Raw genomic sequence first — 69,419 nt, 5'->3', positions numbered from 1 at the left:
TCAGGTACTGATATACCAGTGAAAGGAAGATGCATTGTCAAAGTGACACACAAGGACAGAGAGCACACACTAGCATTAATCGTGGTGCCAAAGGATGTGCAAGCCATACTAGGTTTAATAGCCTGTGAGAGACTGAACCTGGTAAAGAGAGTCCTCGTTGTGGAAAGCGAAGGAGAGACAGTCTATGATGAACTCATGAAAGAGTACAACGACCTATTTCAGGGTCTAGGCTGCCTTCCAGGAGAACACACGATCAGAGTAGATAAAAGTATGCCAACGGTCATACATCCATGCAGAAAAGTTCCGTTTGCTCTTCAAAAGCAACTGAAGGCAGAGTTGGACAGGATGGAAAGCCTGAACGTGATTCAGAAGATAGATGAGCCAACTGAGTGGGTGAGTTCCCTCATCGTTGTGGACAAAAAGAATGGAAAGCTCAGAATTTGCCTGGATCCAAGAGATCTAAACAGAGCAATAAAGAGAGAGCACTTCAAGCTTCCTACACATGAGGAAATCATGTCACAGTTTGCAAATGCAAAGTATTTCAGCAAGTTAGATGCATCATCAGGATTTTGGCAGATGAAACTGGACGAAGCAAGTTCAAGACTGTGCACGTTCAACAGTCCATTTGGCAGATACAGATTCCTAAGGTTACCATTTGGCATTGCCTCAGCTCCTGAAGTGTATCACAAAACTATCCATATGATCTATGAGCACCTGGAGGGAGTTGATACATCAATGGATGACATCATAGTATGGGGAACCACGAGAACTGAGCATGACGAGAGACTGAAAAAAGTGCTGGAAGCAACAAGGAAAACAAACCTGAAGCTGAATAGAGAGAAATGCCAGCTCGGGGTGACAGAACTGACATTCGTGGGAGATATCCTTAGCAGTGAGGGCATCAGACCAGATCCCAGAAAGGTGTCCGCCATTGAGAATATGCCAAAGTCACAATGCAAAAAGGACATGCAGAGGTTTAATGGAATGATCAACTACATGGGTAAATTCATATCCAACCTCTCAGAAAAGATGGCGCCACTGAGACGACTAACTGAAAAGAACATAGAATGGGAATGGAATCATGAGCATGAGAAGTCATGGAGCGATCTAAAGAAACTGCTCACAGGTGAACCAGTTCTGAGGTTTTATGACCCAGCGAGACCCATCAAGATATCGTCAGATGCATCACAGAGTGGGCTCGGTGCTGTTCTTCTGCAAAAATATGACTACTGGCAACCTATTGCATATGCATCGCGCTTAATGACAGACGCGGAGACGCGATATGCTCAAATAGAAAAGGAGCTGCTCAGCATCACATACGCCTGTGAAAGATTTCACCAGTTTGTGGCAGGACAAGCAATCAGTGTAGAGACTGACCATAAGCCCTTGATTGCATTGTTCCAAAAGCCACTAAATAGCTGTCCGCTTAGAATACAAAGAATGATGATCAGGCTGCAACGCTATACACTGAATGTTGCGTACACACCGGGTAAGCTGATGTATACAGCAGACACGTTGTCCAGAGCTGTTGACCCAAGTGAGCCCGCAAACACCAAAATGGATGAAAAAGTGAACGCCTACGTGGACATGATCACAAGTGCACTGCCCATAGCAGATGCAAAAATGGAGCTCATAAAGACTGAGACAAACAAAGATGAAACAATGAGACGACTGAGGAAAAGCATCTTGGATGGATGGCCCAACATGAAGCAAGACTGCTCACCTGACATGGCAGAGTACTGGAACTGCAGGGCGGAACTATCAGTGGTCGAAGACATCATCTACAAAGGAAGTAAAATAGTTATCCCAAAGAGTCTGAGAAAAGAGATGCTAAAAAGGATCCATGGAGGACATCTGGGAATCAAAAAGTGTAAGAAAAGAGCACAAGAGGTGATGTACTGGCCACGAATCAACCAAGATGTGACAAATGAGGTGTCAAACTGCACAATATGCCTGAAATATCGAGCAAGCAATCCGGTAGAACCACTAAAGCCACACCCAGTGCCAGACAGACCTTACCAGAAGGTAGGCGCTGACCTATTCGTATGTCAAGGGAAGGACTATCTTGTAGTCACAGACTATTACTCCCTGTATCCAGAGGTTTGTAGACTGTGCACCACCACTGCAGATGCTGTGATAACATGTATGAAAGCCATATTCTCCAGACATGGCGTGGCAAGCGAGGTCTTCACAGACAACGGACCCCAGTTTTACAATGCAAGTTTCCGACACTTTGCCAAAGAGTGGGACTTTGTCCACACAACGTCAAGTCCTCACTATCCACAGTCCAATGGACTAGTGGAAAAATCGGTCTAGACAGTGAAAAGACTGATGTACAAGGCAAAAGACGGTGGAACTGACTACTACCAGAGCATGCTTGTATACCGCACAACGCCGCTCGAGTGTGGTAAGTCACCAGCCCAACTCCTTATGGGACGTCGGCTAAGGTCAAACTTACCCATCCCGGAGAACCTCCTGAAAACAAAAGAGGGGGAGAAAGTGAGGAAGTTCAAAGAACAACAGAAAGAAAAGCAAAAGTACTACTATGACAGAGGAACACAAAACCTACCTGAACTCCACACTGGTGACCAAGTAAGGTTCAAAGACAAAACAAACATATGGACTCAGAAGGGAACTGTCCTGAGGGAAGTTCAACCAAGATCATACACCATTCAGACAGATGAGGGTGCTGTTCTGAGAAGAAATTGTCGGGATCTTCTCATGGAACCAGCCACAACAAGTCAAAAGACTGATACTGTTGAACAACCTGATCACACAGCAGGTCAAAAGACTGATACTGTTGAACAACCTGATCACACAGCTGAGAAATCATCATCTGAGGCAACAACTCAGATTCAAGGACAATCAATCAGAAAATCCTCAAGACACGTGAAGCCTCCTGAGAGACTCATTGAGCAAATTTAAGGACTATTGTTATAGAAGGAAGTAATGTTATCTTATTCTTTCTTCAAGTTCTAGTGTATTTACATATTTCATGTGAATACACAAAGCAAGGTTAAAAAACCTTGATCATGATAATGATAATGTAAGTTCATTAAGTGTTACAGTTAAAATGCAGATTAATACAAAGAAAACATGTTGTTAGTTAAAAGTAAAATACTTTTGTTTTAAGAAAGGGAGATGTAATGATATCAGCAAATAGTGATGGTATTTGCCTGTTTGATTATGATGCCTTACCAGCATAGTTGCCTGATTGATTACTTATGCCTGACCAGCAGAGTGCATGTGACAGAGACAAGCAGTTTAGTTTTAGTTTCGCTTTAGATGGATTTCTAACATGATGTCTCCTGTAAATGCTGTTAACTGAGTTGAACATACTTTAGATAAAAAGTCATTCTTTTTCATAAATGTCTCGTCATTGAACCCACAAAGAAATCAATACAGTATTGACTTGGATAGAGAACTGGTTGGCGGACAGAAAGCAAAGAGTTGGAATAAACGGGTCGTTTTCCAAGTGGCAGGCAGTGACTAGTGGGGTACCGCAAGGATCGGTCCTAGGACCCCAGCTGTTCACAATATATATTAATGATCTGGACGAGGGAATTGGATGTAATATCTCCAAATTTGCAGATGACACAAAGCTGGGTGGGAGGGTAAGCTGTGAGGAGGATGTCGTGAAACTCCAGTACGATTTGGACAGGTTGGGTGATTGGGCAGAAACAAATGCACTATAATGTGGATAAATGTGAGGTTATCCACTTTGGTGGCAAAAACAGGAAGGCAGCTTATTATTTGAATGGCAATAGATTGCGAGAAGGGGAAGTGCAAAAGAGACCTGGGTGTTATTGTGCACCAGTCGCTGAAGGTAAGCATGCAGGTGCAGCAGGCGGTTAAGAAGGCAAATGGTATGTTGGCCTTCGCAGCAAGAGGGTTCGAGTACAAGAACAAGGATGGCTTGCTGCAGTTGTACAGGGCCTTGGTGAGACCGCACCTTGAGTATTGTGTGCAGTTTTGGTCACCTTACCTGCGGAAGGACGTTCTTGCCATGGAGGGAGTGCAGCGAAGATTCACCAGGCTGATACCTGGGATGGCAGGAATGACGTACGAGGAGACATTGTGTTGATTGGGCTTATACTCACTGGAGTTTAGAAGATTGAGAGGGGATCTCATCGAAACCTATAAAATTCTGTCAGGTCTGGACAGACTAGATGCAGAAAGGATGTTTCTGATGGCCGGGGAGTCCAGAACCAGGGGTCATAGTCTAAGGATAAGGGGTAAGCCATTTAGGTCTGAAATGAGGAGGAATTTCTTCACCCAGAGAGTGGTGAACCTGTGGAATTCTCTGCCACAGAGGGCGGTGGAGGCCAATTCATTAAATATATTCAAGAAAGAGTTGGATATATTTCTTGAGGCTAAAGGGATCAAGGGATATGGGGAGAAGGCAGGGACAGGGTACTGAATTTTGATGATCAGCCATGATCTCATTGAATGGCGGAGCAGGCTCGAAGGGCCGAATGGCCTACTCCTGCTCCTATCTTCTATGTTTCTATGTTTCTATGAAACTAAGGCTGCAGGCTTTCTGTGAAAAGAACTTTGTGTTTTGGGACCCAGACAGAACTGTGAATTATGTATTAGACCGAATTGGAGACAAATCTAAATTCAATGAGGCCCACGGTTAAAGCCATCAAACAGTCTGCATACATAATCAGAAACAGATTAAACACATCCATCGAGGCTGGACAGGCCCATCAAGGACTTTCAGGACAATACAAGTCGATTATCGGGCCGGTAAATGCAATTACTGGCCATCTAAAAACCATCAGTATAGATTGCTACCATTATTTTAACTAGCCCGCCAAAATTAAAACAAAGAACTAACTTGATTTGGCGGGCAGATAAGGGTTATCGACGAAGGTATAATTGAAGGCCCCCAGGTAGCAATCAGTGAACTCCTGCTCTGCTCTCCTGCTGCTCTGCTGCAGTTCTGGTGCTGCCGCTCCCCCGGCTCTTCGGCCCCTCGCCCTCGTGGCTACCGCTCCTCCCCCGTCCCGCGCTTACCCCGTGGCCTTTGCCCGTGCCCTCTCCCACTCTATCTGGACTTGCCCCGGCACCGGGTCGGGCGAACACGGGCAATTCAGGCCAGGCGGAGCGGGACGCGATGAGGGGAGGAGGGAAGACCACCGGAGGAAGACCAACTGAGGGTAGGCTTTGAATCATCGGGCCTTCAGCCTCAGCTGACCTGCGACTATCTTCATGCAAACTCAAGGTGTCGACGAAGGACCATCCCTGCAAGGTAAAGTACCCAAGCAGAGACTTTAACTTTGGGGTACTCGAACCTGGACAATGCCCTTGCAGCACCCGGAGCCCACGTGACGACGGCAGGCTCCAGAGAGCACCAAGAGTGAACCCTGAACCCAACCGCTGTTTTTGAGTCTAACAAACCCTTTTGATTGGTGAGCATGAAGTTCTGACCCCTCATAGCTTAACCTAGTTAGGTATAGGGCGCGGGATAAAGATAAGGGGATTGTTAAGATAATTGTTTTCCCTCGATGGGCCGTGTGTTCCCCATTTCCCTGTATAAGTATAAGTATCGTATTATTATGACTCTCTTGTAATTTTTGCCTGTAGAAGTGTACACTAGTAAGTTTCCCATAAGATTGTATCAAGTTTTCCTCTTCAATAAAATCTTGGTTTTGTTTGCATCCAACCACCTGTCTACTCGAGTCTTCTCTGTATCACTGCCTGTATCTAAGTCCGGTGTCCAGAACACAGGGGGCGAGCGATTCGAACTGCTCAAAGGAGGTAGTCAGAGGCAAAGCTGACGGACCCGAACACGCCTGCACAAAACCCCCCACAGAAATGGTGACCATGGCAGGACACCGGCAACAAGGTTGCGATACAGTAGAGAGTGGTTCGGATGAGCGAACCATGATGGAGGAAAGGGTTTCTGATTATGTGTTTAGCAAGGTGAATATCACTAAGAAGTGGATCACCACTCTGTTAAAGGCTGGGGGTCCGGTAGATGCAGCAGCCAAGTGGACAGAGGGAAAGGAACACAAGAAGTCCTTTGAGAAGGCAGTTTGGCGGATGTGCTTTAAAAAGCAGATCCAGCTTCTAGACGGGCTCGTTGCCGCACAGGCAATCGAGTTAAGGGAGTCGGCCCTGGAGATCCAGGATAAGGCTCTCGCAGGGGAAAAGTTGTTAGTAGCTTTGCAGGCTTTGAACCAAGAAAGAGTACATCTAGTGAGAGAACACAAGGCCCAGTTGGAATACCTATGGTGCCAGGTCACCGAGGCCAAGGGAAATGAGTCACGGTTGCGGGAGAAAAACGCCCGCATGGCAAGGCAGGTTAGGGAACAGGAAGAGAAAGTGCAGGAGGTAAAAGCCGCTTACAAGCTAGCGAATGAACAGGGGTTTGAGGAGGCAGACCACGGCCCCTGCAAAGAGAGGATAGAAAATCTGAGCCGGGCCCTCCGGAAGGCAAAAGGCATGGTATGCCTCATAAGCCCAAAGGCAGGTCAGGCAGATTTTATGGGGAACGAGGGGAGAACAGTTCCAATGTCACCGGTAACGCCTAGGGACGACCCGGTTGAGAGAGAGGAGACCTCATGACCACTACCCATAGCGCCAAGTTTCAGCGAGGTTTGGCAGCAAGGGGGGGTGGAACCCAGAGTGGAGCCAGAGGTGGAGACGGAGGTAGAGCAACCCCCACCCGAAAAGTCGGAACCGGAACCGATGTGCCCAGCACAGCATCGGAGGTTCGGCCCACCCGCCAATGGCGAAGATGAGGGACCCCTCCAAAACCAGTTCGTATTAGCCTTTAACACCCAACAGCTTAGGGTTATGGTCAAACATATCACGAAGCTTTCGGCCAAGGGAGACCCCTCGATCCACTTCAGGGAAATAGAGCAGACTGCCAGCATCAACGACTGCGGTGACACCGAGAAGGCCAAGATGCTGCTACTCTCCCTGGAGAGTAATCTCCTCCAATCCCTCTCTGAAGAGTGTAAGAGGGGACAGAGCGGGTACGAGGAGCTTAGAGACGCGGTTCTGGAGGCCATGGGGATGGATGAGGGAAGTTCTTTCTCCCACGTGGAGAAGACGGTGCAGCTCTCAGGGGAGACCCCGCAGGCTTTTGCGGACCGGTTGTGGCCGGTGTACCGGAAGGCTTGCCTGGGGATGCCCAGCCGGATGTTCCTGAACGGGGATTCCCTGACGCATTGGCTCCATTGTCTAGTGGCGAACAGCTTGCCGCAGATCTGGGCCAAGGCAGAAGCCTGGTTCGACCCCAAAGATCCGCAGACCACAGAGATCACGGTAATTAGGCAGCTCACTCTGGCCTATAAAAACAGTAGGGGAGCCGATGTACACCCATCCAAGGGTAAGCTGCATGAGGTAAAACCCGGACCGGGTAGGAAAGAGTAGCACGAGGAAGGGAGTAACCCCCCCAACACAAAGACCAATTGTTACGGGTGTGGGAAGGATGGTCACTGGCGGAAGGAGTGTAAGAACCCTTGGAAGGATAACAAGGGAAAGCATCCCACAGCCCCAGCCCAAAAGGCAGGGGTAGGGACCACTTCCGCAGAGGTTGAGTCGCTTTTGGACGCCATGAGGTCCTTACTGACTGGCCAGGGGAGAGTAGCAGCCGCCACCGGTGCTCTCACCCCGTCAGCCCCATCCAACCCACAACCGTGATTAGAGCCGGCGCAGCCAGTGTATCTGTGTTCGCTCCGATATGATGAGTGGAGGAGACCCATGATGGAGATGGAGGTGGAAAAGGTAGCGGGGACCTATCTGTTGGACAAAGGGGCATCGCACACCATGATCTACTCAGCTAACCCCACCACCTCAGCTCTCTCTAGCGGGGTCCCATACAGTCTATCGGGGTTCACAGGTAAGGAGCAGGCTGGTTCAGTTTCCATCCCGCTCGCCATTCGGATAGGACCGCCCCGCTCCAAGTGGGCGTGTGTCCTGATGAATTGGGAAGTGGAGGCTGGAAGAGGGGTCCTGGGGGCCAACTTTATCATAGGTCATGGGATCCTGGTGGATTTGAGGAATCACTGCCTCTGGGGGGCAGGAAAGGTAAAGAACAGGGAGATCGTAGTTATCCCGGGTAAGGAAGGGAAGGGGACCCTCTGCACCATGAAGCCCAAAGAGGATTATAACCTCAGGCTCATGGTCAGCAACACCCCACCAGAGTTCCAGGCATTTGTGCAGGCCCACCTGGCCGCATTTGCCACTCACAAGCACGACTGCGGGAGGGTCACAGGGTTTGAGGTCAGAATAGACGGGGACCCCATGGCTCGACCACAGAAACAGTATAACTTCCCCAGGGAAGCAGAGCCAGACATGGAAGCAGCCATGTCCTCGCTAGTACAGCAGGGAGTTCTGAGGCCGATAGCCACCCATGTGAACTCTCCGTTGTGGCCGGTTAGAAAACCGGACAATTCCTGGAGGGCCACGGTGGACTATCGGGTGCTCAATAGTAACATCCCAGCCTGTGCACCTACAGTGGCAGCAGTTGCCGACCTGATAGGGAGTATCCCAGCATCCGCGACCACTTTCCCGGTGCTGGATATTTCCAATGGGCTTTAGTCCATTCCTGTCAGGAGGGAGGATCAGTACAAGTTTGCCTTTACGCTTAAAGGGCAACAGTACACATGGAACTGCTTGCCTCAGGGCTTCCACAATAGCCCCAGCATCTTCCATCAGTGCATGGCAGACAGTTTGAAGGACTTTAGTCAGCCCAGACAGTTGGTCCAATATGTGGATGACCTGCTCCTGTTCACTGATTCGAAAGAGGAGCATGGCCCGCTATTGGCCGAACTGCTGGAGCTGTTAGGACAGAAGGGTTTCAAAGTGAATCCCAAGAAGGTGCAGATTGGCCAGCAGGAGGTGAAATTCCTCGGTCTGACCGTGCGCGCTGGAGAAAGGGCAATAGATAGGGCTGGGGAAGGAGAATCCCGGGACCCCTATCGGGCAGGTCCAGAAGCCGCAGCACTGAGTGTGAGTCAGCAGAGAGTGCTGTGAGTTTGGGTAAGTGTGAGAGTTCTTTAATTATTATTTCTCTTTAAATCATTCTTGATAAGATTACTTAAGCAGTTTAAGTAAAGGGGAAAAGTTAAATATTTGGGATTCTGTTGGTTTAAGAAGAGTAAAACAAGGTTACACTGCAGTAGGAGTAAATTGGCACAGCAGGCAGTAGAAACCAGTTTTCTAACCAATCAGCAGGGGTGACTCATTTGGCTGTAAACAAACAAACAGTATAGAAAGACCAGTGCTAGTGCGAGCAAGCACTGAGTGCGAGTCAGCAGAGAGTGCTGTGAGTTTGGGTAAGTGTGAGTTAGGGTAAGTGGGGTGTTAGGTGCTCTTTTCAAACTTTAACTCTGTGGGTTGTAGTTAATAAGGCCTTTCTGGTGCAGAGTGACTGTTGGTAAACCATTTAACTGGTGTAATTAGAGGGATGGATTTAATTTAAATCCAATTAATTAAAGGGGATACTAGCATCTAAAATCGGGTAGAGGGTGTCCATAACTAACAATAAAACATTTAATTAATTACATAGAATGGAGCAGGTGATGTGTCACTGTTGTGAGATGTGGGAGCCAGTGGACCCCATTGAGGCTCACGATGATTACGTCTGTGACAAGTCTCTGCTGCTACAGGAACTCCAGCTCCATGTTGATGAGCTGGAGTCTGAGCTTCAGACACTGTGACACATCAGGGAGGGGGAGAAGTACCTGGACTCTGTGTTTCAGGAGGGGGTCACACCTATGAAGTTAATTAATTCAGATGTAGCCCATGGTCAGGGACAGGACGGTGTGACTACGAGTGAGGCAGGTACGGGGATCCAGGAGGTAGTGTTGGAGGAGCCGCAGCCCTAGCTCTTGTCCAACAGGTTCGAGGTTCTTACTCCCTGTGGGGACAGGAGCAGGGACTGCAGGGAGGATGAGCAACCTGGCCACAGCACCATGGAATGGGGGGCCATTCAAGAGGGGGGAGTAAATAGAAATGTTGTAGTGGCAGGGGATAGTACTATTAGGGGGATAGATAGAGTTCTCTGCAGCCAAGAGGGAGAGTCCCGAAGGCTGTGTTGCCTACCCGGTGCCAGGGTTAAGGACACCTCCTCTGGGCTGGAAAGAAACTTGCAGTGGGAGGGGGTGGATCCAGATGTCGTGGTCCATGTTGGTACAAATGACGTAGATAGGACTAGGAAGCCGGTTCTGTTAAAGGAGTATGAGCAGCTAGGGGCCAAATTAAAAAACAGAACCTCAAGGGTAATAATCTCTGGATTATTACCTGAGCCACGAGTAAATTTAGCTAGGACAAATAAAATTAGAGAGTTAAATGCGTGGCTCAAAGATTGGTGTGGGAGAAATGGGTTTTGCTTCCTGGGACACTGGCACCAGTACTGGGGCAGGAGGGAGCTGTTCCATTGGGACGGGCTTCACTTGGCCAGTGCTGGGACTAGCGTCCTGGCGGATCATATAACTAGGGCTGTAGAGAGGGCTTTAAACTAACTAGTGGGGGGGGGGGTTCCTAGAGAGCAAGTAATAAAAATGACAACAGAGAAGGTCATAGACTTAGGTAGCAGTGGGGAAATTAAAAACCAGAGCGTGTCAGGAAGGGGCAGAAGGTATGGAGTAAAAGGTAAAGTAATAAAAAGGGCAAAAGCAGGAACTAAGTGTCACAAAACATATTTGAAAGTTCTCTATCTGAATGCACGTAGCATTCGTAACAAAATAGACGAGTTAATGGCACAATTAACTACATATGGGTATGATCTTGTGGCCATTACAGAAACATGGCTGCAGGGTGACAATGCCTGGGAATTAAACATACCAGGTTATTTAACGATCAGAAAGGACAGGCAGGAAGGAAGGGGAGGTGGGGTGGCTATGTTAATAAAGGAAGGAATCACGGTAATACAGAGAAATGATATTGGGTCAAAAGATCAGGATAATGAAACAGTTTGGGTGGAGATAAGGAATAATAAGGGGAAAAAAACACTAGTGGGCGTAGTCTATAGGCCTCCGAACAGTTGCAACTCTGTTGGACGGAGTATCAATCGGGAAATAGTTGAGGCTTGTAATAAGGGAACATCTATAATTATGGGGGATTTTAACTATCATATTAATTGGACAAATCAAATTGGGCAGGGCTGCTTTGAGGATGAGTTCATTGAGTGTATTAGGGATGGGTTTCTTGAGCAGTATGTAACTGAACCAACCAGGGGGCAAGCAACCTTAGATCTGGTCCTGTGTAATGAGACAGGATTAATTAAAAATGTCCTAGTAAAGGATCCCCTTGGAATGAGTGATCATAACATGGTTGAATTCCATATTCAATTAGAGGGTGAGAAGGTTGGATCTCAAACAAGCATGCTAAGCTTGAGTAAAGGAGACTATGAAGGTATGAGAGTGGAATTGAGTAGAGTGGATTGGGAAAATAGATTAAAGGGTAAGACGATACATGATCAGTGGTGTACATTTAAGGAGTTATTTTACAACTTCCAAAAAATATATATTCCACTGAGAAGAAAAGGGTGTAAAAGAAAAGACAGCCATCCATGGCTAAGTAAAGAAATTAAGGATAGTATTCGACTAAAAACAAGGGCATATAAGGTAGCCAAATCTAGTGGGAGGATAGAGGATTGGGGAAACTTTAAAAGACAGCAAAAAATAACAAAAAGATTGATTAAGAAAGGGAAGATAGATTATGAAAGTAAATTAGCAAAAAATATAAAAACAGATAGTAAGAGTTTTTATAGTTATATAAAAAGAAAAAGGGTGGTTAAAGTAAATGTTGGTCCCTTAGAGGATGAGACCGGGAAATTAATGGTGGGAAATATGGAGATGGCAAAAACACTGAATGAATATTTTGTATCAGTCTTTACAGTAGAGGACACTAAGAATATCCCAACACTGGACAAACAGGGGGCTATAGGGGGGAGGAGCTAAACACGATCAAAATCACTAAGGAAGTGGTACTCGGTAAAATAATGGGACTCAAGGCGGATAAATCACCTGGACCTGATGGCTTACATCCTAGGGTCTTGAGGGAAGTGGCGGTAGGGATTGTGGATGCATTAGTAATAATTTTCCAAAACTCCCTGGACTCAGCAAAGGTCCCGGCAGACTGGAAAACTGCTAATGTAACACCCTTATTTAAAAAGGGCAGTAGACAGAAGGCTGGAAACTATAGACCGGTTAGCCTAACATCTGTGGTAGGTAAAATTTTGGAGTCCATTATTAAGGAGACAGTAACAGGACATTTGGATAATCATAATTTAATACGACAAAGTCAGCATGGTTTTATGAAGGGGAAGTCATGTTTGACAAATTTGCTGGAGTTCTTTGAGGAAGTAACATAGGGTGGATAAAGGGGAACCAGTGGACGTAGTGTATTTAGACTTCCAAAAGGCATTTGACAAGGTGCCACACAAAAGATTATTGCTTAAGATAAAAAATCACGGGATTGGGGGTAATATTCTGGCATGGATAGAGGATTGGCTATCTAACAGAAGGCAGAGAGTTGGGATAAATGGTTCATTCTCAGACTGGCAATCAGTAACTAGTGGTGTTCCGCAGGGGTCAGTGCTGGGTCCCCAACTCTTTAAAATCTGTATTAATGATTTGGAGGAGGGGACCGAGTGTAACATATCAAAGTTTGCAGATGATACTAAGATGGGAGGGAAAGTAGTGAGTGAGGAGGACATAAAAAAACTGCAAGGGGACATAGACAGGCTAAGTAAGTGGGCAGAGATTTGGCAGATGGAATACAATACTGGAAAGTGTGAGGTTATGCACTTTGGCAGGAAAAATCGTAGAGCAAGTTATTATCTTAATGGCAAGAAACTGGAAAGTACTGAAGTACAAAGGGATCTGGGGGTCCTGGTGCACGAAACTCAAAAGGTTAGTATGCAGGTGCAGCAAGTGATTACAAAGGCCAATGGAATGTTGGCTTTCATTGCTAGGGGGATAGAATATAAAAATAGGGAGGTATTGCTTCAGTTGTACAAGGTATTGGTGAGACCGCACCTGGAATACTGCATACAGTTTTGGTGTCCATACTTAAGAAAAGACATACTTGCTCTCGAGTCAGTACAAAGAAGGTTCACTCGGTTAATCCCGGGGATGAGGGGATGGACATATGAGGAGAGGTTGAGTAGATTGGGACTCTACTCATTGGAGTTCAGAAGAATGAGAGGCAATCTTATTGAAACATATAAGATTGTGAAGGGGTTGGATCGGGTGGATGCGGGGAGGATGTTCCCGATGATGGGTGAAACTAGAACTAGGGGGCATAGTCTTAGAATAAGGGGCTGCTCTTTCAAAACTGAGATGAGGAGGAACTACTTCACTCAGAGGGTGGTAGGTCCATGGAATATGCTGCCCCAAAAAGCTGTAGAAGCTACATCATTACATAAATTTAAAACAGAAGTAGACAGTTTCCTAGAAGTAAAGGGAATTAAGGGTTACGGGGAGCGGGCAGGAATTTGGACATGAGTCTAGGTTCAGATCGGACATGGCCCTATGGGTAGCGGAGCGGGTCCAGGGGCCGTGTAGCCTGATCCTGCTCCTATTTCGTGTGTCTAATTCTGTTAGATTCAGGAGATGGTTCTGTGATAGTAGATTGGCGGTTAGGATCAGATCAGCCATGATCTTATTGAATGGCGGAGCAGGCTCGAGGGGCCGATTGGCCTACTCCTGCTCCTATTTCTTATGTTCTTATGTTCTTATGACAAGGGAGGCACACAGGGGGTAGTTTTGGCCCTGGACCTAAAGCAGGTCCGGACCCAAGATCCCGTCTGTAAGACCGTCCCGGTGAGAAAAGAGAAAAGACAGTCCCTAGAAGGTCCGCTCGGGGCAGCGGGCGAGCCTTCAGCACAGGTTTTAAAACAGGCCGCTGGTTACATCAACCAGTGCAAGCTGTTTCAGCCTGAAAGGGGAAAACAGCCAGTTGGAGTAAGGTCTGAGGATAAAAATCCTCAGCCTGCAGCAGGAGCGAGTTCACAGACTGCACAGGTGGGCGCTGTGGCTTGCTTGAAGGGAGGGGCCATCCAGCCCATCGATTGGGACACGCCCCCACTCTTCTGGGATCCAGGCGAGGGGGAGGGACCCGAGGGCGAAAACTCCGCCCCTAACCCAGGTGTAGAGAGGGAGGGACCTGAGGTCGAAAACCCCGCCCCGGACCCAGCCATGGGACCTGGGGGCGGAGACTCTCAGCTTGCAGCAGCAGGCTGCAAAAAGTTACCTGCCCCCAGCCCAGGTTCGGGAGGGGTCAAGCCTGGGGGAGCAGCGGTTCGAGTAAAAGGCCCAGCGGCCAAGAAAGCCCCACCCACCAAAGCCCCCAGAAGGTCCCCACGGATGCCCCAGCCGAGAAAGCCATGGTCACCAGCCCTCCAGTTACCAAAGGCCGCCCCTCGAGCCAGGGAAAGGTCCAAGGACAGAGGTCCTCAGCCAGCAGCCTCGGGCTGCGAGAGACCAACAGTGAAGGACGGTGCAGTCACGCCGGGGGTGGCGGTGAGCCGCAGTCCAACCAGGGATTAGCCTGGCCGCCCGGAGATGGGCGGCGGATGTATATAGTTGGTTTAAGTTTAAGTAAGGTGTAATTGTTTAGCTTAAGTTTGGGTGTTTGTAATTTAAGTTAAATAAGGTGATGGGTAGTTTTAAGTTAAGTAGTCTGTTAAGAGTGTATCTTTGGGTCGAGGTCGCGGGACCCGACCCTGCCTCACCAAGCCAGAGAATCTCTTCGGGACCTGTCTGCATGTTTTTTTTACATCTTTTTGCAGAAAGTTGTTCGGGATGGAATGGATCGTGGTCCTATTCGCCCTGATCGGGATGAGTAAGGAGAGGAGGGGCGACGTCCAAGACTCCCATATCTACGGGTGTTCGGGAGACAAGGCACCCCTGGCGATCGATGGGAGCGGTGAACGGGATGCAGAGGAGACCGCCGTCTACTTCCACGAGGGAAGGAGGCCAGGATGGTTGGGGTCCAATTCATCTCAGTACTCCAGCCAGAACGGATTCACGTAGAGGGAAGCCTCCCTCCTGTGCCCCCGGGTGCGAGTCATTTCCACGAGGGTCAGCATCACCGTTGGAAAGCAAATATGTTTAACATGCAAAGTGTTGTGTATGTACCTTTAAGAGAATAACTGGTCTCAGACTGCAGTACCGGCAGTGACCACCCCTGTATAAAATGCGCTAGTGAGCCTCTGTTGTTTTAGTTTCACTATTGACTTCCAGCAGTAAAGACTTGTTTTGTTCAGCTCCTGCTGTCCGTGTGTCAATCATTCACGGACGTAATACTGGCGACGAGCAGATACGAACCTACCTACAGTCTGCACCACCTCCTGGGATCCATTCCTACAGCGAAGTGAGCAGAGGTCGAGGCCAGAAAGAAAAAAAAAAGAGTAAGAAGCAGTAGAAATGGGCGTCGACCGTGGGCATCCGCCCCTGTGTTAGCGGAGTTGAAGATTGCTGGAGAAGCTGTCGGAAGCGGGGCCTGGTTCCTGTCGACGGTGCTTCAGCTAATCAGGCTGGTGGCAGGTAGTGCACTGATCCTTCCTGGGCTGCGGCGGTCGCGAACTTGAGCGGATGGTTTGCAACGGGGCCGAGCAGCGTTGTCGGGAAGAAGAGAGAGAGAGGGCGGAGCACGCAGGGCGCGGCCGGTGCTACGAAGCCGGGCTGCGTATAGACCCGCGAAGAGGGAGGCAAGAGTCCCACAGGGTTGTTCCACGACGGGAAAATAATAAAAAAAGAAATATTAAACGCGCAAGAAACCGCGAGGAGCTGCAGGTTGCAACGGGAACCGCGGAAAGCAGCGCTAGCAACAGCGGGGAAGAAGGCAAAGCGTGGGAGGCGCCATCTTAATCAGCGGGGAAGAAGGCAAAGCGCGGGAGGTGCCATTTTGTTAAATCGGGGAAGAAGGCAAAGTGCGGGAGGCGCCATTTTAGATTTGCAAGATGCCGAAGACTGGCTGTATCACTGCTTTTGATAATACAATAGAGGACTGGACCACATATGTGGAAAGAGTCGAGGTATATTTCGAGGCAAACGAAATAGCTGAGGAGAAAAAGGCATCGATATTGCTAAATTTAATGGGCGCTAGAACGTACGGCCTATTGCGGGACCTGATTACTCCAGCCAAACCGAAGGCGAAGAGTTTTAACGAAATTGTTGCTGTCCTACAGGAACACCTAAACCCTGCACCGCTGTTGATAGCAGAAAGATTTAAATTCCACAGGAGAACTCAGCATAAAGATGAGAGCAATGCTGAGTACCTTACGGAACTACGCAAGCTATCAAAGCACTGCCAGTTCGGAGAAGGACTGGCAGATACCCTACGGGACAAATTTGTCTGTGGACTCCTGAGTGAAGGAACACAGAAGAAGTTACTATCAGCGAAAGAGCTGACGCTAGATAAGGCTTTTAGCGTGGCAGTATCGTATGAAGCAGCAGCCAGGGGAGCTGCAGAAATTCAACAAAAGCCACAGGAATACGGCACCCACGAAATGACACGGGGATTTGCAAAATGTTATCACTGCAGCAGAACTAACTATGACCAGATGGACTGCTGGTCCAAAGACAAAATATGCAGGCAATGCGGGAAGATGGGACACATTGCACGAGTTTGCAGGTCTGGGAAGAAGACCAGCGACAACAAAAAGGCTACTAAGGAACCGTACAAGAAAGTACAAAAGATGACGGACAGTAGTTCCAAAGACCAGATGAGCGATAGTGAATCCGGGAACAGGAGACTAAGCTGTCTCAAACTTCACAATGTAATCGCAAAAGAGGATCACTGAACCATTTGGGTCACCCTCACAATAGCAGGGTCCCAAGTTAAAATGGAATTGGATACAGGATCAGCGCTAATCGTCATGAATCGACGAGACTACGAGCGGCTATTTTCACACATACCCTTGAGAGAGACATCCATCGTCTTGACAACGTATACGGGGCAAAAAGTATACCCCAGAGGAAAAATAAGGGTGCCTGTCGAATACAACGACAAGAAAATACGGAAATTGTATCTCTACATACTGCCAAATGGTGGACCACCGTTATTGGGACGGGAATGGATCAGGAAGATAAACTTAGATTGGCACTCCATTCATGCAATGACGGTGGACGGTAAAAAAGATGAAGACGTCACTCCTGGACGATTGTCAACAATCTTAGCTAACGCCAAAGAGGTACTTCAACAAGAACTGGGCACGCTTAAAGGCGTAACCGCCTCGATAAAAATAGAAGAGAATTCAGTTCCCAAGTTTTTCAAAGCGAGACCGGTACCATATGCAATTCACCCAGCCATCGAGGCAGAGCTGGAGAATCTGGAGAAGGCAGGCGTGTTGTCTAAGGTCGACTGGAGCGAGTGGGCGACACCCATCGTTCCTGTCATGAAGAAAACGTTAAGTAATAAGTCCGGGGAGCCAAGGAAGATTCGCATCTGTGGGGATTTCAAGGTGGCGGTGAACCCAGTCCTTCACACAGTACAATATCCTCTTCCAAGGATAGAAGACATCTTCGCCTCACTGTCTGGAGGGAAGCGTTTTACAAAAATTGACCTAGCACAAGCATATTTGCAGATGGAGGTTGAAGAGTCCTCTAGGAAGTATCTCACGATAAACACTCACAAAGGTCTTTACCAGTATCATCGATTGGTATTCGGAGTAGCATGGGAATGGAGCAATGATTGTAAGCGGGCTTTCCAGAAGAGTAAGGACTTAATCACTTCAAGGGAAGTATTGGCTCACTACAACCCAGCACTGCCGATCAGATTGGCGTGTGATGCGCCTCCCTACGGCATTGGGGCGGTACTGTCACATAAATTCCTTGATGGTTTAGAGAGGCCGATAGCTTTTGCGTCACGCTCGTTAACTTCTGCCGAGCGTAACTACGCTCAGATTGACAGAGAGGCCCTCAGCCTAGTGTGCGGGGTGAAGAAGTTCAATCACTACCTGCACGGTCAAAAATTTACTCTACTAACCGATCATCAACCTCTTGTCTCCATTTTCAACCCTCAGAAGGGCGTACCGATAATGACAGCACAACGGCTGCAGAGGTGGTCCCTTTTCCTAGGGGCACACCAATATGACATCGAGTACAAAGGAACTAAACAGCATGGAAATGCTGATGGATTGTCATGCCTACCGTTGCCGACGGTGGAAGAAGAAGACCTTGCAGTGGATCCAATGGAGTTATTCCACTCGACCATAGTCGAATGTCTCCCTGTGACGAATGCAAACATAGAAAAGGAAATACGGAATGACCCGACGCTATCACGGGTCTATGATTTAATGGTGAAGGGATGGCAAGCACATGGCGAACCACAGCTGCCAGCATTCTCGCCGAGAAGAGAACAGCTGTCAGTGTGCAGAGGAACCTTGATGTGTGGATCCAGAGTAGTAATTCCACCTAAGTTGATGGATAGAGTGCTCAATGAGCTTCATGAGGGTCATCTGGGTGGGGTAAAAATGAAGAACTTAGCCAGAGCGTTTGTGTGGTGGCCGGGAATCGATAGAGAAATCGAAGAGATGACCAAGAGCTGTGCAGGATGCCAGAAGGTCCAAAACGCCCCACCACAAGTGATATACCTATCAATTCATCCAATGAAAAGCGACGAGTTAAGAAAGTAACTATAGGTTTTTATTGGCTAAATAACAGAGCCCACCCTCGTGGGTGATCGGATCCAACAAGGAGGAATACCAGCCAGTCGACCACCTTTATACCTGGGCAGGTAGGTGGAGCCATGGGCGGAGTCAGCAGTGGTCAGCCCAGGTATAACAGCGTGACAAGAGGCGACCTCGTATAGTGATACAACAGTGTGAACAGTGATAACCATAGAGTAACGATATAACAGTGATAACTATAGTGTAACGATAGTGAACGACAAAAGTGGTTTACCACATTCACCCCTTGTTTAGATTTGAGTCCGGCGGGGTGATGTGTACTACCAGTTCTGGTATGTCAGTCTGTCCGGGGGCCTCGTAAGCCTTTCCGATCGTCGCAGCGGCGGTGTTGCATTCTCCGGTGGTGATGCTGGTGTCTGCGTGGTCGGCGAGGGCTCGTGGGGTTCCGGCATGCCGTCTACCTGAGCTGGAATCGGGGGGGGGGTGGGGGGGGTGAAGGTGGTGTCTCCGGAATGCCCGAGGGTGTGTCCTCCCACCCGTCTGGGTATGCCACATAGGCGTACTGAGGGTTGGCGTGCAGGAGGTTCACCCTCTCGACCAGGGGGTCCGTTTTATGGGCCCTCACGTGCTTTCGCAGCAGGACGGGCCCCGGAGAGGTCAGCCAGGTTGGTAGTGTGGTTCCCGTAGTCGACTTCCTGGGGGAAACAAACATTCGTTCATGGGGGGTGGCGTTAATGGCAGTGCAAAGTAGTGACCGGATGGAATGCAGCGCTGCCAGGAGGACTTCCTGCCAGCGGGAGGTTGGGAGGCCCTTAGACTTTAAGGCTAAGAGGACGGCTTTCCATACAGTCGCGTTCTCTCTTTCCACCTGGCCGTTCCCTCGAGGGTTGTAGCTGGTGGTCCTGCTTGCAGCAATACCTCTTGCTAGTAGGAACTGGCGGAGTTCCTCGCTCATGAAGGAGGAGCCCCGGTCACTATGTATATAGTTTGGGAACCCGAACAAGGCGAAGAGGTCGTTCAGGCATTTAATGACCGTGGTACTGGTCATGTCTGGGCAGGGGAAGGCGAAGGGGAAACGGGAGTACTCATGAACAATGTTGAGGAAGTACACATTACGGTCAGAGGACGGGAGGGGCCCCTTAAAATCGATGCTCAAGCGCTCGAAGGGGCGGGTGGCCTTGATCAGGCTTGCTCTGTCCGGCCTAAAGAAATGCGGTTTGCACTCGGCACAGGTCTGGCAGTTCCTGGTCATGGTCCTGACCTCCTCGATGGAGTAGGGCAGGTTGCGGGCCTTAATGAAGTGGTAAAGTCTGGTGACTCCGGGGTGGCAGAGGTCGTTGTGGAGGGTCTGAAGTCTATCAATTTGCGCGTTGGCGCATGTAATTCGTGATAGAGCATCAGGGGGTTCGTTCAGCTTACCTGGCCGGTACAAGATATCATAATCATAGGTGGAGAGTTCGATTCTCCACCTCAAGATCTTGTCGTTCTTGATTTTACCCCTCAGCTTGTTATTAAACATAAAGGCGACCGAACGCTGGTCGGTGAGGAGGGTAAATCGTTTGCCTGCCAGGTAGTGCCTCCAGCGTCGTACAGCCTCCACAATCGCCTGGGCCTCCTTCTCGACCGACGAGTGTCGGATCTCAGGGCCCTGTAGGGTCCTTGAGAAGAAGGCCACCGGTCTCCCCTCCTGGTTAAGGGTAGCGGCTAGGGCGAAGTCGGATGCATCGCTCTCCACTTGGAAGGGGATGGACTCATCCACCGCGTGCATTGTGGCCTTAGCAATGTCTCCCTTAATGAGGGAGAAGGCAGCGCACGCTTCCTCCGTAAGGGGGAAGGATGTGGACTTCATGAGGGGTCTGGCTTTGTCCGCATAATTGGGCACCCATTGGGCATAGTAGGCGAAGAGCCCCAGGGTTCTCTTCAGCGCCTTTGGGCAGTGGGGGAGGGGTAACTCCATGAGGGGGCGCATTCTTTCGGGGTCGGGGCCGATGAGTCCGTCCTCTACTACGCAGCCGAGGATGGCAAGGCGTGAGGTGTTAAACACACATTTCTCCTTATTGTAGGTGAGGTTCAGCCGTTGGGCCGTACGGAGGAATCTCTCCAGATTAACATCATGGTCCTGCCGGTCGCGGCCGCAGATGGTGACGTTATCTAGATAGGGGAACGTGGCGTGCAGCCCATTCTGGTCAACCATCCGGTCCATCTCCCTTTGGAAGACCGAAACCCCGTTGGTGACGCCGAAGGGAACCCTAAGGAAGTGGTAGAGGCGGCCATTCGCCTCGAAGGCGGTATACTGGCGGTCCTCAGGGCGGATAGGGAGTTGGTGGTAGGCCGACTTCAGGTCGATGGTAGAGAATACTCGGTATTGTGCAATCTGATTGACCATATCAGATATGCGGGGAAGTGGGTATGCGTCCAGCTGGGTGTACCGGTTTATGGTCTGGCTGTAGTCGATGACCAGGCGGTTTTTATTGCCGGTCTTAACGACCACGACCTGGACACGCCAGGGGCTGCTGCTCCCCTCGATGATGCCCTCCTTCAGGAGACGCTGCACCTCAGAGCTAATGAAGGCTCTGTCCCCAGCGCTGTACCGCCTGCTCTTGGTAGCGACGGGTTTGCAGTCGGGGGTGAGGTTAGCGAACAGGGAAGGTGGCGGGACCTTGAGGGTGGATAGGCCGCAGGTGTTACGCGGTGAGCGGTTTAAAGGCTGCTGGTTGTCGACTGTGAGTGGGGGGAGGGGTCCGCCGTATGCTAGAGTGACGCTTTGGAGGTGGGATTGGAAGTCCAGCCCGAGTAGGACGGCAGCGCAGAGCTGGGGGAGGACGAGGAGTTTAAAATTTTTATACTCCGTGCCCTTAACCGACAGGTTCACGACACAGTAGCCGCTGATGTCTGTGGCTTGGGACCTCGATGCCATCGAGATCCGGTTGCGCGTTGGCCGGACAGTGAGGGAGTAGTGGCTCACCGTGTCTGGGTGGATGAAACTCTCCGTGCTTCCACTGTCGAACAGGCAGGTCGTGGCGCGGCCGTTTACTTTGATGTCCATCATGGACTTGGACAGGTGGTGCGGGCGGGCTTGGTCCAGTGTGACGGAGGCTAGTGTGTGGCTCAGCGAGCTGCCGTAGTCTGCGGGTGAGGCAGTGGTCGAATCCGGAGGCGAGGTGGCGGTCGAGCGTGGAGGGTAAAATGGCGGCGCCCACGAGGTTGGACAAAATGGTGGAGAAGATGGCTGCCCCCACAACTCACATGAGGCACTGCTGGTGTCGGTTGCCTGGATCAAAGATGGCCACCCCCATGACTCACACGTGGGGATGCTGGCATCTGTGGCCTTGATGGAAGATGGCCGCCCCCACAACTCGCATGAAGCACTGCTGGCCTCTGTTGATCTCTGTTGGCCTCTGCAGGCCTTAGCAAAGTGGCCTTTCTTCAGGCAGCTTGAGCACGTCGCGTTTCTCGCTGGGCAGCGCGCCCTAGGATGTTTCGCCTGGCCGCAGAAGAAGCAGCCGGCGGCCCGATCGTGGGGGTCCGAAGTCGCAGCCGGTACCGGGGGTGGTGGTCCCGATCGGGTCCGGGACGCCGACGCAGAGGTAGGTCCCAGGGGCGGCGCTGCGAGGGGTATCGCAGTCGGGGTCGGTCCCGAGTCCCAGGGTCGCATCCATGGGAGTGGCCCTCATCTCCATGGCAAAGGGTGCACATTGATTTTGCTGGTCCCTTCATGGACTCGATGTTTTTAATTGCGGTGGATGCACATTCAAAGTGGCCAGAGGTAATAAAAATGTCCTCAACCACCACGGAAAAAACTATCACAGTTTTACGAACCATATTCGCCAGGAATGGGCTGCCTGAACAGATTTGCTCTGACAATGGACCACAGTTTGTGTCTGAAGAGTTCCGGAGGTTCTTAAAGAACAATGGTGTTAAGCATTACACATCTGCCCCATATCATCCAGCCACTAAAGGATTGGCCGAGAGGTTTGTCCAAACATTCAAGAAGGCTATCAACACAATGTGTAATGAAGATATACCCCTACAACACAAGGTGGACAATTTCTTGTTTGCCTACCGGAATGCGACACATGCGGTTACCAACCAAACTCCAGCCATGATGTTCTTCAATCGAAGACTACGATGCCGCTTGGATTTGGTTAAGCCAAACGTCTGATGAGATGTGGAGAACAGGCAGTTTCAGAATATGAATGAAAGGCCGACCAGGAGTTTTAAGATAGGTCAACCAGTTTTGGCCCGGGACTACCGCACTGAGAAATGGCAGCCAGGAATGATTTGTACACGGCAAGGACCTCTCATGTATACCGTGGATGTTGGAGAGAGCATTGTAAGACGCCATGCTGACCAGATTCTAGAGTCACTGGAAAACGTCAACTCCACACCACGATCTGATACACCTGGTAATGAAATCAACGTACCAATTGCAGCTACCGCAGAACCGGTAATATTGGAAGCAGATGAACCAAACAACGACATTGATCCCGACTCAACATTGCCAGAAGAACCTGATACCCCAAAGAGGCGTTATCCAGACAGAATCAGGAAGCCTCCTCAAAGACTGAACTTATAATTGCTTAAACTTAACCAATGTATCTAGCAACTGTAATTGTGATTGTAATTAGTTATCATTTAGTTGTTAAATGAATGTTATGTACTGTTTATCTAAAAGGGGAGGAATTGTTGTGTATGTACCTTTAAGAGAATAACTGGTCTCAGACTGCAGTACCGGCAGTGACCACCCCTGTATAAAAGGCGCTAGTGAGCCTCTGTTGTTTTAGTTTCACTATTGACTTCCAGCAGTAAAGACTTGTTTTGTTCAGCTCCTGCTGTCCGTGTCTCAATCATTCACGGACGTAATACAAAGGACACATTCCACTGGACAGATGGTGGTGGCTCAGAAAGTTGAGCAAGGACATGAGGAACCCCGAAGTCGAATGGGTGTGTTTGGGTAACAACACCCATCGGACAATTACCGGGACTCATGGAGCACTGAGTGTATGTTGGGACAAGTGGTGGGAACCGTGTTGTGTATGTACCTTTAAGGGAATAACTGGTCTTAGACTGCAGTACCGGCAGTGACCACCCCTGTATAAAAGGCCCTAGCAGGCTTCTGTAGTTTCAGTTTCAAGCTGCCTCTTGTTCAGTAAAGTACCTGTTAAACTGTTCTCCCGAAGTCCGTGTATTATTGAGGCGCGGACTTTACATTGGCGACGAGTAAGTTCGGGGATCTCGCCTGAAAGGAAGGTCCTGGAAGGTCGTAGTCTGAGCAATGGGCGTCGACCGAGGGCAACCGCCCAAAGAATCCATCGGTGTTTGGAGAATTGCGGGAGAGACTGTGGTTCCAGCGAATTGTGCTGGTAGCAGGTAGCGCGCTGACCCTTCCGGACTGCGGCGGGCTCAAGCTCGATCGAGCGGCTCTACAAATCGGGCCGCGCAGCGTCGCCGGGAAAAGAAAACAAGAGAGAGAGGGTGGAGCGCACAGGGCGCGGTCGGTGCTCGAGAACAGGACAGCGGAGAGAAACTAAACGGGGGGGAAGGAAAGCGAGACGCGCCGAAGCTGCGGGTCGCCGCCATTACCCCATAGAACGCTAGGAGCAGCGTGGCAGTAAGGGGAAGAAGCAAAAGTGCAGGAGGCGCCATTTTATCCCATTGGGGAAGAAGCAAAAGCGCGGGAGGCGCCATTTTATTCCATTGGGGAAGAAGCAAAAGCGCAGGAGGCGCCATTTTAAATCGCCCAAGATGCCGAAAAGTGGCAGTATCACTGCTTTCGACAACGAGGTCGAAGACTGGACCACGTATGTAGAAAGAATCGAAGTGTACTGCAAGGCAAATGAGGTGGCCGATGGAAAGAGGGCATCGGTATTATTAAATCTGATGGGTGCGAGTACGTACGGCCTATTGCGGAATTTAATTACCCCAGCTAAACCAATGGAGAAAAGTTTTGAGGAGATTGTTCATATCTTACAGGAACACCTAAGCCCTACACCACTGCTGATAGCAGAAAGATTCAAGTTCCATAAAAGAAACCAGCACAAAGATGAGAGCAATGCTGACTATCTTATGGAACTACGCAAGTTATCGAAGCACTGCCAGTTCGGAGCAGGACTGGCAGACACCTTACGGGATAAGTTTGTCTGCGGGCTCCAGAGTGAAGGAACCCAGAAACGACTACTATCAAAAAAGAACCTGACGCTAGAACAGGCTTTCAGCGTGGCATTATCCTACGAAGCAGCAGCACGGGGAGCTGCGGAAATACAACAGAAACCACAAGAATACAGCGCTAACAAAATGGCGTATGGAGCCGAAAAGTGCTATCGCTGCGGCAGAACAACCCATAAGCAGAAGGACTGCTGGTTTAAAGACAAAATATGCAGGCAATGCGGGAAGATGGGACATATAGCAAGAGTCTGCAGGTCGGGAAAGAAGACCAACATGACAAGAACTACTGAGGAACAGTACAGGAAAGTAAAGAAACTGACAGATAGTAGTTCAGAAGATCAGGAGAGTGATAAGGACTCCGGGAGCAGGCGACTAAGTTGTTTAAAGCTACACAACGTGACCACAAAAGAAGATCACCGAACCATTTGGGTCGCCCTCATGATAGCAGGGTCCCCAGTGAAGATGGAATTGGACACAGGATCAGCCCTAACTGTCATGAATCGACGAGACTATGAGCGGCTATTCTCACACATACCCTTAAAGGACACGTCCATTGTATTGAAGACATACACGGGGCAAAAGGTCTACCCCAGAGGAAAAATAAGGGTGCCAGTTGAATATAACGGAAAGGAAACACAGAAACTATACATGTATATACTACGAGATGGAGGACCACCATTATTGGGACGTGAATGGATCCAAAGACTACAATTGGATTGGCATTCCATTCTGGCACTAACTGTGACTGACAAAAAAGATGATGACGTCGCACCTGGACGTCTGTCACAAACTCTATCTGACGTGGAAGAGGTGTTCCAACAAGGACTTGGGACTCTAAAATGAGTAAAGGCAACCATAAAGATTGAGGATAACGCAACCCCAAAATTTTTCACGGCCAGACCGGTGCCATACGCGATACGCCCAGCTGTGGTAGCTGAACTGGAGAGTCTGGAGCATTCTGGGGTGCTGTCTAAGGTGGACTGGAGCGAGTGGGCCACACCCATCGTTCCTGTAATGAAGAAAGCATTGAGCAGCACGCCTGGGGAGCCAAGGAAGGTTCGCATCTGTGGGGACTTCAAGGTGACTGTGAACCCAGTCCTGCACACAGTACAGTATCCGCTTCCGCGGATAGAAGATATTTTCACCTCACTATCTGGAGGGAAACATTTTACAAAGATTGACCTGGCTCAAGCGTATCTACAAATGGAAGTTGAAGAAGCATCTAGGAAATACCTCACGATAAACACTCACAAAGGCCTTTACCAGTACAATCGACTGGTATTTGGGGTAGCATCGGCCCTGGCTATGTGGCAGAGGGCAATGGAACAAGTCCTGCAAGGGATCCCAAAGGACCCAGTGTTGTTTAGACGACATCCTGGTTACGGGCGAAAATGACAATGAACACCTTGCCAACCTGGAACAGGTGCTCACGAGATTGCAGGAATATGGGCTATGAGCCAACCGTCCCAAATGCGAGTTCTTCAGGAGACAAATCTCGTATTGTGGCCACATGATTGATGAGGAAGGGTTGCATAAGTCGCTGGACAAGATTGAGGCTGTAGTCAAGGCTCCAGCACCAGAAAATGTGTCGCAACTGAGGTCATTCCTCGGGTTGGTGAACTACTACCATGAGTTCTTGCCGAATTTATCTACAATTCTGCACCCACTGAACGCCCCCCTTCAAACTGGTGTAACATGGAAATGGAGTGATGAGTATAAGCGTGCCTTTCAGGAATGTAAATGCCAAATCACTTCGAAAGAAGTATTGGCCCACTACAACCCAACACTATCGATTCGGTTGGCATGTGATGCGTCACCTTACGGCATTGGAGCGGTGCTGTCACACAAATTCCGTGACGGTTCAGAGAGGCCAATTGCCTTTGCATCGCGCTCGCTAACCTCAGCCGAGCGTAACTACGCCCAGATTGACAGGGATGCTCTCAGCCTGGTGTGGGGGGTGAAGAAGTTCAATCACTATCTGCACGGGCAGAAATTCACTCTACTGACTGATCATCAACCCCTGGTCTCAATTTTTAACCCAAAGAAGGGCGTTCCGGTGATGACGGCGCAACGGCTGCAAAGATGGTCACTTTTTCTAGGGGCACATCAGTATGACATAGAGTACAAAGGTACGAAACAACATGGAAACGCTGATGGGCTGTCGCGCCTACCATTGCCTACGGCGGAAGAAGCACCTGCAGTGGACCCTGTGGAGGTATTCCATGCGACCACAGTCGAATGTTTGCCTGTTACAAACGCAAGTATTGAGAAGGAAACCCGAAATGACCCGACACTCTCTCGGGTCTATGATTTGACGGTGAAGGGATGGCCAGCATATGGCGACTCACTGTTGCCAGCATTCTCGCCAAGGAGGGAACAGCTGTCAGTGTGCCGGGGAACCTTGATGTGTGGATCCCGAGTGGTAATTCCACCCAAGTTGAGAGATAGAGTACTCAATGAGCTTCACGAGGGTCATCTGGGAGGGATGAAAATGAAGAGCCTAGCCAGGGCGTTTGTGTGGTGGCCGGGAATCGATAAAGAAATCGAGGATATGACCAAGAGATGCACAGGATGCCAGAAGGTCCAAAACGCTCCACCACAGGCCCCGCTACATCCATGGGAGTGGCCCTCATCTCCATGGCAACGGGTACACATTGATTTTGCTGGTCCATTTATGGACTCAATGTTTCTAATCGCTGTGGACGCCCATTCGAAATGGCCAGAGGTCATTAAAATGTCCTCCACCACCACGGAGAAAACTATTGCAGTCCTAAGGACCATCTTCGCCAGGAATGGGTTGCCAGAACAGATCTGTTCCGACAATGGCCCACAGTTTGTGTCTGAGGATTTCTGGAGGTTCCTGAAGAATAATGGGGTGAAACATTATACATCTGCCCCATATCATCCAGCCACAAATGGATTGGCTGAGAGGTTTGTTCAGACCTTTAAAAAGGCCATAAAGGCAATGTATAATGATGACATACCACTGCAACACAAGATGGATAACTTCCTGTTTGCTTACCGGAATGCGACACATGCAGTAACCAACCAAACTCCAGCCGTACTGTTTTTCAACCGAGACTAAGATGTCGCTTGGATTTGCTCAAACCAAACATAAGACGAGATGTGGAGGAGAAGCAGTTCCAGCACATAAATGAGAAGCCAACCAGGAGCTTCAGGATAGGGCAACCAGTCTTGGCCCGCGACTACCGAACAGAAAAATGGCAGCCAGGCACGATATGCACACAGCAGGGACCACTAATGTACACAGTGGACGTTGGAGAGAGCATCATGAGGCGCCATGCTGACCAGATTCTAAAGTCACAGGAACAAGCCAAACCTGTACCACAAGCATGTGCACCTGGTAATGAGCCCGAAGTACAGATTGCGTCTACCGCAGAAGCAGGGGTATGGGAAGCTGACGAACCAACCAATGACAATGAGCCAGAATTGACTCCACCGCCAGAACAGGATACTCGAGAAAGGCGCTATACAGTCCGGATCAGGAAGCCTCCTCAAAGACTGAATTTATAAATGATTATTTCAATTGATGTATATATTATTGAGAAAATTGTAATTGTAATTAGTTATTATTTAGTTGTTAAACGAATGTTATGTACTGTTTATCTAAAAGGGGTGGAATTGTTGTGTATGTACCTTTAAGGGACTAACTGGTCTTAGACTGCAGTACCGGCAGTGACCACCCCTGTATAAAAGGCCCTAGCAGGCTTCTGTAGTTTCAGTTTCAAGCTGCCTCTTGTTCAGTAAAGTACCTGTTAAACTGTTCTCCCAAAGTCCATGTATTATTGAGGCGCAGACTTTACAAACCGGACCAAGGGATTTACATCTGTATGTGGGGGTCAGAGAAGGTCTGCCCCGCAGGCATATCCATTATGTTCCACCGGCAGTGGCACGACACCGGGAAGGGGATAAGGTGGGATGCCAGCCGGAAGGTGTGTGCGGTCCCGTATTCCCAGATCCCAGTCAATGCCACTGAGCTGGTAACCCGCCCCCATAAGCCCCCGCCCACGGCGCAGGCGGCGAGGTTATCCAGGGAAGATTGCCCCACCACCACCAAGGGACCAAGGAATGGATTGGTACTAGACCCACCGATCAGATGCTGTACCAGGGGGTACACTACGCGGTAGCCTCCGTGATTTTAAATCTCACAGAGGTACATTTACCGGAGTGGTGCCCCAAAGAAACAGAGCAGTTATAGCAGGCCCTATTGAAGGACATGTTCAAGAAACTTTACGAGTTCGATTTTGCCCACGTGGGCAAGACCGAACTCTACACCACACGCCGAGAATTTTTGGGTAACCCAGGGAGACAAAGAAGGGGTGTATGGAATGATGTTTTTACTGCGTTTGACACTGGGTCCTCTGTCATCAACAGCTTGGATGACATAGAGCTGCAGACCCAGATAAACGGTTTAAAAACACAGTTAAAAAGGATATTACTGGATGAGAACAAGGTATTGGGCTCGGAGTTACATGAGGACCAGGCCATGACAGTCCATTTAAAAGAGATCATAGCTGAGTTGGAAAAGCACGCAAAGACGGTAAATGCTCTCATAAGGGAGGACAGAAATGCTTCTGACCAAGCTGCGCAGAATGAGGTGTGCGTGTTATACGGGGCGTGGTTACTGGGCGAGGGCCGCAGTAACCTGGAGGATTTAAAACAAGGTTTGGTCCCCTCCTGGATTAGCAACAAACACCTCGCAGCCCTCCACCCTTTTGAGAATGCATTGAGCCCGTGCCAACTCCAGCTAGCCTCCGAAGCCTATCCAGTCCCCATGGATTGCGGACGGTCCAACCACAAAATCATGGGAGTAGTAGTTAGGATGCCGGACATGGGTAGGACAGCCTGACCCGCACTGGTATACAGGGTTGAGAACATTGGAGTCATTCAAGGGGGTGCACACATTCGTTTCACAGCGGTCCCGCCTTACGTCATTAAGTGGGAGCACGCTATGACAGGTACTGACCTCTCAGGGTGCCGGAGCCGGGGAGCACACATAATCCTGTGTCCCCAGCACTTGAATGCCTTTTCAAAACCGCAGTGTAGGTTCAGAGCTGCTGACACGAAGCCTATAAATTGTACCATGGAGGCAATGGCACAAGGCCATGTTCCCCCGCAGGTAGCATATATAGGGGGTGGGACGTATTGTGTCACCACCGGCGCGTCCCACTACCAGCACGGACAGCATAGTTGGTGCCCGGTCAGCGACAGCAGTTTCTGTTTTAAACCTGAGGCAGAGGTTCAAGTGGCCCAAGAGCGAATTGTCCCCATCCCTGAACCCTCCACTGTTCACCTCACTGTGAAGGAGAATTTTACGAACTTGCAGAAGTACGTAGCGCACTTTGGCTATGAAATTCCCCCTCTCCCTGAACATTTGACCAAAATTCTAAAAGCCGTTATAGTTTCCCAGAAACATTTCTACAATCTCGAGCAGAAAACAGTAGAGATAGGTGATGTGCCTCAACAATTCCGAGACTCGATGTTAGCGAAACAAAACAAGGCTTTTATTAACTTAGAAAGTAACACGTAAGAGAGAGAGGTATCTTCCTTCTGGAGACTGAGGCCAGACTGAGCTAGCTTACAAAAGGGGCCAGGTATGGGCGGAGCCCTACACACAGCACATTCCAGCACATTCCAATAAACAATACAATGAGGACTGGGGGAAGGGAAATGACACTGAAACCGACCACAGTCACAGGCAGTGATGAATGGAATATTTCATCACATTCACCCCTTCTATAGATTTAGTCTGTTCGGGGGTTTGATAGTCCTCTGCGACCGACGTGGCTGTTGTGGTGCCGCGGGTGTCGGCTGGGTGTCCCCGGTCGCCTCCTGGGTCTCTGCCGGGGGTGCCGCCAGGGTTGTTGAAGGGGTAGTTGGTGGGGGTGCCGTTGGTCGATGTTCTTCCGGGGGTGATGAAAGAGTAGTGGGTGGGTAAGAGTTGCTGTGATCGTTGTTGCTGCTATTGCCGTGGTTGTTGTCGATGCCGGCTGGGGCGACGTCTTTTATGGACACGGTGTCCTCCCTTCCGTCGGCGTGCCGGACATATGCGTATTGGGGGTTGGCGTGGAGTAGGTGTACTGGCTCCACGAGAGGGTCCGTCTTGTGGCCCCTCACATGCCTTCGCACGAGTACCGGACCTGGGGTGGAGAGCCATGACGGCATGGATACGCCTGAGGTGGATTTCCGGGGAAAGACAAACATTCGTTCATGAGGCGTGGCATTAGTGGCCGTACACAATAGCGACCGTATCGAATGGAGCGCATCCGAGAGGACTTCCTGCCAGCGGGAGATAGGGAGGCCCTTGGTCCTTAGAGCTAGAGTGACTGCTTTCCATACTGTCCCGTTCTCTCGCTCCACTTGGCCGTTACCCCGGGGGTTGTAGCTGGTGGTACGGCTCGTGGCGATCCCCTTGGACAGCATGTACTGGCGTAGCTCTTCACTCATGAAGGACGCCCCCCTATCCGTATGGATGTAGCTCGGCATACCGAACAGGCAGAACAGGCTGTTGAGGCATTTAATGACCGTGGCGCTGGTCATGTCTGGGCAGGGGAAGGCGAATGGGAACCGGGAGTATTCGTCCACAATGTTCAGGAAGTAAACATTGCGGTCGACGGACGGGAGGGGGCCCTTGAAATCTAAGCTGAGCCGCCCAAAGGGCCGTGTAGCTTTGATTAAGTGGGCTCTATCTGGGCGGTAGAACCGAGGCTTGCACTCAGCGCAAGTGCGGCAGTTCCTGGTCAGAGACCGAACTTCCTCAATCGAGTAGGGTAAGTTACGGGACTTTATGAAGTGGAACAGCCGCGTGACCCCTGGGTGGCAGAGGTCGTTGTGGAGGGTCTGTAGCCGATCCCCGGTGGCGCTGGCACACATCCCTCGTGAGAGGGCGTCAGGGGATTCGTTAAGGGCCCCTGGCCGGTAAATGATGTCGTACTCGAAGGTGGAGAGCTCGATCCGCCACCTAAGAATCTTATCATTTTTAATCTTCCCCTTCTGTTTATTATTGAACATAAACGCTACCGACCGCTGGTCGGTAAGTAGGGTGAAGCGTTTGCCGGCTAGGTAGTGGCGCCAGTGGTGCACTGCCTCCACGATGGCTTGGGCCTCCTTTTCCACGGAGGAGTGTCTGATCTCGGGCCCTTGGAGGGCCCTCGAGAAGAAAGCTACGGGCCGCCCCGCCTGGTTGAGGGTGGCCGCCAAGGCGAAGTCAGACGCATCACTTTCCACTTGAAATGGAGTGTTCTCGTCCACTGCCTGTAGCGTGGCCCGCTCAATATCCTGCTTAATGCTTTTGAAGGCGGCGTGGGCCTCAGCAGAGAGCGGAAAAGAGGATGCTTTCAAGAGGGGGCGGGCTTTGTCGGAGTAGTTGGGGACCCATTGGGAATAATAAGAAAATAACCCCAGGCACCTTTTCAGGACTTTGGGAGTGTTGGGCAGGGGCAGCTCCCGTAGGGGGCGCAATCAGTCGGGGTCTGGTCCGATTTCCCCATTCTCCACCACGCTGCCGAGTATGCAGAGGCGCATGGTGTTGAAAACGCACTTGTCCTCGTTGTCGGTGAGGTTGAGATTTTGTGCGGTTTCCAGGAACCTCTCGAGGTTCGAGTCGTGATCCTGCTGATTGTGGCCGCAGATGGTGACGTTGTCGAGGTAGGGGAAGGTTGCCTGCAAGTGGTGGTCATCGACCATGCGGTCCATCTCCCTCTGAAAGACCGAGACCCCATTCGTCACCCCAAAGGGGACTCTGAGGAATTGGTAGAGGCGTCCGTTCGCCTCGAAGGCGGTGTACGGCGGTCCTCTGGTCTGATAGGGAGCTGGTGGTACGCTGACTTGAGGTCGATGGTGTAGAACACCCGGTATTGGGCGATTTGGTTCACCATTTCTGATATGCGGGGTAGCGGGTAGGCATCTAGTTGGGTGTACCTGTTGATCGTTTGACTATAGTCGATCACCATCCGTTTCTTCTCGCTACCCCTTACCACTACCACTTGGGCGCGCTACGGGCTGTTGCTGCGTTCAATAATGCGCTCTTTCAGGAGCCTGTCTACCTCGGTCGCGATAAACCGCCTGTCCTCCCAGCTGTACCTCCTGCTTTTGGTCGCTATTGGCCGGCAGTTAGGGGTAAGGTTCGCGAATAGCGAAGGCGGCTTTACCTTCAGGGTAGCCAGACCGCACACTGTGAGGGGCGGCTGGGACCCACCGTACTTGAGCGTGATGCTTTGGTGGTTGCACTGGAAATCCAGGCCCAAGATCACGCTCGCACATAGGTTCTTCATGATTAATACTTTAAAATTATCGTATACAGTTCCGTTAATGCCCAATTGTACCGTGCAGTAACCCAGAATGGTCGATGTCTGGGTTTTATCAGCCATAGAGATGGTACCCTGAGCAGGGACCACCTTTAGGGAGAGTTGTTGTGCCAGTTCAGGGTGGATAAAACTCTCCGTGCTTCCACTGTCAATTAAACATTTAACCCGGCACCCGTTTACCTCGATGTCCACCATTGATTTGGATAGCGGGTGCGGCCTGGTCTGGTCCACTGTGACCGATGCCACTGTAGGGCCCTGATCGATACAAGATGGCGTCCACGCTGTCTGCTCATAAGATGGCGGACCCCACGAGGTCGGGCAAGATGGCGTCCAAGATGGCCGCTCCCACGGCGCACACACGGCGGTGGCGGGTTTTCCGGCGGTTGGTTTTCCGGCGGGGTTCCCTCTGCACACCTTCCCGAAGTGCCCCTTCTTACTGCACTTAAAGCAGGTGGTGCCTTTCGCCGGGCACAGGTTTCTGGTGTGTTTTGGCTGCCCGCAGAAGTAGCAATTGGGTCCTTGACGCGTCACGGCTGTCGTAGGGCTTCTGGGGGGAGAGCGGGGCCCCGCCGGTGTCGGGCTGCCGGGCGGGGAAGATGCCTTCCAAGATGGCGGCACCCTCGGTGCACACGTGGCGGCGTGGACGGCGCGGGCTGAAGAGTAGGCGTCCGAGTTTCTCTGGGCCACATCCAGGGATCGCGCGGTGTCCGCAGCCTGTTTCAGGTCCAACCCCGTTTTTTCCAGCAGTCTTTGCCGGATGTAAGTGGAGCTGAGGCCTGTGATAAAGGCATCGCGAACAAGCTCGTCAGTGTACACTGCGGCTTTTACATCTCGGCACTTGCAGTCTTTGCCAAGCATTTTCAGGGTGCTTAGGAACTCCTCCACCGATTCCCCAGGTCGCTGTGCGCGAGTAGCGAGCAGATGCCTAGCATACACCTCATTCGTAGGCTGCTGGTAATGCGCCTTTAAGATGTCGCATGCGGCCAGGTACGTATCGGCGTCTTGGATGAGGGGGTAAACCCGATGTCTTACCCAATTCCGCAGAATTCCGAGTCTCATCCTCGCAGCGTCCGTAACATCTTTGACGGCTGCGGAATTGTCCAGGAAGAATTCCATACACTCAAACCAGTGTCCGAAGCGTGCTGATGCGTCCGGAGCATGTTGATCCAAATCCAAACGTTCGGGTTTCAGGAGTTGATCCATAGTGTTGAAAAATAAGTTAATAAAATTGATGTGCCTCAATAATTCCGAGACTCGATGTTAGCGAAACAAAACAAGGCTTTTATTAACTTAGAAAGTAACACGTAAGAGAGAGAGGTATCTTCCTTCTGGAGACTGAGGCCAGACTGAGCTAGCTTGCAAAAGGGGCCAGGTATGGGTGGAGCCCTACACACAGCACATTCCAGCACATTCCAATAAACAATACAATGAGGACTGGGGGAAGGGAAATGACACTGAAACCGACCACAGTCACAGGCAGTGATGAATGGAATATTTCATCACAATAGGGACTAAGATATTGGATATTGTGACTCCACCCTGGTGGAACGTTTTCAATAATATAGAGGTCCCTTCGTGGATCAGACTGGCTTCTCACATTCTCGTGGTTTGCCAGTTAGGAATAGTGCTGTATTTAGTCTGCAAGATGTTCTTAGATCGCAGAGGTCTCTCTCTCTCTCCAGAGGCCTCTCTCTCTTGTACAGTAAACTTTCAAGTGGTTCGACCCACTCCCCCTTAGATTCTATACACTGGACTTTGAGGCAGGAACTACAATGCAGAGAATACTCTATAGACCAGGTTTAATGAAAACAAAATTAAACTTTATTGCACAACGGAAAAATTGAAAATAAGCCAAAAAGGTACATGGGAGGGAAAAAAAAAACAAATCATAATACAGTACTGGCTAAGATATATACAGGCATATTATACTTTACAAAAGTCATCACGAAATGGGGAAACACATGGAACATCGAGGGACAACAACTCATAATTAATTACCCCTTAAATGCCCACCCCCTAAGCCTATCTAGATCAGATTGTGAGGGGCCAGAAACATGCTCACCAATCCAGTTGGAAAGTATAGAGTTTTGAAAAAGGTCTGCGTTTTGATCCTTTCAGGCGTCCTGTCTCCACGTGGTCAGCGGAACGCAGCGGGCTGCGACACACCTTCTTCTCCCTCGAGGGCAGCATGATCTGGTTCAGGTGGGGTCCGTCTGCGCCATTTGCGCCGTTGGGAGCGTACCTCTGGTGCCGAGTGGGACACATTGGTGCCGGCTCCAGCTGTACTACCAGGGGTTGCTCCTCCTCCTGTTCCACCTCGGCTTCCTTTTCTTCCACCACCCCCCCTTTGGGCCAAACCTCACTATAGCTCAGCGGTGCTGAGGGCTCAGTGGCTGGCACCACAACTACTTCGCATGGAATCGGGTTTTTGGATTTCTTCAAAAAGTCTATGTGACTTGCTTTTGGGCTTACGAGGCATACCATGCCTTTTGCCTTAACCAAGGCCATTCTTAGGTCTTCTATCATCTTTTGGCAGGGGCCATGGTCTGCGCTCTCAAACCCATGCTCGAGGGCCAGCTTGTAAGCTGCCTTAACGTCTACTATTCTCTCCTCCTGCGCTCTTAGCTGTTGTGCAAGGCGGGCGTTTTTCTCCCTATCCTCGCTTCATGAAACCTTGCCTCAGTAACCTGGCATTCCAGGTACTCTATTCTAGCCTGATGTTGGCTGGCTACAACTTGGCGTTCCTGATTCAGCGCTTGGAACGCTGTGATGAGTTTTTCCCCACCCATGGCCTTTTCCTCTATTTCTGCTGCCTGGGTTGTGATCTTGGCTGCCTGCGCTGCAACGACTCTGTCCAAAATCTGGACTTGTCTTTTGTAGCACATCAGCCACACTGCCTTCTCCACTGACCTTTTATGTTCTTTGCTCTCTGTCCACCTGATGGCTGCGTCTACCAGACGCCCATCCCGTAAGAGATCGGAAATCCATTGTTTAGTGAGATTTACCTTTCCAAAGACATAATCCGCTATCCTCTCATCCATAACATTTTGTCCATTCAAACCTGGGTCTAATACATTGCAATCCTGCTGCCAGTGTCCTGCCGTGGTCGTCATTTTCTGTAAAGGATTCTTAGATCACAGAGGTCTCTCTCTCTCTCCAGAGGCCTCTCCCTCTTGCACAGTAAACTTTCGAGTGGTTCGACCCACTCCCCCTTAGATTCTATACACTGGACTTTGAGGCAGGAACTACAATGCAGAGAATACTCTATAGACCAGGTTTAATGAAAACGAAATGAAACTTTATTGCACAACGGAAAAATTGAAAATAAGCCAAAAAGGTACATGGGAGGGAAAAAAAAAAAATCATAATACAGTACTGGCTAAGATATATACAGGCATATTATACTTTACAAAAGTCATCACGAAATGGGGAAACGCACGGAACATCGAGGGACAACAACTCATAATTAATTACCCCTTAAATGCCCACCCCCTAAGCCTATCTAGATCAGGTTGTGAGGGGCCAGAAACATGCTCACCAATCCAGTTGGAAAGTATAGAGTTTTGAAAAAGGTCTGCGTTTTGATCCTTTCAGGCGTCCTGTCTCCACGTGGTCAGCGGAACGCAGCGGGCTGCGACACACCTTCTTCTCCCTCGAGGTGAAGATCATGGACAGGTTGGATGTCAGCAGGCCTGGACGTCGGTGCGGGGAGAAACCAACTGTTTTACCATTTTCGCATGGGTTTCGTCGCACAGCCCAGTTGGTTTACCGTTTTCATATAGGTTTCTACCTATCTTTGTCAGCGTCCCGGGGTTGGTCGATGATCTCCCGACAGTTACCCCGGGGCTAGATGCTGACTTGATCTCCCATCTCGAACCTCGATCCTCCTTCGTCTCTACTTGAACTCTGCACCGATACCGAAAAGGGCTGCGTTTTTCGATGGCTGGCGATGTAAAGATGTGTCGATAGCTACTCCGGGTCCCCAGATATACTTCTCAAAAGAGGCCCTTATCTTCCACCAGATCAAGGTTAGTCTTTGTTTAACTTTTGGCGGGCTTGTAGCACAGCGGGGTAGTTATTATGTTTTAAACTACTTTGGGATGGCCGGTAACGGCCATCTCTGGTCTGGAATGACCCTGTATTGTTTTTAATGTCCTCTTGATGTCTTTAACGGTTCTTGATGTTCCCCCTATGAATTTGAAACTGTTTTACTTTGTCTGGGTAAACATTTAGATGGCCTTTATCTACAGGCCGATCTGACTGGATCTGCATCCAATCCATATGTATGTGGTTCTGTCTGGTTTTGTTTTCTCCGAAACGGCCTTCCAGAACTTACTGTGGGCTGAATCCACAAAGGCTGTCTGGGGACTGCAGGAACCATTTTAAAGTGTCCCAAAAAGCTGGTCACGGGGTCTGGCGGCCATTTTGTATGCCCCTTTTCCTGGGCTTCTTTTAAAACAGTCTTTAAAATTAAGGCCTCTTCTGCCAATAGACCTTTATAGGACAATGTTCAATTTTGCGAATCCTACAAGTCTGCATTCAGTGTAAGGGAAAAGGTCGATGGTCAGAATTCCGAAACCAGAGCTTTTGGAAAGAACATTATATAAAGGTGGAGGAAGATACGCCGGTTTAGGTTTTTCCCTGTATTTTGATTAAAAGAATTGTTGTTTCTTTGTGTTTGTTATTTTCAATTAAAGGTTTTTCTTTTGTTGTTTTCTTTTGCGATGCCGTTCAATAAAGATATGTGTACCAAGTGGTGCAGGGGTGTAGGATCCCCTCCATGCTTGGATGTGTGTGTAAAGTCTGTAATTTTACTCTTTGTATGCTGATGTACACTACATTTTCACGGAATAGGAAGTGCATGTGTCGTGGGTATATTAGGTAGATAATTACAGGGGAAGGTTGACTATGGAGGGTCAGAAAAATTTTGCTCACCTTAAAAAGTGTCTTGTTTTGTACACTTTGTACAAAGATAATAATTTGCAGGACAACGGAGTATTACAGTTTAAACTCTTTTATGAAGCATCAGGTCTGTGATCTCAAGCATACAGCACAGTGGGGAAAAGATGGAGTTAGGACCCTGGGTCTTCCAAAACAATAGTAGTCCTTACAGATGCCTGCAGGCCAATGACAACTCAGCATGTGATCACATGTGAATATAATAGGTATTCCTTACAGATGCCTGCGGGCCAATGATAATTCAATATGCAAATGTTACAAAAAGTATGATACTTCAAGCAAGTTTTAGTATCACAGGGTGGAATGTAAAATTTGCAAAATTTGTGCATCTCCCCGAAGGTTATTATTAATAAAAGGGACCCTGCGTGGACATTTTTGAATTAAAAAGGGTACCCAAGATGGCGTCCGTGTCTCCTGGCAGAAAGCCTGCAGAATGGATTCTGCAGCGCAGACAGCTTGGGAGAAATCGAAACTAAGGCTGCAGGCTTTCTGTGAAAAGAACTTTGTGTTTTGGGACCCAGACAGAACTGTGAATTATGTATTAGACCGAATTGGAGACAGATCTAAATTCAATGAGGCCCACAGTTAAAGCCATCAAACAGTCTGTATACATAATCGGAAACAGATTAAACACATCCATCGAGGCTGGACAGGCCCATCAAGGACTTTCAGGACAATACAAGTCAATTATCGGGCCGGTAAATGCAATTACCGGCCATCTAAAAACTGTCAGTATAGATTGCTACCATTATTTTAACTAGCCCACCAAAATTAAAACAAAGAACTAACCTGATTTGGCGGGCAGATAAGGGTTTTCGACGAAGGTATAATTGAAGGCCCCCAGGTAGCAATCGGTGAACTCCTGCTCTGCTCTCCTGCTGCTCTGCTGCAGTTCTGGTGCTGCCGCTCCCCCAGCTCTTCGGCCCCTCGCCCTCGTGGCTACCGCTCTTCCCCCGTCCCGCGCTTACCCCCTGGCCTTTGCCCGTGCCCTCTCCCACTCTATCTGGACTCGCCCCGGCACCGGGTTGGGCGAACACGGGCAATTCAGGCCAGGCGGAGCGGGACGCAACGAGTGGAGGAGGGAAGACCACCGGAGGGAAGGCCAACCGAGGGTAGGCTTCGAATCATCGGGCCTTCAGCCTCAGCTGACCTGCGACTATCTTCATGCAAACTCAAGCTGTCGACGAAGGACCATCCCTGCAAGGTAAAGTACCCAAGCAGAGACTTTAACTTTGGGGTACTCGAACCTGGACAATGCCCTTGCAGCGCCCGGAGCCCACGTGACGACAGCAGGCTCCAGAGAGCACCAAGAGTGAACCCCGAACCCAACCGCTGTTTTTGAGTCTAACAAACCCTTTTGATTGGTGAGCATGAATTCTGGCCCCTCATAGTTTAATCTAGTTAGGTATAGGGGGTGGGATAAGGATAAGGGGATTGTTAAGATAGTTGTTTTCCCTCGATGGGCCGTGTGTTCCCCATTTCCCTGTATAAGTATAAGTATAGTATTATTATGACTCTCTTGTAATGTTTGCCTGTAGAAGTGTACACTAGTAATTTTCCCATAAGATTGTATCAAGTTTTTCCTCTTCAATAAAATCTTGGTTTTGTTTGCATCCAACCACCTGTCTACTCGAGTCTTCTCTGTATCGCTGCCTGTATCTAAGTCCGGTGTCCAGAACCCAGGGGGCGAGCGATTCGAACCGCTCAAAGGAGGCAGTCAGAGGCAAAGCTGACGGACCCGAACACGCCTGCGCAAAACCTCCCACACCTATTATGAGATAGCTTGGCCTGCAAGAAAAAGGACGGCGTCTGAGTAAATATACAGCCATGGTCTTGCCTGATGTGCCTCCCATAATTGAATAGCCCTTAATGTATGCAGCCATGGTCTTGCCTGATGTGCCTCCCATAATTGAATAGCCCTTACTGTATGCAGCCATGGTCTTGCCTGATGTGCCTCCCATAGTTGAATAGCCCTTACTGTATGCAAAGTGTGGAATGTGCATGTGTGTTTCATGAGAGGGTCATAGGTGTTGGATGAGTGTTGGGCATTGGGGTTTTAAGACCTTCTGGTCATAGAGTGAGGTTGAGATGGAGGAATGGAGAGTTATTGAAAAAAAGCCACTCACCCTGACGACCCGAGTGAGGTCGTTGAACTTTTTGTGACATTGACTATGGGTCCTGGGCACCATGCTCCTGGAGGAGACGTGCTGAGTCACCTCCCTCCACACTCTTCTGTACTCACGCGGCAAAGGTCTCCTGCCACTCTCAGGGTAGAGTATAGATCTTCTGCACTCCACCGCGCCAACCAGAGCCTCCAAGGCCCGCTCGCTGAAGCGCTGAGCTCGTTCTCTCACCCTCTCCATAGTCCTTGGCTGGAAAATGTAGTCACAGATCTCTCCAGGCCGAGATTCAAGGCTCCAATGAGCAGGGTGTGGCTGGAGAGCAAGATTGACCCTCCCCTTTAAGAACTGTCCGACGTCAGTGTGTCTGTGTTCCATCGCTAACTGACATCACCTGTACTGCGCCTGCGCTCTGAGTTAGCACCTCGCTCCTCAGCCTTTGCGCCTTAAAACAGGTTTGCAGCGCCTGATTTAGTGCTCCAATCACCTCCAGGGGCAATAGAAGCCAAGTTTGCAGTTGGAGGTGATAATTAGTGCCAGGCGCTAAACTTTGCGCCCAGCCGATAATCGCGCCCCAAATGGAGCGAAACTGAATTTCTCCCCCATAAACTTTTGCCGTGTGCATGGCCTTCAGTTGAACTTATGAAGATCTTGCATTGATTGCTTCCCACAGATGATGGTCTGAGCTTTTAGCCACTGTATGTTACTCTAAATTCATGAACAATCACTGTGAAACATTAATTATCACTGTCTGTAATCAGGTCATTATTTAGACTGTCATTGCCAGGATTTTGGTAGTAACATATAAAGTGGTGGGTCTAGAAATGCATTTCCCATTTAAAATACTTCAGTAAATATTTAAAACAAAGTGCATGGAATTAATTGCATGTAATGTTATGCACAATTCATATAATTAATATGCCAAACTGTTGCTCATAAACATATTACTCAAACAACATTGAGATTTTAAAATTGAGAGGTTGGGGCTCAGAAAGCCAATTTACATCAGTGAAAACTGGGGTAGAAAGCAACAGGGCAGGATGCATGCAGCAGAGTGTTAGGCAGATTAGAGTTTATGGAGGGTGTAACTCGGTAGGCCATCAACGAGAGTATGGGAGTAGGTGAGGCTGGAAGTGACAAGGGTATGTGTAAGAGTTGAGGTAGGGCGGAGGATCTGAGGTAGGGCCGAGGAGCTGACGTAGGGCGGAGGAGCTGAGGTAGCATGGAGGAGCTGAGGTAGGGTGGAGGAGCTGAGGTAGGGCGGAGGAGTTGAGGTAGGGCGGAGGAGCTGAGGTAGGGCGGAGGAGCTGAGGTAGGGCGGAGGAGTTGAGGTAAGCTGGAGGAGCTGAGGTAGGGCGGAGGAGCTGAGGTAGGGTGGAGGAGCTGAGGTAGGGCGGAGGAGTTGAGGTAAGGTGGAGGAGCTCAGGTAGGGCGGAGGAGCTGAGGTAGGGTGGAGGAGTTGAGGTAGGGCGGAGGAGTTGAGGTAAGGTGGAGGAGCTGAGGTAGGGCGGAGGAGCTGAGGTAGGGTGGAGGAGCTGAGGTAGGGTGGAGGAGCTGAGGTAGGGTGGAGGAGTTGAGGTAAGGTGGAGGAGCTGAGGTAGGGTGGAGGAGCTGAGGGAGGGCGGAGGAGTTGAGGTAGGGCGGAGGAGTTGAGGTAAGGTCGAGGAGCTGAGGTAGGGCGGAGGAGTTGAGGTAAGGTGGAGGAGCTGAGGTAGGGCGGAGGAGCTGAGGTAAGGTGGAGGAGTTGAGGTAGGGCGGAGGAGTTGAGGTAGGGCAGAGGAGCTGAGGTAGGGCGGAGGAGCTGAGGTAGGGTGGAGTAGCTGAGGTAGGGCGGAGGAGCTGAGGTAGGGTGGAGGAGCTGTGGTAGGGCGGAGGAGCTGAGGTAAGGTGGAGGAGTTGAGGTAGGGCGGAGGAGTTGAGGTAGGGCGGAGGAGTTGAGGTAAGGTGGAGGAGTTGAGGTAGGGTGGAGGAGTTGAGGTAAGGTGGAGGAGCTGTGGTAGGGCGGAGGAGTTGCGGTAGGGCGGAGGAGTTGAGGTAAGGTGGAGGAGCTGAGGTAGGGCGGAGGAGCTGAGGTAGGGCGGAGGAGCTGAGGTGGGGTGGAGGAGCTGAGGTAGGGCAGAGGAGCTGAGGTAGGGCGGAGGAGCTGAGGTAGGGCAGAGGAGCTGAGGTAAGGTGGAGGAGTTGAGGTAGGGCGGAGGAGTTGAGGTAAGGTGGAGGAGCTGAGGTAGGGCGGAGGAGCTGAGGTAGGGTGGAGGAGTTGAGGTAAGGTAGAGGAGCTGAGGTAGGGTGAAGGAGTTGAGGTAGGGTGGAGGAGTTGAGGTAGGGTGGAGGAGTTGAGGTAGGGTGGAGGAGCTGAGGTAGGGTGGAGGAGCTGAGGTAGGGTGGAGGAGTTCAGGTAGGGTGGAGGAGCTGAGGTAGGGTCAAGGAGTTGAGGTAGGGCGGAGGAGCTGAGGTAGGGTGGAGGAGTTGAGGTAGGGTGGAGGAGTTGAGGTAGGGCGGAGGAGTTGAGGTAGGGCGGAGGAGTTGAGGTAGGGTGGAGGAGCTGAGGTAGGGTGGAGGAGTTGAGGTATGACGGAGGAGCTGAGGTAGGGTGGAGGAGCTGAGGTAGGGCGGAGGAGCTGAGGTAGGGCGGAGGAGTTGAGGTAAGGTGAAGGAGCTGAGGTAGGGTCAAGGAGTTGAGGTAGGGTGGAGGAGCTGAGGTAGGGCGGAGGAGCTGAGTTAGGGCGGAGGAGTTGAGGTAAGGTGGAGGAACTGAGGTAGGGCGGATGAGCTGAGGTAGGGGGGAGGAGTTGAGGTAAGGTGGAGGAGCTGAGTTAGGGTCAAGGAGTTGAGGTAGGGTGGAGGAGTTGAGGTAGGGTGGAGGAGTTGAGGTAAGGTGGAGGAGCTGAGGTAGGGTCAAGGAGTTGAGGTAGGGTGGAGGAGCTGAGGTAGGGCGGAGGAGCTGAGGTAGAGCGGAGGAGCTGAGGTAGGGCGGAGGAGTTGAGGTAAATTGGAGGAGCTGAGGTAGCGTGGAGGATTTGAGGTAGGGCGGAGGAGCTGAGGTAGGGCGGAGGAGCTGAGGTAGGGCGGAGGAGCTGAGGTAACATGGAGGAGTTGAGGTAGGGCGGAGGAGCTGAGGTAGGGCGGAGGAGCTGAGGTAGGGCGGAACAGTTGAAGTAGGGTGGAGGAGTTGAGGTAGGGCGGAGGAGCTGAGGTCGGGCGGAGGAGCTGAGGTAGGGCGGAGAAGCTGAGGTAGGGCGGAAGAGTTGAGGTAGGGTGGAGGAGTTGAGGTAGGGCGGAGGAGCTGAGGTAAGGCGGAGGAGCTGAGGTAGGGCGGAGGAGCTGAGGTAGGGCGGAAGATTTGAGGTAGGCTGGAGGCGTTGGGGTAGGGCGGAGGAGCTGAGGAAAGGCGGAGGAGCTGAGGTAGGGCGGAGGAGCTGAGGTAGGGCGGAGGAATTGAGGTAAGGTGGAGGAGCTGAGGTAGGGCGGAAGAGTTGAGGTAGGGTGGAGGAGTTGAGGTAGGGCGGAAGAGTTGAGGTAGGGTGGAGGAGCTGTGGTAAGGCGGAGGAGCTGAGGTAGGGTGGAAAGCTGAGGTAAGGCGGAGGATCTGAGGTAGGGCGGAGGAGCTGAGGTAGGGTCGAGGAGCTGAGGTAAGGTGGAGGAGCTGAGGTAGGGCGGAGGAGTTGAGGTAGGGCGGAGGAGCTGAGGTAGGGTGGAGGAGCTGAGGTAGGGTGGAGGAGCTGAGGTAGGGCGGAGGAGCTGAGGTAGGGTGGAGGAGCTGTGGTAGGGCGGAAGAGTTGAGGTAGGGTGGAGGAGTTGAGGTAGGGCGGAGGAGCTGAGGTAAGGTGGAGGAGTTGAGGTAGGGCGGAGGAGCTGAGGTAGCGTGGAGGAGCTGAGGTAGGGCGGAGGAGCTGAGGTAAGGTGAAGGAGTTGAGGCAGGGCGGAGGAGCTGAGGTAGCGTGGAGGAGTTGAGGTAGGGCGGAGGAGCTGAGGTAGGGCGGTGGAGCTGAGGTAGGGCGGAGGAGCTGAGGTAGGGTGGTGTAGCTGAGGTAGGTCGGAGGAGCTGAGGTAGGGTGGAGGAGTTCAGGTAGGGTGGAGGAGCTGAGGTAGGGTCAAGGAGTTGAGGTAGGGCGGAGGAGCTGAGGTAGGGTGGAGGAGTTGAGGTAGGGTGGAGGAGCTGAGGTAGGGTCAAGGAGTTGAGGTAGGGCAGAGGAGCTGAGGCAGGGCGGAGGAGTTGAGGTAGGGCGGAGGAGTTGAGGTAGGGTGGAGGAGCTGAGGTAGGGTGGAGGAGTTGAGGTAGGGCGGAGGAGCTGAGGTAGGGCGGAGGAGCTGAGGTAGGGCGGATAAGCTGAGGTAGGGCGGAGGAGTTGAGGTAAGGTGGAGGAGCTGAGGTGGGGTCAAGGAGTTGAGGTAGGGTGGAGGAGTTGAGGTAGGGTGGAGGAGCTGAGGTAAGGTGGAGGAGCTGAGGTAGGGTCAAGGAGTTGAGGTAGGGCGGAGGAGTTGAGGTAAGGTGGAGGAGCTGAGGTAGCGTGGAGGAGTTGAGGTAGGGTGGAGGAGCTGAGGTAGGGCAGAGGAGCTGAGGTAGGGCGGAGGAGCTGAGGTAGGGCGGAGGAGCTGAGGTAGGGTGGAGGAGCTGAGGTAGGGCGGAGGAGCTGATGTAACATGGAGGAGTTGAGGTAGGGCGGAGGAGCTGAGGTAGGGCGGAGGAGCTGAGGTAGGGCGGAACAGTTGAGGTAGGGTGGAGGAGTTGAGGTAGGGCGGAGAAGATGAGGTAGGGCGGAGGAGCTGATGTAGGGTGGAAGAGTTGAGGTAGGGTGGAGGAGTTGAGGTAGGGCGGAGGAGCTGAGGTAAGGCGGAGGAGCTGAGGTAGGGCGGAGGAGCTGAGGTAGGGCGGAAGATTTGATGTAGGGTGGAGGAGTTGAGGTAGGGCGGAGGAGCTGAGGTAAGGCGGAGCAGCTGAGGTAGGGCGGAGGAGCTGAGGTAGGACGGAGGATTTGAGGTAAGGTGGAGGAGCTGAGGTAGGGCGGAAGAGTTGAGGTAGGGTGGAGGAGTTGAGGTAGGGCGGAAGAGTTGAGGTAGGGTGGAGGAGCTGAGGTAAGGCGGAGGAGCTGAGGTAGGGCGGAGGAGCTGAGGTAGGGCGGAAGATTTGATGTAGGGTGGAGGAGTTGAGGTAGGGCGGAGGAGCTGAGGTAAGGCGGAGGAGCTGAGGTAGGGCAGAGGAGCTGAGGTAGGGCGGAGGATATGAGGTAAGGTGGAGGAGCTGAGGTAGGGCGGAAGAGTTGAGGTAGGGTGGAGGAGTTGAGGTAGGGCGGAAGAGTTGAGGTAGGGTGGAGGAGCTGAGGTAAGGCGGAGGAGCTGAGGTAGGGCGGAGGAGCTGAGGTAAGGTGGAGGAGCTGAGGTAGGGCGGAGGAGTTGAGGTAGGGCGGAGGAGCTGAGGTAGGGCGGAGGAGCAGAGGTAGGGTGGAGGAGTTGAGATAGGGCGGAGGAGCTGAAGTAGGGTTGAGGAGCTGAGGTAAGGTGGAGGAGCTGAGGTAGGGTGGAGGAGTTGAGGTAAGGTGGAGGAGCTGAGGTAGGGTGGAGGAGTTGAGGTAAGGTGGAGGAGCTGAGGTAGGGCGGAGGAGCTGAGGTAGGGTGGAGGAGCTGAGGTAGGGTCGAGGAGCTGAGGTAAGGTGGAGGAGCTGAGGTAGGGTCAAGGAGTTGAGTTAGGGTGGAGGAGCTGAGGTAGGGTGGAGGAGCTGAGTTAGGGCAGAGGAGTTGAGGTAAGGTGGAGGAGCTGAGGTAGGGCGGATGAGCTGAGGTAGGGCGGAGGAGTTGAGGTAAGGTGGAGGAGCTGAGGTAGGGTCAAGGAGTTGAGGTAGGGTGGAGGAGCTGAGGTAGGGCGGAGGAGCTGAGTTAGGGCGGAGGAGTTGAGGTAAGGTGGAGGAGCTGAGGTAGGGCGGATGAGCTGAGTTAGGGCGGAGGAGTTGAGGTGAGGTGGAGGAGCTGAGGTAGGGTCAAGGAGCTGAGGTAGGGTGGAGGAGTTGAGGTAGGGTGGAGGAGTTGAGTTAGGGTGGAGGAGTTGAGGTAGGGTGGAGGAGCTGAGGTAGGGCGGAGGAGCTGAGGTAGGGCGGAGGAGTTGAGGTAAGGTAGAGGAGCTGAGGTAGGGTCAAGGAGTTGAGGTAGGGTGGAGGAGCTGAGGTAGGGCGGAGGAGTTGAGGTAAGGTGGAGGAGCTGAGGTAGGGCGGAGGAGCTGAGGTAGCGTGGAGGATTTGAGGTAGGGTGGAGGAGCTGAGGTAGGGTGGAGGAGCTGAGGTAAGGTGGAGGAGCTGAGGTAGGGCGGAGGAGCTGAGGTAGGGCGGAGGAGCTGAGGTAGGGTGGAGGAGCTGTGGTAGGGCGGAGGAGCTGAGGTAAGGTGGAGGAGTTCAGGTAGGGCGGAGGAGTTGAGGTAAGGTGGAGGAGCTGAGGTAGGGCGGAGGAGCTGAGGTAGGGTGGAGGAGTTGAGATAAGGTAGAGGAGCTGAGGTAGGGTGAAGGAGTTGAGGTAGGGTGGAGGTGTTGAGGTAGGGTGGAGGAGCTGAGGTAGGGTGGAGGAGTTCAGGTAGGGTGGAGGAGCTGAGTTAGGGTCAAGGAGTTGAGGTAGGGCGGAGGAGCTGAGGTAGGGTGGAGGAGTTGAGGTAGGGTGGAGGAGCTGAGGTAGGGTGGAGGAGCTGAGGTAGGGCGGAGGAGCTGAGGTAGGGTGGAGGAGTTCAGGTAGGCTGGAGGAGCTGAGGTAGGGTCAAGGAGTTGAGGTAGGGCGGAGGAGCTGAGGTAGGGCGGAGGAGTTGAGGTAGGGCGGAGGAGTTGAGGTAGGGTGGAGGAGCTGAGGTAGGGTGGAGGATTTGAGGTAGGGCGGAGGAGCTGAGGTAGGGCGGAGGAGCTGAGGTAGGGCAGAGGAGTTGAGGTAAGGCGGAGGAGTTGAGGTAGGGCGGAGGAGTTGAGGTAGGGTGGAGGAGCTGAGGTAGGGTGGAGGAGTTGAGGTATGGCGGAGGAGCTGAGGTAGGGTGGAGGAGCTGAGGTAGGGCGGAGGAGCTGAGGTAGGGCGGAGGAGTTGAGGTAAGGTGGAGGAGCTGAGGTAGGGTCAAGGAGTTGAGGTAGGGTGGAGGAGCTGAGGTAGGGCGGAGGAGCTGAGTTAGGGCGGAGGAGTTGAGGTAAGGTGGAGGAACTGAGGTAGGGCGGATGAGCTGAGGTAGGGGGGAGGAGTTGAGGTAAGGTGGAGGAGCTGAGGTAGGGTCAAGGAGTTGAGGTAGGGTGGAGGAGTTGAGGTAGGGTGGAGGAGCTGAGGTAAGGTGGAGGAGCTGAGGTAGGGTCAAGGATTTGAGGTAGGGCGGAGGAGTTGAGGTAAGGTGGAGGAGCTGAGGTAGCGTGGAGGAGTTGTGGTAGGGTGGAGGAGCTGAGGTAGGGCGGAGGAGTTGAGGTAAGGTGGAGGAGCTGAGGTAGCGTGGAGGATTTGAGGTAGGGCGGAGGAGCTGAGGTAGGGCGGAGGAGCTGAGGTAACATGGAGGAGTTGAGGTAGGGCGGAGGAGCTGAGGTAGGGTGGAGGAGCTGAGGTAGGGCGGAACAGTTGAAGTAGGGTGGAGGAGTTGAGGTAGGGCGGAGGAGCTGAGGTAGGGCGGAGAAGCTGAGGTAGGGCGGAAGAGTTGAGGTAGGGTGGAGGAGTTGAGATAGGGCGGAGGAGCTGAGGTAAGGCGGAGGAGCTGAGGTAGGGCGGAGGAGCTGAGCTAGGGCGGAAGATTTGAGGTAGGGTGGAGGCGTTGAGGTAGGGCGGAGGAGCTGAGTTAAGGCGGATGAGCTGAGGTAGGGCGGAGGAGCTGAGGTAGGGCGGAGGAATTGAGGTAAGGTGGAGGAGCTGAGGTAGGGCGGAAGAGTTGAGGTAGGGTGGAGGAGTTGAGGTAGGGCGGAAGAGTTGAGGTAGGGTGGAGGAGCTGTGGTAAGGCGGAGGAGCTGAGGTAGGGCTGAAAGCTGAGGTAAGGTGGAGGATCTGAGGTAGGGCGGAGGAGCTGAGGTAGGGTCGAGGAGCTGAGATAAGGTGGAGGAGCTGAGGTAGGGCGGAGGAGCTGAGGTAGGGCGGAGGAGCTGAGGTTGGGCGGAGGAGCTGAGGTAGGGCGGAGGAGCTGAGGTAGGGTGGAGGAGCTGAGGTAGGGCGGAAGAGTTGAGGTAGGGTGGAGGAGTTGAAGTAGGGCGGAGGAGCTGAGGTAAGGTGGAGGAGTTGAGGTAGGGCGGAGGAGCTGAGGTAGCGTGGAGGAGCTGAGGTAGTGCGGAGGAGCTGAGGTAGGGCGGAGGAGCTGAGGTAGGGCGGAGGAGCTGAGGTAGGGCGGAGGAGCTGAGGTAGGGCGGAGGAGCTGAGGTAGGGCGGAGTAGCTGAGGTAGGTCGGAGGAGCTGAGGTAGGGCGGAGGAGTTGAGGTAAGGTGGAGGAGCTGAGGTAGGGCGGAGGAGCTGAGGTAGGGTGGAGGAGCTGAGGTAGGGCGGAGGAGTTGAGCTAAGGTGGAGGAGCTCAGGTAGGGCGGAGGAGCTGAGGTAGGGTGGAGGAGCTGAGGTAGGGTGGAGGAGTTGAGGTAAGGTGGAGGAGCTGAGGTAGGGTGGAGGAGCTGAGGTAGGGTGGAGGAGTTGAGGTAGGGCGGAGGAGTTGAGGTAAGGTCGAGGAGCTGAGGTAGGGCGGAGGAGTTGAAGTAAGGTGGAGGAGCTGAGGTAGGGCGGAGGAGCTGAGGTAAGGTGGAGGAGTTGAGGTAGGGCGGAGGAGTTGAGGTAGGGCAGAGGAGCTGAGGTAGGGCGGAGGAGCTGAGGTAGGGTGGAGGAGCTGAGGTAGGGCGGAGGAGCTGAGGTAGGGTGGAGGAGCTGTGGTAGGACGGAGGAGCTGAGGTAAGGTGGAGGAGTTGAGGTAGGGCGGAGGAGTTGAGGTAAGGTGGAGGAGCTGAGGTAGGGCGGAGGAGCTGAGGTAAGGTGGAGGAGCTGTGGTAGGGCGGAGGAGTGCGGTCGGGCGGAGGAGTTGAGGTAAGGTGGAGGAGCTGAGGTCGGGCGGAGGAGCTGAGGTAGGGCGGAGGAGCTGAGGTGGGGTGGAGGAGCTGAGGTAGGGCGGAGGAGCTGAGGTAGGGCAGAGGAGCTGAGGTAAGGTGGAGGAGTTGAGGTAGGGCGGAGGAGTTGAGATCAGGCGGAGGAGCTGAGGTAGGGCGGAGGAGCTGAGGTAGGGTGGAGGAGTTGAGGTAAGGTAGAGGAGCTGAGGTAGGGTGAAGGAGTTGAGGTAGGGTGGAGGAGTTGAGGTAGGGTGGAGGAGTTGAGGTAGGGTGGAGGAGCTGAGGTAGGGTGGAGGAGCTGATGTAGGGTGGAGGAGTTCAGGTAGGGTGGAGGAGCTGAGGTAGGGTCAAGGAGTTGAGGTAGGGCGGAGGAGCTGAGGTAGGGTGGAGGAGTTGAGGTAGGGTGGAGGAGTTGAGGTAGGGCGGAGGAGTTGAGGTAGGGCGGAGGAGTTGAGGTAGGGTGGAGGAGCTGAGGTAGGGTGGAGGAGTTGAGGTATGGCGGAGGAGCTGAGGTAGGGTGGAGGAGCTGAGGTAGGGCGGAGGAGCTGAGGTAGGGCGGAGGAGTTGAGGTAAGGTGGAGGAGCTGAGGTAGGGTCAAGGAGTTGAGGTAGGGTGGAGGAGCTGAGGTAGGGCGGAGGAGCTGAGTTAGGGCGGAGGAGTTGAGGTAAGGTGGAGGAACTGAGGTAGGGCGGATGAGCTGAGGTAGCGGGGAGGAGTTGAGGTAAGGTGGAGGAGCTGAGGTAGGGTCAAGGAGTTGAGGTAGGGTGGAGGAGTTGAGGTAGGGTGGAGGAGCTGAGGTAAGGTGGAGGAGCTGAGGTAGGGTCAAGGAGTTAAGGTAGGGCGGAGGAGTTGAGGTAAGGTGGAGGAGCTGAGGTAGCGTGGAGGAGTTGTGGTAGGGTGGAGGAGCTGAGGTAGGGCGGAGGAGCTGAGGTAGGGCGGAGGAGTTGAGGTAAGGTGGAGGAGCTGAGGTAGCGTGGAGGATTTGAGGTAGGGCGGAGGAGCTGAGGTAGGGCGGAGGAGCTGAGGTAACATGGAGGAGTTGAGGTAGGGCGGAGGAGCTGAGGTAGGGCGGAGGAGCTGAGGTAGGGCGGAACAGTTGAAGTAGGGTGGAGGAGTTGAGGTAGGGCGGAGGAGCTGAGGTAAGGCGGAGGAGCTGAAGTAGGGCGGAGGAGCTGAGGTAGGGCAGAAGATTTGAGGTAGGGTGGAGGCGTTGAGGTAGGGCGGAGGAGCTGAGGTAAGGCGGAGGAGCTGAGGTAGGGCGGAGGAGCTGAGGTAGGGCGGAGGAATTGAGGTAAGGTGGAGGAGCTGAGGTAGGGCGGAAGAGTTGAGGTAGGGTGGAGGAGTTGAGGTAGGGCGGAAGAGTTGAGGTAGAGTGGAGGAGCTGTGGTAAGGCGGAGGAACTGAGGTAGGGCGGAAAGCTGAGGTAAGGTGGAGGATCTGAGGTAGGGCGGAGGAGCTGAGGTAGGGTCGAGGAGCTGAGGTAAGGTGGAGGAGCTGAGGTAGCGTGGAGGAGTTGTGGTAGGGTGGAGGAGCTGAGGTAGGGCGGAGGAGCTGAGGTAGGGCGGAGGAGCTGAGGTAGGGCGGAGGAGTTGAGGTAAGGTGGAGGAGCTGAGGTAGCGTGGAGGATTTGAGGTAGGGCGGAGGAGCTGAGGTAGGGCGGAGGAGCTGAGGTAACATGGAGGAGTTGAGGTAGGGCGGAGGAGCTGAGGTAGGGCGGAGGAGCTGAGGTAGGGCGGAACAGTTGAAGTAGGGTGGAGGAGTTGAGGTAGGGCGGAGGAGCTGAGGTAGGGCGGAGAAGCTGAGGTAGGGCGGAAGAGTTGAGGTCGGGTGGAGGAGTTGAGGTAGGGCGGAGGAGCTGAGGTAAGGCGGAGGAGCTGAAGTAGGGCGGAGGAGCTGAGGTAGGGCGGAAGATTTGAGGTAGGGTGGAGGCGTTGAGGTAGGGCGGAGGAGCTGAGGTAAGGCGGAGGAGCTGAGGTAGGGCGGAGGAGCTGAGGTAGGGCGGAGGAATTGAGGTTAGGTGGAGGAGCTGAGGTAGGGCGGAAGAGTTGAGGTAGGGTGGAGGAGTTGAGGTAGGGCGGAAGAGTTGAGGTAGGGTGGAGGAGCTGTGGTAAGGCGGAGGAGCTGAGGTAGGGCGGAAAGCTGAGGTAAGGTGGAGGATCTGAGGTAGGGCGGAGGAGCTGAGGTAGGGTCGAGGAGCTGAGGTAAGGTGGAGGAGCTGAGGTAGGGCGGAGGAGTTGAGGTAGGGCGGAGGAGCTGAGGTAGGGCGGAGGAGCTGAGGTAGGGCGGAGGAGATGAGGTAGGGCGGAGGAGCTGAGGTAGCGTGGAGGAGCTGAGGTAGTGTGGAGGAGCTGAGGTAGGGCGGAGGAGCTGAGGTAGGGCGGAGGAGCTGAGGTAGGGCGGAGGAGCTGAGGTAGGGCGGAGGAGCTGAGGTAGGGCGGAGGAGCTGAGGTAACATGGAGGAGTTGAGGTAGGGCGGAGGAGCTGAGGTAGGGCGGAGGAGCTGAGGTAGCGTGGAGGAGCTGAGGTAGTGTGGAGGAGCTGAGGTAGGGCGGAGGAGCTGAGGTAGGGCGGAGGAGCTGAGGTAGGGCGGAGGAGCTGAGGTAGGGCGGAGGAGCTGAGGTAACATGGAGGAGTTGAGGTAGGGCGGAGGAGCTGAGGTAGGGCGGAGGAGCTGAGGTAGGGCGGAACAGTTGAAGTAGGGTGGAGGAGTTGAGGTAGGGCGGAGGAGCTGAGGTAGGGTGGAGGAGCTGAGGTAGGGCGGAGGAGCTGAGGTAGGGCGGAGGAGTTGAGGTAAGGTGGAGGAGCTGAGGTAGGGTCAAGGAGTTGAGGTAGGGTGGAGGAGCTGAGGTAGGGCGGAGGAGCTGAGTTAGGGCGGAGGAGTTGAGGTAAGGTGGAGGAACTGAGGTAGGGCGGATGAGCTGAGGTAGGGGGGAGGAGTTGAGGTAAGGTGGAGGAGCTGAGGTAGGGTCAAGGAGTTGAGGTAGGGTGGAGGAGTTGAGGTAGGGTGGAGGAGCTGAGGTAAGGTGGAGGAGCTGAGGTAGGGTCAAGGATTTGAGGTAGGGCGGAGGAGTTGAGGTAAGGTGGAGGAGCTGAGGTAGCGTGGAGGAGTTGTGGTAGGGTGGAGGAGCTGAGGTAGGGCGGAGGAGCTGAGGTAGGGCGGAGGAGCTGAGGTAGGGCGGAGGAGTTGAGGTAAGGTGGAGGAGCTGAGGTAGCGTGGAGGATTTGAGGTAGGGCGGAGGAGCTGAGGTAGGGCGGAGGAGCTGAGGTAACATGGAGGAGTTGAGGTAGGGCGGAGGAGCTGAGGTAGGGTGGAGGAGCTGAGGTAGGGCGGAACAGTTGAAGTAGGGTGGAGGAGTTGAGGTAGGGCGGAGGAGCTGAGGTAGGGCGGAGAAGCTGAGGTAGGGCGGAAGAGTTGAGGTAGGGTGGAGGAGTTGAGATAGGGCGGAGGAGCTGAGGTAAGGCGGAGGAGCTGAGGTAGGGCGGAGGAGCTGAGCTAGGGCGGAAGATTTGAGGTAGGGTGGAGGCGTTGAGGTAGGGCGGAGGAGCTGAGTTAAGGCGGATGAGCTGAGGTAGGGCGGAGGAGCTGAGGTAGGGCGGAGGAATTGAGGTAAGGTGGAGGAGCTGAGGTAGGGCGGAAGAGTTGAGGTAGGGTGGAGGAGTTGAGGTAGGGCGGAAGAGTTGAGGTAGGGTGGAGGAGCTGTGGTAAGGCGGAGGAGCTGAGGTAGGGCTGAAAGCTGAGGTAAGGTGGAGGATCTGAGGTAGGGCGGAGGAGCTGAGGTAGGGTCGAGGAGCTGAGATAAGGTGGAGGAGCTGAGGTAGGGCGGAGGAGCTGAGGTAGGGCGGAGGAGCTGAGGTTGGGCGGAGGAGCTGAGGTAGGGCGGAGGAGCTGAGGTAGGGTGGAGGAGCTGAGGTAGGGCGGAAGAGTTGAGGTAGGGTGGAGGAGTTGAAGTAGGGCGGAGGAGTTGAAGTAGGGCGGAGGAGCTGAGGTAAGGTGGAGGAGTTGAGGTAGGGCGGAGGAGCTGAGGTAGCGTGGAGGAGCTGAGGTAGTGCGGAGGAGCTGAGGTAGGGCGGAGGAGCTGAGGTAGGGCGGAGGAGCTGAGGTAGGGCGGAGGAGCTGAGGTAGGGCGGAGGAGCTGAGGTAGGGCGGAGTAGCTGAGGTAGGTCGGAGGAGCTGAGGTAGGGCGGAGGAGTTGAGGTAAGGTGGAGGAGCTGAGGTAGGGCGGAGGAGCTGAGGTAGGGTGGAGGAGCTGAGGTAGGGCGGAGGAGTTGAGCTAAGGTGGAGGAGCTCAGGTAGGGCGGAGGAGCTGAGGTAGGGTGGAGGAGCTGAGGTAGGGTGGAGGAGTTGAGGTAAGGTGGAGGAGCTGAGGTAGGGTGGAGGAGCTGAGGTAGGGTGGAGGAGTTGAGGTAGGGCGGAGGAGTTGAGGTAAGGTCGAGGAGCTGAGGTAGGGCGGAGGAGTTGAAGTAAGGTGGAGGAGCTGAGGTAGGGCGGAGGAGCTGAGGTAAGGTGGAGGAGTTGAGGTAGGGCGGAGGAGTTGAGGTAGGGCAGAGGAGCTGAGGTAGGGCGGAGGAGCTGAGGTAGGGTGGAGGAGCTGAGGTAGGGCGGAGGAGCTGAGGTAGGGTGGAGGAGCTGTGGTAGGACGGAGGAGCTGAGGTAAGGTGGAGGAGTTGAGGTAGGGCGGAGGAGTTGAGGTAAGGTGGAGGTGCTGAGGTAGGGCGGAGGAGCTGAGGTAAGGTGGAGGAGCTGTGGTAGGGCGGAGGAGTGCGGTCGGGCGGAGGAGTTGAGGTAAGGTGGAGGAGCTGAGGTCGGGCGGAGGAGCTGAGGTAGGGCGGAGGAGCTGAGGTGGGGTGGAGGAGCTGAGGTAGGGCGGAGGAGCTGAGGTAGGGCAGAGGAGCTGAGGTAAGGTGGAGGAGTTGAGGTAGGGCGGAGGAGTTGAGATCAGGCGGAGGAGCTGAGGTAGGGCGGAGGAGCTGAGGTAGGGTGGAGGAGTTGAGGTAAGGTAGAGGAGCTGAGGTAGGGTGAAGGAGTTGAGGTAGGGTGGAGGAGTTGAGGTAGGGTGGAGGAGTTGAGGTAGGGTGGAGGAGCTGAGGTAGGGTGGAGGAGCTGATGTAGGGTGGAGGAGTTCAGGTAGGGTGGAGGAGCTGAGGTAGGGTCAAGGAGTTGAGGTAGGGCGGAGGAGCTGAGGTAGGGTGGAGGAGTTGAGGTAGGGTGGAGGAGTTGAGGTAGGGCGGAGGAGTTGAGGTAGGGCGGAGGAGTTGAGGTAGGGTGGAGGAGCTGAGGTAGGGTGGAGGAGTTGAGGTATGGCGGAGGAGCTGAGGTAGGGTGGAGGAGCTGAGGTAGGGCGGAGGAGCTGAGGTAGGGCGGAGGAGTTGAGGTAAGGTGGAGGAGCTGAGGTAGGGTCAAGGAGTTGAGGTAGGGTGGAGGAGCTGAGGTAGGGCGGAGGAGCTGAGTTAGGGCGGAGGAGTTGAGGTAAGGTGGAGGAACTGAGGTAGGGCGGATGAGCTGAGGTAGCGGGGAGGAGTTGAGGTAAGGTGGAGGAGCTGAGGTAGGGTCAAGGAGTTGAGGTAGGGTGGAGGAGTTGAGGTAGGGTGGAGGAGCTGAGGTAAGGTGGAGGAGCTGAGGTAGGGTCAAGGAGTTAAGGTAGGGCGGAGGAGTTGAGGTAAGGTGGAGGAGCTGAGGTAGCGTGGAGGAGTTGTGGTAGGGTGGAGGAGCTGAGGTAGGGCGGAGGAGCTGAGGTAGGGCGGAGGAGTTGAGGTAAGGTGGAGGAGCTGAGGTAGCGTGGAGGATTTGAGGTAGGGCGGAGGAGCTGAGGTAGGGCGGAGGAGCTGAGGTAGGGCGGAGGAGCTGAGGTAACATGGAGGAGTTGAGGTAGGGCGGAGGAGCTGAGGTAGGGCGGAGGAGCTGAGGTAGGGCGGAACAGTTGAAGTAGGGTGGAGGAGTTGAGGTAGGGCGGAGGAGCTGAGGTAAGGCGGAGGAGCTGAAGTAGGGCGGAGGAGCTGAGGTAGGGCAGAAGATTTGAGGTAGGGTGGAGGCGTTGAGGTAGGGCGGAGGAGCTGAGGTAAGGCGGAGGAGCTGAGGTAGGGCGGAGGAGCTGAGGTAGGGCGGAGGAATTGAGGTAAGGTGGAGGAGCTGAGGTAGGGCGGAAGAGTTGAGGTAGGGTGGAGGAGTTGAGGTAGGGCGGAAGAGTTGAGGTAGAGTGGAGGAGCTGTGGTAAGGCGGAGGAACTGAGGTAGGGCGGAAAGCTGAGGTAAGGTGGAGGATCTGAGGTAGGGCGGAGGAGCTGAGGTAGGGTCGAGGAGCTGAGGTAAGGTGGAGGAGCTGAGGTAGCGTGGAGGAGTTGTGGTAGGGTGGAGGAGCTGAGGTAGGGCGGAGGAGCTGAGGTAGGGCGGAGGAGCTGAGGTAGGGCGGAGGAGTTGAGGTAAGGTGGAGGAGCTGAGGTAGCGTGGAGGATTTGAGGTAGGGCGGAGGAGCTGAGGTAGGGCGGAGGAGCTGAGGTAACATGGAGGAGTTGAGGTAGGGCGGAGGAGCTGAGGTAGGGCGGAGGAGCTGAGGTAGGGCGGAACAGTTGAAGTAGGGTGGAGGAGTTGAGGTAGGGCGGAGGAGCTGAGGTAGGGCGGAGAAGCTGAGGTAGGGCGGAAGAGTTGAGGTCGGGTGGAGGAGTTGAGGTAGGGCGGAGGAGCTGAGGTAAGGCGGAGGAGCTGAAGTAGGGCGGAGGAGCTGAGGTAGGGCGGAAGATTTGAGGTAGGGTGGAGGCGTTGAGGTAGGGCGGAGGAGCTGAGGTAAGGCGGAGGAGCTGAGGTAGGGCGGAGGAGCTGAGGTAGGGCGGAGGAATTGAGGTTAGGTGGAGGAGCTGAGGTAGGGCGGAAGAGTTGAGGTAGGGTGGAGGAGTTGAGGTAGGGCGGAAGAGTTGAGGTAGGGTGGAGGAGCTGTGGTAAGGCGGAGGAGCTGAGGTAGGGCGGAAAGCTGAGGTAAGGTGGAGGATCTGAGGTAGGGCGGAGGAGCTGAGGTAGGGTCGAGGAGCTGAGGTAAGGTGGAGGAGCTGAGGTAGGGCGGAGGAGTTGAGGTAGGGCGGAGGAGCTGAGGTAGGGCGGAGGAGCTGAGGTAGGGCGGAGGAGATGAGGTAGGGCGGAGGAGCTGAGGTAGCGTGGAGGAGCTGAGGTAGTGTGGAGGAGCTGAGGTAGGGCGGAGGAGCTGAGGTAGGGCGGAGGAGCTGAGGTAGGGCGGAGGAGCTGAGGTAGGGCGGAGGAGCTGAGGTAGGGCGGAGGAGCTGAGGTAACATGGAGGAGTTGAGGTAGGGCGGAGGAGCTGAGGTAGGGCGGAGGAGCTGAGGTAGCGTGGAGGAGCTGAGGTAGTGTGGAGGAGCTGAGGTAGGGCGGAGGAGCTGAGGTAGGGCGGAGGAGCTGAGGTAGGGCGGAGGAGCTGAGGTAGGGCGGAGGAGCTGAGGTAACATGGAGGAGTTGAGGTAGGGCGGAGGAGCTGAGGTAGGGCGGAGGAGCTGAGGTAGGGCGGAACAGTTGAAGTAGGGTGGAGGAGTTGAGGTAGGGCGGAGGAGCTGAGGTAGGGCGGAGAAGCTGAGGTAGGGCGGAAGAGTTGAGGTAGGGTGGAGGAGTTGAGGTAGGGCGGAGGAGCTGAGGTAAGGCGGAGGAGCTGAGGTATGGCGGAGGAGCTGAGTTAGGGCGGAAGATTTGAGGTAGGGTGGAGGCGTTGAGGTAGGGCGGAGGAGCTGAGGTAAGGCGGAGGAGCTGAGGTAGGGCGGAGGAGCTGAGGTAGGGCGGAGGAATTGAGGTAAGGTGGAGGAGCTGAGGTAGGGCAGAAGAGTTGAGGTAGGGTGGAGGAGTTGAGGTAGGGCGGAAGAGTTGAGGTAGGGTGGAGGAGCTGTGGTAAGGCGGAGGAGCTGAGGTAGGGCGGAAAGCTGAGGTAAGGTGGAGGATCTGAGGTAGGGCGGAGGAGCTGAGGTAGGGTCGAGGAGTTGAGGTAGGGCGGAGGAGCTGAGGTAGGGCGGAGGAGCTGAGGTAGGGCGGAGGAGCTGAGGTAGGGTGGAGGAGCTGAGGTAGGGCGGAAGAGTTGAGGTAGGGTGGAGGAGTTGAGTTAGGGCGGAGGAGCTGAGGTAAGGTGGAGGAGTTGAGGTAGGGCGGAAGAGCTGAGGTAGCGTGGAGGAGCTGAGGTACGGCGGAGGAGCTGAGGTAAGGTGAAGGAGTTGAGGCAGGGCGGAGGAGCTGAGGTAGCGTGGAGGAGCTGAGGTAGCGTGGAGGAGCTGAGGTAGGGCGGAGGAGCTGAGGTAGGGCGGAGGAGCTGAGGTAGGGCGGAGGAGCTGAGGTAGGGTGGAGGAGTTCAGGTAGGGTGGAGGAGCTGAGGTAGGGTCAAGGAGTTGAGGTAGGGCGGAGGAGCTGAGGTAGGGTGGAGGAGTTGAGGTAGGGTGGAGGAGCTGAGGTAGGGTGGAGGAGTTGAGGTAGGGCGGAGGAGCTGAGGTAGGGCGGAGGAGCTGAGGTAGGGCGGATAAGCTGAGGTAGGGCGGAGGAGTTGAGGTAAGGTGGAGGAGCTGAGGTAGGGTCAAGGAGTTGAGGTAGGGTGGAGGAGTTGAGGTAGGCTGGAGGAGCTGAGGTAAGGTGGAGGAGCTGAGGAAGGTCAAGGAGTTGAGGTAGGGCGGAGGAGTTGATGTAAGGTGGAGGAGCTGAGGTAGCGTGGAGGAGTTGAGGTAGGGTGGAGGAGCTGAGGTATGGCGGAGGAGCTGACTTAGGGCGGAGGAGCTGAGGTAGGGCGGAGGAGCTGAGGTAGGGCGGAGGAGCTGATGTAACATGGAGGAATTGAGGTAGGGCGGAGGAGCTGAGGTAGGGCGGAGGAGCTGAGGTAGGGCGGAACAGTTGAGGTAGGGTGGAGGAGTTGAGGTAGGGCGGAGAAGATGAGGTAGGGCGGAGGAGCTGATGTAGGGCGGAAGAGTTGAGGTAGGGTGGAGGAGTTGAGGTAGGGCGGAGGAGCTGAGGTAGGGCAGAGGAGCTGAGGTAGGGCAAAGGAGCTGAGGTAGGGCGGAAGATTTGAGGTAGGGTGGAGGAGTTGAGGTAGGGCGGAGGAGCTGAGGTAAGGCGGAGGAGCTGAGGTAGGGCGGAGGAGCTGAGGTAGGGCGGAGGAGTTGAGGTAAGGTGGAGGAGCTGAGGTAGGGCGGAAGAGTTGAGGTAGGGTGGAGGAGTTGAGGTAGGGCGGAAGAGTTGAGGTAGTGTGGAGGAGCTGAGGTAAGGCGGAGGAGCTGAGGTAGGGCGGAGGAGCTGAGGTAAGGTGGAGTATCTGAGGTAGGGCGGAGGAGCTGAGGTAGGGTCGAGGAGCTGAGGTAAGGTGGAGGAGCTGAGGTAGGGCGGAGGAGTTGAGGTAGGGCGGAGGAGTTGAGGTAGGGCGGAGGAGCAGAGGTAGGGTGGAGGAGTTGAGATAGGGCGGAGGAGCTGAGGTAGGGTTGAGGAGCTGAGGTAAGGTGGAGGAGCTGAGGTAGGGTGGAGGAGTTGAGATAAGGTGGAGGAGCTGAGGTAGGGTGGAGGAGTTGAGGTAAGGTGGAGGAGATGAGGTAGGGCGGAGGAGCTGAGGTAGGGTGGAGGAGCTGAGGTAGGGTCAAGGAGTTGAGTTAGGGTGGAGGAGCTGAGGTAGGGTGGAGGAGCTGAGTTAGGGCGGAGGAGTTGAGGTAAGGTGGAGGAGCTGAGGTAGGGCGGATGAGCTGAGGTAGGGCGGAGGAGTTGAGGTAAGGTGGTGGAGCTGAGGTAGGGCGGATGAGCTGAGGTAAGGTGGAGGAGCTGAGGTAGGGTCAAGGAGTTGAGGTAGGGTGGAGGAGCTGAGGTAGGGCGGAGGAGTTGAGGTAAGGTGGAGGAGCTGAGGTAGGGCGGAGGAGCTGAGGTAGCGTGGAGGATTTGAGGTAGGGTGGAGGAGCTGAGGTAGGGTGGAGGAGCTGAGGTAAGGTGGAGGAGCTGAGGTAGGGCGGAGGAGCTGAGGTAGGGTGGAGGAGCTGAGGTAGGGCGGAGGAGCTGAGGTAGGGTGGAGGAGCTGTGGTAGGGCGGAGGAGCTGAGGTAAGGTGGAGGAGTTGAGGTAGGGCGGAGGAGTTGAGGTAAGGTGGAGGAGCTGAGGTAGGGCGGAGGAGCTGAGGTAGGGTGGAGGAGTTGAGATAAGGTAGAGGAGCTGAGGTAGGGTGAAGGATTTGAGGTAGGGTGGAGGAGTTGAGGTAGGGTGGAGGAGCTGAGGTAGGGTGGAGGAGTTCAGGTAGGGTGGAGGAGCTGAGGTAGGGTCAAGGAGTTGAGGTAGGGCGGAGGAGCTGAGGTAGGGTGGAGGAGTTGAGGTAGGGTGGAGGAGCTGAGGTAGGGTGGAGGAGCTGAGGTAGGGCGGAGGAGCTGAGGTAGGGTGGAGGAGTTCAGGTAGGGTGGAGGAGCTGAGGTAGGGTCAAGGAGTTGAGGTAGGGCGGAGGAGCTGAGGTAGGGCGGAGGGGTTGAGGTAGGGCGGAGGAGTTGAGGTAGGGTGGAGGAGCTGAGGTCGGGTGGAGAATTTGAGGTAGGGCGGAGGAGCTGAGGTAGGGCGGAGGAGCTGAGGTAGTGCAGAGGAGTGGAGGTAGGGCGGAGCAGTTGAGGTAGGGTGGAGGAGTTGAGGTAGGGTGGAGGAGCTGAGGTAGGGTGGAGGATTTGAGGGATGGCGGAGGAGCTGAGGTAGGGTGGAGGAGCTGAGGTAGGGCGGAGGAGCTGAGGTAGGGCGGAGGAGTTGAGGTAAGGTGGAGGAGCTGAGGTAGGGTCAAGGAGTTGAGGTAGGGTGGAGGAGCTGAGGTAGGGCGGAGGAGCTGAGTTAGGGCGGAGGAGTTGAGGTAAGGTGGAGGAACTGAGGTAGGGCGGATGAGCTGAGGTAGGGGGGAGGAGTTGAGGTAAGGTGGAGGAGCTGAGGTAGGGTCAAGGAGTTGAGGTAGGGTGGAGGAGTTGAGGTAGGGTGGAGGAGCTGGGGTAAGGTGGAGGAGCTGAGGTAGGGTCAAGGAGTTGAGGTAGGGCGGAGGAGTTGAGGTAAGGTGGAGGAGCTGAGGTAGCGTGGAGGAGTTGTGGTAGGGTGGTGGAGCTGAGGTAGGGCGGAGGAGCTGAGGTAGGGCGGAGGAGCTGAGGTAGGGCGGAGGAGTTGAGGTAAGGTGGAGGAGCTGAGGTAGCGTGGAGGATTTGAGGTAGGGCGGAGGAGCTGAGGTAGGGCGGAGGAGCTGATGTAGGGCGGAGGAGCTGAGGTAACATGGAGGAGTTGAGGTAGGGCGGAGGAGCTGAGGTAGGGCGGAGGAGCTGAGGTAGGGCGGAACAGTTGAAGTAGGGTGGAGGAGTTGAGGTAGGGTGGAGGAGCTGAGGTAGGGCGGAGAAGCTGAGGTAGGGCGGAAAAGTTGAGGTAGGGTGGAGGAGTTGAGGTAGGGCGGAGGAGCTGAGGTAAGGCGGAGGAGCTGAGGTAGGGTGGAGGAGCTGAGGTAGGGCGGAAGATTTGAGGTAGGGTGGAGGCGTTGAGGTAGGGCGGAGGAGCTGAGGTAAGGCGGAGGAGTTGAGGTAGGGCGGAGGAGCTGAGGTAGGGCGGAGGAATTGAGGTAAGGTGGAGGAGCTGAGGTAGGGCGGAAGAGTTGAGGTAGGGTGGAGGAGTTGAGGTAGGGCGGAGGAGCTGAGGTAGGGCGGAAAGCTGAGGTAAGGTGGAGGATCTGAGGTAGGGCGGAGGAGCTGAGGTAGGCTCGAGGAGCTGAGGTAAGGTGGAGGAGCTGAGGTAGGGCGGAGGAGTTGAGGTAGGGCGGAGGAGCTGAGGTAGGGCGGAGGAGCTGAGGTAGGGCGGAGGAGCTGAGGTAGGGCGGAGGAGCTGAGGTAGGGTGGAGGAGCTGAGGTAGGGCGGAAGAGTTGAGGTAGGGTGGAGGAGTTGAGGTAGGGCGGAGGAGCTGAGGTAAGGTGGAGGAGTTGAGGTAGGGCGGAGGAGCTGAGGTAGCGTGGAGGAGCTGAGGTAGTGTGGAGGAGCTGAGGTAGGGCGGAGGAGCTGAGGTAGGGCGGAGGAGCTGAGGTAGGGCGGAGGAGCTGAGGTAGGGCGGAGTAGCTGAGGTAGGTCGGAGGAGCTGAGGTAGGGCAGAGGAGTTGAGGTAGGGTGGAGGAGTTGAGGTAGGGCGGAGAAGATGAGGTAGGGCGGAGGAGCTGATGTAGGGCGGAAGAGTTGAGGTAGGGTGGAGGAGTTGAGGTAGGGCGGAGGAGCTGAGGTAGGGCAGAGGAGCTGAGGTAGGGCAGAGGAGCTGAGGTAGGGCGGAAGATTTGAGGTAGGGTGGAGGAGTTGAGGTAGGGCGGAGGAGCTGAGGTAAGGCGGAGGAGCTGAGGTAGGGCGGAGGAGCTGAGGTAGGGCGGAGGAGTTGAGGTAAGGTGGAGGAGCTGAGGTAGGGCGGAAGAGTTGAGGTAGGGTGGAGGAGTTGAGGTAGGGCGGAAGAGTTGAGGTAGTGTGGAGGAGCTGAGGTAAGGCGGAGGAGCTGAGGTAGGGCGGAGGAGCTGAGGTAAGGTGGAGTATCTGAGGTAGGGCGGAGGAGCTGAGGTAGGGTCGAGGAGCTGAGGTAAGGTGGAGGAGCTGAGGTAGGGCGGAGGAGTTGAGGTAGGGCGGAGGAGTTGAGGTAGGGCGGAGGAGCAGAGGTAGGGTGGAGGAGTTGAGATAGGGCGGAGGAGCTGAGGTAGGGTTGAGGAGCTGAGGTAAGGTGGAGGAGCTGAGGTAGGGTGGAGGAGTTGAGGTAAGGTGGAGGAGCTGAGGTAGGGTGGAGGAGTTGAGGTAAGGTGGAGGAGATGAGGTAGGGCGGAGGAGCTGAGGTAGGGTGGAGGAGCTGAGGTAGGGTCAAGGAGTTGAGTTAGGGTGGAGGAGCTGAGGTAGGGTGGAGGAGCTGAGTTAGGGCGGAGGAGTTGAGGTAAGGTGGAGGAGCTGAGGTAGGGCGGATGAGCTGAGGTAGGGCGGAGGAGTTGAGGTAAGGTGGTGGAGCTGAGGTAGGGCGGATGAGCTGAGGTAAGGTGGAGGAGCTGAGGTAGGGTCAAGGAGTTGAGGTAGGGTGGAGGAGCTGAGGTAGGGCGGAGGAGTTGAGGTAAGGTGGAGGAGCTGAGGTAGGGCGGAGGAGCTGAGGTAGCGTGGAGGATTTGAGGTAGGGTGGAGGAGCTGAGGTAGGGTGGAGGAGCTGAGGTAAGGTGGAGGAGCTGAGGTAGGGCGGAGGAGCTGAGGTAGGGTGGAGGAGCTGAGGTAGGGCGGAGGAGCTGAGGTAGGGTGGAGGAGCTGTGGTAGGGCGGAGGAGCTGAGGTAAGGTGGAGGAGTTGAGGTAGGGCGGAGGAGTTGAGGTAAGGTGGAGGAGCTGAGGTAGGGCGGAGGAGCTGAGGTAGGGTGGAGGAGTTGAGATAAGGTAGAGGAGCTGAGGTAGGGTGAAGGATTTGAGGTAGGGTGGAGGAGTTGAGGTAGGGTGGAGGAGCTGAGGTAGGGTGGAGGAGTTCAGGTAGGGTGGAGGAGCTGAGGTAGGGTCAAGGAGTTGAGGTAGGGCGGAGGAGCTGAGGTAGGGTGGAGGAGTTGAGGTAGGGTGGAGGAGCTGAGGTAGGGTGGAGGAGCTGAGGTAGGGCGGAGGAGCTGAGGTAGGGTGGAGGAGTTCAGGTAGGGTGGAGGAGCTGAGGTAGGGTCAAGGAGTTGAGGTAGGGCGGAGGAGCTGAGGTAGGGCGGAGGGGTTGAGGTAGGGCGGAGGAGTTGAGGTAGGGTGGAGGAGCTGAGGTCGGGTGGAGAATTTGAGGTAGGGCGGAGGAGCTGAGGTAGGGCGGAGGAGCTGAGGTAGTGCAGAGGAGTGGAGGTAGGGCGGAGCAGTTGAGGTAGGGTGGAGGAGTTGAGGTAGGGTGGAGGAGCTGAGGTAGGGTGGAGGATTTGAGGGATGGCGGAGGAGCTGAGGTAGGGTGGAGGAGCTGAGGTAGGGCGGAGGAGCTGAGGTAGGGCGGAGGAGTTGAGGTAAGGTGGAGGAGCTGAGGTAGGGTCAAGGAGTTGAGGTAGGGTGGAGGAGCTGAGGTAGGGCGGAGGAGCTGAGTTAGGGCGGAGGAGTTGAGGTAAGGTGGAGGAACTGAGGTAGGGCGGATGAGCTGAGGTAGGGGGGAGGAGTTGAGGTAAGGTGGAGGAGCTGAGGTAGGGTCAAGGAGTTGAGGTAGGGTGGAGGAGTTGAGGTAGGGTGGAGGAGCTGGGGTAAGGTGGAGGAGCTGAGGTAGGGTCAAGGAGTTGAGGTAGGGCGGAGGAGTTGAGGTAAGGTGGAGGAGCTGAGGTAGCGTGGAGGAGTTGTGGTAGGGTGGTGGAGCTGAGGTAGGGCGGAGGAGCTGAGGTAGGGCGGAGGAGCTGAGGTAGGGCGGAGGAGTTGAGGTAAGGTGGAGGAGCTGAGGTAGCGTGGAGGATTTGAGGTAGGGCGGAGGAGCTGAGGTAGGGCGGAGGAGCTGATGTAGGGCGGAGGAGCTGAGGTAACATGGAGGAGTTGAGGTAGGGCGGAGGAGCTGAGGTAGGGCGGAGGAGCTGAGGTAGGGCGGAACAGTTGAAGTAGGGTGGAGGAGTTGAGGTAGGGTGGAGGAGCTGAGGTAGGGCGGAGAAGCTGAGGTAGGGCGGAAAAGTTGAGGTAGGGTGGAGGAGTTGAGGTAGGGCGGAGGAGCTGAGGTAAGGCGGAGGAGCTGAGGTAGGGTGGAGGAGCTGAGGTAGGGCGGAAGATTTGAGGTAGGGTGGAGGCGTTGAGGTAGGGCGGAGGAGCTGAGGTAAGGCGGAGGAGTTGAGGTAGGGCGGAGGAGCTGAGGTAGGGCGGAGGAATTGAGGTAAGGTGGAGGAGCTGAGGTAGGGCGGAAGAGTTGAGGTAGGGTGGAGGAGTTGAGGTAGGGCGGAGGAGCTGAGGTAGGGCGGAAAGCTGAGGTAAGGTGGAGGATCTGAGGTAGGGCGGAGGAGCTGAGGTAGGCTCGAGGAGCTGAGGTAAGGTGGAGGAGCTGAGGTAGGGCGGAGGAGTTGAGGTAGGGCGGAGGAGCTGAGGTAGGGCGGAGGAGCTGAGGTAGGGCGGAGGAGCTGAGGTAGGGCGGAGGAGCTGAGGTAGGGTGGAGGAGCTGAGGTAGGGCGGAAGAGTTGAGGTAGGGTGGAGGAGTTGAGGTAGGGCGGAGGAGCTGAGGTAAGGTGGAGGAGTTGAGGTAGGGCGGAGGAGCTGAGGTAGCGTGGAGGAGCTGAGGTAGTGTGGAGGAGCTGAGGTAGGGCGGAGGAGCTGAGGTAGGGCGGAGGAGCTGAGGTAGGGCGGAGGAGCTGAGGTAGGGCGGAGTAGCTGAGGTAGGTCGGAGGAGCTGAGGTAGGGCAGAGGAGTTGAGGTAAGGTGGAGGAGCTGATGTAGGGTGGAGGAGTTGAGGTAAGGTGGAGGAGCTGAGGTAGGGTGGAGGAGCTGAAGTAGGGTGGAGGAGTTGAGGTAGGGCGGGGAGCTGAGGTAAGGTGGAGGAACTGAGGTAGGGCAGAGGAGCTGAGGTAGGGCGGAGGAGTTGAGGTAGGGTGGAGGAGCTGAGGTAAGGTGGAGGGGCTGAGGTAAGGTGGAGGATCTGAGGTAGGGCGGAGGAGCTGAGGTAGGGCGGAGGTGCCGATGTAGGGTCAAGGAGTTGAGGTAGGGTGGAGGAGCTGAGGTAAGGTGGAGGAGCTGAGGTAGGGCGGAGGAGCTGATGTAGGGTCAAGGAGTTGAGGTAGGGTTGAGGAGCTGAGGTAAGGTGGAGGAGCTGAGGTAGGGTGGAGGAGTTGAGGTAAGGTGGAGGAGCTGAGGTAGGGCGGAGGAGCTGAGGTAGGGTGGAGGAGCTGAGGTAGGGTCGAGGAGCTGAGGTAAGGTGGAGGAGCTGAGGTAGGGTCAAGGAGTTGAGGTAGGGTGGAGGAGCTGAGGTAGGGCGGAGGAGCTGAGTCAGGGCGGAGGAGTTGAGGTAAGGTGGAGGAGCTGAGGTAGGGTCAAGGAGTTGAGGTAGGGTGGAGGAGCTGAGGTAGGGCGGAGGAGCTGAGTTAGGGCGGAGGAGTTGAGGTAAGGTGGAGGAGCTGAGGTAGGGCGGATGAGCTGAGATGGGCGGAGGAGTTGAGGTAAGGTGGAGGAGCTGAGGTAGGGTCAAGGAGTTGAGGTAGGGTGGAGGAGCTGAGGTAAGGTGGAGGAGCTGAGGTAGGGTCAAGGAGTTGAGGTAGGGCGGAGGAGTTGAGGTAAGGTGGAGGAGCTGAGGTAGCATGGAGGAGTTGAGGTAGGGCGGAGGAGCTGAGGTAGGGTGGAGGAGCTGAGGTAGGGCGGAGGAGCTGAGGTAGGGCGGAGGAGTTGAGGTAAGGTGGAGGAGCTGAGATAGCATGGAGGATTTGAGGTAGGGCGGAGGAGCTGAGGTAGGGCGGAGGAGCTGAGGTAGGGCGGAGGAGCTGAGGTAGGGCGGAGGAGCTGAGGTAACGTGGAGGAGTTGAGGTAGGGCGGAGGAGCTGAGGTAGGGCGGAGGAGCTGAGGTAGGGCGGAACAGTTGAGGTAGGGTGGAGGAGTTGAGGTAGGGCGGAGGAGCTGAGGTAGGGCGGAGGAGCTGAGGTAGGGCGGAAGGGTTGAGGTAGGGTGGAGGAGTTGAGGTAGGGCGGAGGAGCTGAGGTAAAGTGGAGGAGCTGAGGTAGGGCGGAGGAGCTGAGGTGGGGCGGAAGATTTGTGGTAGGGTGGAGGAGTTGAGGTAGGGCGGAGGAGCTGAGGTAAGGCGGAGGAGCTGAGGTAGGGCGGAGGAGCTGAGGTAGGGCGGAGGAGTTGAGGTAAGGTGGAGGAGCTGAGGTAGGGCGAAAGAGTTGAGGTAGGGTGGAGGAGTTGAGGTAGGGCGGAAGAGTTGAGGTAGAGCGGAGGAACTGAGGTAGGGCGGAGGAGCTGAGGTAGGGTGGAGGAGCTGAGGTAAGGCGGAAGAGTTGAGGTAAGGTGGAGGATCTGAGGTAGGGCAGAGGAGCTGAGGTAGGGCGGAGGAGCTGATGTTGGGTCAAGGAGTTGAGGTAGGGTGGAGGAGCTGAGGTAAGGTGGAGGAGCTGAGGTAGGGCGGAGGAGCTGATGTAGGGTCAAGGAGTTGAGGTAGGGTGGAGGAGCTGAGTTAAGGTGGAGGAGCTGAGGTAAGGTGGAGGAGCTGAGGTAGGGTGGAGGAGCTGAGGTAGGGTGGAGGAGTTGAGATAGGGCGGAGGAGCTGAGGTAGGGTTGAGGAGCTGAGGTAAGGTGGAGGAGCTGATGTCGGGTGGAGGAGTTGAGGTGAGGTGGAGGAGCTGAGGTAAGGTGGAGGAGCTGAGGTAGGTCGGAGGAGCTGAGGTAGGGTGGAGGAGCTGAGGTAGGGTCGAGGAGCTGAGGTAAGGTGGAGGAGCTGAGGTAGGGCTGAGGAGCTGAGGTAGGGTGGAGGAGCTGAGGTGGGGCGGAGGAGCTGAGGTAGGGCGGAGGAGCTGAGGTAGGGCGGAGAAGCTGAGGTGGGGTGGAGGAGCTGAGGTAGGGTGGAGGAGTTGAGGTAGGTTGGAGGAGCTGAGGTAGAGCGGAGGAGCTGAGGTAGGGTGGAGGAGCTGAGGTAGGGCGGATGAGCTGAGGTAGGGCGGAGGAGTTGAGGTAGGGTGGAGGAGTTGAGGTAGGTCGGAGGAGCTGAGGTAGGGCGGAGGAGCTGAGGTAGGGTGGAGGAGCTGAGGTAGGGCGGAGGAGTTGAGGTAGGGCGGAGTAGCTGAGGTAAGGTGGAGGAGCTGAGGTAGGGCGGAGGAGCTGAGGTAGGGCGGAGGAGCTGAGGTAGGGCGGAGGAGCTGAGGTAGGGAGGAGGAGCTGAGGTAGGGTCAAGGAGTTGAGGTATGGTGGAGGAGTTGAGGTAGGGCGGAGGAGTTGAGGTAGGGTGGAGGAGCTGAGGTAGGGCGGAGGAGTTGAGGTAGGGCGGAGGAGCTGTGGTAGGGCGTAGGAGTTGAGGTAGGGTGGAGGAGCTGAGGTAAGTTGGGGGAGCTGAGGTAAGGTGGAGGAGTTGAGGTAGGGTGGAGGAGCTGAGGTAGGGCGGAGGAGCTGAGGTAGAGCGGAGGAGCTGAGGTAGGGCGGAGGAGTTGAGGTAGGGCGGAGGAGCTGAGGTAGGGTGGAGGAGTTGAGGTAGGGTGGAGGAGCTGAGGTAGGGTGGAGGAGCTGAGGTAGAGCGGAGGAGCTGAGGTAGTGTGGAGGAGTTGAGGTAGGGCGGAGGAGCTGAGGTAGGGTCAAGGAGTTGAGGTATGGTGGAGGAGTTGAGGTAGAGCGGAGGAGTTGAGGTAGGGCGTAGGAGCTGAGGTAGGGTGGAGGAGTTGAGGTAGGGTGGAGGAGCTGAGGTAGGGCGGAGGAGTTGAGGTACGGCAGAGCAGCTGAGGTAGGGCAGAGGAGTTGAGGTAGGGTGGAGGAGCTGAGGTAAGGTGGAGGAGCTGAGTTCGAGCGGAGGAGCTGAGGTAGGGTGGAGGAGTTAAGGTAGGGTGGAGGAGCTGAGGTAGGGTGGAGGAGTTGAGGTAGGGTGGAGGAGCTGAGGTCGGGTGGAGGAGCTGAGTTAGAGCGGAGGAGCTGAGGTAGGGTGGAGGAGTTGAGGTAGGGTGGAGGAGCTGAGGTAGGATGGAGGAGCTGAGGTAGGGCGGAGGAGTTGAGTTAGGGTGGAGGAGCTGAGGTAGGGTGGAGGAGCTGAGGTAGAGCGGAGGAGTTGAGGTAGGGTGGAGGAGCTGAGGTAGGGTGGAGGAGTTGATGTAGGGTGGACGAGCTGAGGTAGGATGGAGGTGCTGAGGTAGGGCGGAGGAGTTGAGGTAGGGTGGAGGAGCTGAGGTCGGGTGGTGGAGCTGAGGTAGAGCGGAGGAGCTGAGGTAGGGCGGAGGAGTTGAGGTAGGGTGGAGGAGCTGAGCTAGGGCGGAGGAGCTGAGGTAGAGCGGAGGAGCTGAGGTAGGGCGGAGGAGTTGAGGCAGGGTGGAGGAGCTGAGGTAGGGCGGAGGAGCTGAGGTAGAGCGGAGGAGCTGAGGTAGGGTGGAGGAGTTGAGGTAGGGTGGAGGAGCTGAGGTAGGGCGGAGGAGCTGAGGTAGAGCGGAGGAGCTGAGGTAGGGCGGAGGAGTTGAGGCAGGGTGGAGGAGCTGAGGTAGGGCGGAGGAGCTGAGGTAAGGTGGAGGAGCTGAGGTAGGGTGGAGGAGCTGAGGTAGGGTGGAGGAGTTGAGATAGGGCGGAGGAGCTGAGGTAGGGTTGAGGAGCTGAGGTAAGGTGGAGGAGCTGATGTCGGGTGGAGGAGTTGAGGTGAGGTGGAGGAGCTGAGGTAAGGTGGAGGAGCTGAGGTAGGTCGGAGGAGCTGAGGTAGGGTGGAGGAGCTGAGGTAGGGTCGAGGAGCTGAGGTAAGGTGGAGGAGCTGAGGTAGGGCTGAGGAGCTGAGGTAGGGTGGAGGAGCTGAGGTGGGGCGGAGGAGCTGAGGTAGGGCGGAGGAGCTGAGGTAGGGCGGAGGAGCTGAGGTAGGGCGGAGAAGCTGAGGTAGGGTGGAGGAGCTGAGGTAGGGTGGAGGAGTTGAGGTAGGTTGGAGGAGCTGAGGTAGAGCGGAGGAGCTGAGGTAGGGTGGAGGAGCTGAGGTAGGCGGATGAGCTGAGGTAGGGCGGAGGAGTTGAGGTAGGGTGGAGGAGTTGAGGTAGGTCGGAGGAGCTGAGGTAGGGCGGAGGAGCTGAGGTAGGGTGGAGGAGCTGAGGTAGGGCGGAGGAGTTGAGGTAGGGCGGAGTAGCTGAGGTAAGGCGGAGGAGCTGAGGTAGGGCGGAGGAGCTGAGGTAGGGCGGAGTAGCTGAGGTAGGGCGGAGGATTTGAGGTTGGGCGGAGGAGCTGAGGTAGGGCGGAGGAGCTGAGGTAGGGAGGAGGAGCTGAGGTAGGGTCAAGGAGTTGAGGTATGGTGGAGGAGTTGAGGTAGGGCGGAGGAGTTGAGGTAGGGTGGAGGAGCTGAGGTAGGGCGGAGGAGTTGAGGTAGGGCGGAGGAGCTGTGGTAGGGCGTAGGAGTTGAGGTAGGGTGGAGGAGCTGAGGTAAGTTGGGGGAGCTGAGGTAAGGTGGAGGAGTTGAGGTAGGGTGGAGGAGCTGAGGTAGGGCGGAGGAGCTGAGGTAGAGCGGAGGAGCTGAGGTAGGGCGGAGGAGTTGAGGTAGGGCGGAGGAGCTGAGGTAGGGTGGAGGAGTTGAGGTAGGGTGGAGGAGCTGAGGTAGGGTGGAGGAGCTGAGGTAGAGCGGAGGAGCTGAGGTAGTGTGGAGGAGTTGAGGTAGGGCGGAGGAGCTGAGGTAGGGTCAAGGAGTTGAGGTATG

The sequence above is a fragment of the Somniosus microcephalus genome, chromosome 10 (genome assembly GCF_052327205.1).
Source record: "Somniosus microcephalus isolate GS21.2 chromosome 10, FLI_Smic_1.0, whole genome shotgun sequence".
Lineage (NCBI taxonomy): Eukaryota > Metazoa > Chordata > Chondrichthyes > Squaliformes > Somniosidae > Somniosus > Somniosus microcephalus.
This window is presented reverse-complemented; position numbering follows the sequence as displayed.